Raw genomic sequence first — 61,574 nt, 5'->3', positions numbered from 1 at the left:
GCTTTGTCTGTTCTCTCAGGTGGACATAAAAGATCCCATGATGCTATTTCCAGGGGAGTTCTCACCAGTGTCCTGGCCAATATTTATCCCTCAAGCAATATTTTATTAGCTAAAAAGTGCTTTGGAATGACCCAATATCGTGAAAGACATTGTATAAATGCAAGCCTCTTTTTCCTGTTTCACAGCCCCTCCCCATCCCCCTCCCCCAGGAAAAGCATGGTTTTGATTACCGTGTCTCCATGATGTGGGCTATTGAACCTCATGGTGCCATATATTGATGCTCCAATGTGTTCTGCCAATGTGACCCCTTGTATTTCAATTCTAGTTGTCTTCCAGAATCATAGAATGAAACAACACAGAGGAGGCCATTCAGCCCATCGTGCCTGAACCAGCTCTTTGAAAGAACCATCCAATTAATCCCATTCCCCTGCCTTCTGCCCACAGCCCCGCAAATGTTTTCCAATTCAAGTATTTAACCAATTCCCTTTTGAAAGCTACTATTGAATCTGCTTCCACCACTTTTTCAGGCACTACGTTCCAGGTCATTATAATTGACTGCCTATAAAAAAAAAAATCGCTTATCCTCCCTCTGCCGATCACCTTAAATCTGTACCCTCTGGTTACCAACCCTCCTGCCACTGGAAACCGTTTCTCCTTATTTATTCTATCAAAACCCTTCATGATTTTGAACACCTCTATTAAATGTACCCTTAACCGTCTCTGCTCTAAGGAAAACAACCCCAGTTTCTCCAGTCTCTCCACGTAACTGAATTCCTACATCTCTGGTACCAGTTTTAAAAAAAACATACAGGAACATCTCAAATGATTTTGTGTTTTGTAAAATGATACTTGGAGCATCCCTAGTTCCCTGTCTATTTGAACTGGAGTGACTTTGTTCAAATTATGCCATGTTCCTGCCTGTTGATGCTCAGCAAGGGATCCTTATAAAGAAATTATTTTGCGCGACCATAAACTCAAACCGGGGGCAGAAGGTCTAGCTTGAAAGAGCAAAATGCACAGTTTAGATTAAATGATTTTGCACTAAGGGTGGTGAAAGTGTAGAACAGACCATCAGGGGAGACAGTGTCAATAAATTAAAGGCGAAACTGGAAGGCTTTTTGGCACAAATGTGATTGTACGTATGAGATATAGTCTGGTAAGTGTTGAGATCAGGTGGATAGCTCACAATGGTTTATTCTGGTCCCATTCCTATGCTCCAAAAAAAAAATAATTTTGGTGATAAGTCTGATTATTTTGTTGGTATTTCCTAACCCTTTTGGACATGGATGATGTAGCTGACATTTGGTATTCCTCAGAAAACCGTCCAACTTAATGCAATCAACACAGTGATTGTTGGCTGAGTATTTATAGGAACATCACGCCTGCAATGCACACTATCACCAGCACAGGTCAATGGAGGGTGAGCTGGACTCGGAACCTTAATTACCTTTTCCCTCTCCCAACTCAGGGATACTGAGGCTAACTGTTGAGGTTAGTTCAGTTGAGGTCAGCTAAGCAAGGATCTCCATGGGTCTACAATCTACTCTTAGTTCAAAGTTGCTTCATTCAATTTATTCTTTTATTCTTTTTCATTTAGCTGATCTATTTTGAACAATGAGGAGTTGATCGATTAAATGGACCAGTTCCATAGTTCGCTTACTCACTGTAATACAAAAAAACCTACAAAGAAACATTGATCCAGCTCGTTTTACTATCTTCTCAGAAACCCACTGCCACCTGTTTTGGGAGTAGAAAGACGGAATCTCTTTACTTTCCCAAAGATGATGTAAGTGGTCTGGCTGGTGAGCACCTCAAGGACGTAGACTGACATCTAATCTAGATAGACAGGATGAAAGTCTTGCCCCTCTCTGTGGTAGCCTACCTGAACAGCAAGTCACCTCACTCCAAAAACATCAAATCATATTTTAGGACATTTTGGTGATAGGGGGGTAGAATTTCCATGTGGGCTCTCCTGAGTCTCCCACCATAGATTTTAGACCATACTCCAAAATGTGCACCAATCTTCCATCGAAGTTATGACAGGAGATCTCCACCCCCCAGACATTTTACCCCAAGTTTTACCTTCTTTCAGCATTCTCAGTAAACTGGGTTTGAAGTTGGTCTCCGTCCAGTTCCCAGTGGGTATGGGTTCCAACATGTTTGGCACCAAACTGCCAATCTGAGTCCGCATGATGGTGCAGCAAGTGGAACTGTTGGAACAGTTGCAGCAGGGAATTCTATTTTGAGATTGAAGTTCGAGCACAATGTTGGAGAAAGTAAGAGGGAGCTCTGCTCTGGATCTATACTGTGCTATATCTGACCTGGGAGTCTGATGCTGATGTTCAACATCATTCCTTTCCCAGGGCTGCTACCCTTACCTTGGAATAGCATGAAAGAGGAAAGCCCAGCATATTTCTGAACAGCCCTTCAATCCTAAGAAACTGCCAAAATTGAATTATTTTGCGGACAGTATAAAGCTTATGAAGCTCTTGCAGTGCTGGGATTTAATGCAATATCCAGGTTATTCTGAAGCTGCTGTGTTTAGTGATGCTGCAATACTTGAAGCAGTTGCTGGTGTATATTTTGTATAAAAGGAATTGTAGAAAAACTGGGATGCTGCCTTTTTATTGTGACAGGGACTACAATGTGAAATGTGTGGGGGTTTCCTCGCATTATATGATTCAATAATTGCAGACTGAAGTAGGAAGATCTTGGAAACACATTTTTCCCAATTTTAATGGGAGCAGAGGGAGTGGGTATCAGAAGCAAGAGCCCCAAAGCAGGGGGCGAACTCCAGGGGGAGTCTGGGGATCTGGAGGACCAGGCGGAACAACAGCCAACTTTCTCCAACTCCTGCCTGAACTCGGCTCCATCCACTAACTGACCAGCGAGCGGGACCTGGAATCCAGCTGTCAGTAGAGGGTATAGGGGCTCTGGAGGCTATCAAGGAGATTTGTGGGCAGGGTGGGAGGGAGCCCAGGTCAAGGAAGGACCAAAGCTTCTTTGTTAGGTCCAGAGGTGTGTCAGCTGTGGCTCAGTTGGTAGTGCTCTCTCTTAGCCTCTAAGTCAAAAGATTGTGGGTTCAAGTCCCACTCCATGTCTTGAGTACAAAAATCTAGGCTAATGCTGGAGATGTATCTTTTGGAGTCGAAGAGACTTAGTAGTTGGCAGGAAAAAAGACAGAGGCGCAAGGGGAGAGCCAACTGTGCAACAGCCCCAACAAACAAATTTCTCTGCAGCACCTGTGGAAGAGCCTGTTACTCCAGAATTGGCCTTTATAGCCACTCCAGGCGCTGCTTCACAAACCACTGACCACCTCCAGGCGCGTATCCATTGTCTCTCGAGATAAGGAGGCCCAAAGAATCTTTTGGATGAGACAGCAGAACCATAGAAAAATTACGGCACAGAAGGAGGCCATTCAGCCCATCGTGTCTGCACTGGCTGGAAAAAATTAGCCGCCCAATCTAATCCCACCTTCCAGTACCTGGTCCATAGCCTTGCAGTTTACAGCACTTCAGGTGCATGTCCAGGTACTTTTTAAATGAGTTGAGGGTTTCTGCCTCCACCACCGATCCTGGCAGTGAATTCCAGACACCCACCACCCTCTGGGTGAAAAAGTTTTTCCTCATGTCCCCTCTAATCCCTCTACCAATCACCTTAAATCTGAGCCCTCTGGTAATTGACCGCTCCACTAGGGGAAACAAGCCCTTCCTGTCTACTCTATCTAGGCCCCTCATAATTTTGTACACCTCAATTAAGTCATCCCTCAGCCGCCTCTTTTCTAAGGAAAACAACCCTAGCCAATCCAATCTTTCCTCATAGCTGCAACTTTCAAGTCCTGGCAACATTCTTGTAAATCTCTTCTGTACTCGCTCAGAGCAATTATGTCTTTCCTGTAATGTGGTGACCAGAACTGCACGTAATACTCCAGCTGTGGCCAAAACCAACGTTTTATACAGTTCCAGCATTACATCCCTGCTTTTGTATTATATAACTCGGCCAATAAAGGAAAGCATTCCATATTAAAGCCTGGCTCGGGTATAAAAGTAAAACCCGACCCAGGTCTGACCCGACAACAGCCAACCCGAACCAGACCCGAGTCCTTTAATTTTTTAAATGCCCGACCCGACCGGAAAATAACAAACATAGTAGATTAAATGTAGATTAGAGCAACGAAAACAATATGAAACAATCAGTTAAACAAACAGTCCAGCCCGACCCGAGTCTGATTGCTGGACGCAGAATACAGACACATGTAGTCGGGTTTGGTCAGGGTCAGGTCGGGTAGCCAGGCTTTATTCCATATGCCTTCTGCACCACTCTATCTACGTGACCTGCCAGCTTCAGGGAGCTGAGGACATGCACTTTAAGGTCTCTCACTTCTTTCATCCCTCTCACTATCCTCCCAGTTATCGTTTTGTTTGCCCTCACTTTGTTTGCCCTCCCCAAATGCATTACCTCACACTTCTCTGGTTTAATTTCAATCTGCCACTTTTCTGCCCGCTCAACCAAACCATTGATATCTTTCTGGAGTCTACAGATATCCTCTTCACTATCAACTACACGGCCAATTTTTGTGTCATCAGCAAATTTCCCAATCATGCCTCCCACATTTAAGTCCAAATTATTAATCTATACCACAAACTGTAAGGGGACCCAAAACTGAGCCCTGTGGAACGCCACTGAAAACCACTTTCCATTCGCAAAAATATCCGTCGACTGTTACCCTTTGTTTCCTGTCACTGAGCCAATTTTGGATCCAACCTGGCACATTCCCCTGTATCCCATGGGCTTTCATTTTTCTGACCAGTCTGCCATGTGGGACCTTGTCAAATGCCTTACTAAAATCCATGTAGATCACATCCACTGCACTACCCTCATCAATCCTCCTTGTTACTTCCTCAAAAAACTCAATTAAGTTAGTAAGACATGACCTTCCCTTAATAAATCCTTGCTGACTATCCCTGATTAATCCATGCTTTTCTAAGTGACAGTTTATCCTGTCTCTCAGAATTGAACTGAATTGAATTAAATTGAGGCACTGTCTGCCTTCTCAAATGAATGTGAAAGATCCCATGACACTATTTTGAAGAAGAGCATGGGAGTTCTCCCTGGTGTCCAGGCCAATCTTCAACCTCAACCAACACTACAAATACAGGTTTTTAAAATTCTTTTATGATATGTGAGCATCGCTGGCAAGGCCAGCATTTGTTGCCGATTCCTAATTGCCCTTGAGAAGGTGGTGATGAGCTGCCTTCTTAAACCACTGAGGTCCATGTGGCATACACCCATGGTGTTGTTAGGGAAGGAGTTTCAGGTTTTTGACACAGCGACAGTGAAGGAACAGCGATATAGTTCCCAGTCAGGATGGTGTGTGGCTGTTGATGGTGGGGGATTCAGCAATAGTAATGCTGAATGTCAAGGGGAGATGGCTCGATTCTGGTGGTGCGAATGTTACTTGACACTTATCAGCCCAAGCCTGAATGTGGTCCAGGTCTTGCTGCATGTGGACACGGACTGCTTCAGTATCTGAAAGGTACTGAAGGGCGGCGCAGTGAGGGCCGCGCAGTGGTTAGCACTGCAGCCTCACAGCTCCAGCGTCCCGGGTTCAATTCTGGGTACTGCCTGTGTGGAGTTTGCAAGTTCTCCCTGTGTCTGCGTGGGTTTTCTCCGGGTGCTCCGGTTTCCTCCCACAAACCAAAAGACTTGCAGGTTGGTAGGTAAATTGGCCATTATAAATTGCCCCTAGTATAGGTAGGTGGTAGGGAAATATAGGGACAGGTGGGGATGTGGTAGGAATATGGGATTAGTACAGGATTAGTATAAATGGGTGGTTGATGGTCGGCACAGACTTGGTGGGCCGAAGGGCCTGTTTCAGTGCTGTATCTCTGAACTAAACTAAACTAAACTCGTTATCTGCTCATTATCACATTGCCGTTTTTGGGAGCTTGCTGTGCGCAAATTGGCTGGTGCATTTCCTCCATTACAACAGTGATCGCACTTCAAAAGTACTTCATTGGCTGTAAAGTGCTTCCAGCCCATAAACCAATTGCTGATTAGGTTTGGCCTAAGAGGGAAGCCTTCATTGCTTGCTTCTGAAAATTTAGATAGAAAAGCTTCGGGGTTTGAAACACCCTCCCAGCTGCCCAGCTTGTCCTGGTGAAAGCAAGGTGCATGCAAGGCACTGAGAACATACGTGAGACTCAGTAGGCTTTGTAAACTTCAGGGGACCTGAAACTTTGCTGTCCGTATCCCAACTCGCACCAAGTCCCATTCACCAAGCACCCCATACTCACTGACCTACATTGCTTTCAGTCCACCCACAACTCTATTTAAAAATTCTCACCTTGGTTCTCAAATCCCTACATGGCTTTCTCCCAATCTCAATAACCCCTCGAGCCCTCCAACATCTTTGAGCTCCTCCAATTCTGGTCTCTTGTGCATCATTGATATTCCTTCACTCCACCATTGGCAGCTATGCCTTCAGCTGCTTAACCTTTAAGCTCTGATTTCCCTCCCTGAACCTCTCAACCTCTCTCTCTCTCTCTCTCCTTTTAAGTCATTCCTTCAAATCTACCTCTGAGCAAGCTTTTGGAAACCTATCTTAATATCTTTTTTATGTGGGTCGGAGTCCAATAATATTCCTGTGAAGCGCCTTGGGACGTTTTACTACATTAAAGGTGCTATATAAATGCAAGTTGTTGTTGGCAGCATCAAATGACACAATAGAAGACATTCTTGAAACACAGGACGAAACACAGACGAGCCATCCAGTGCAGCTACCTGTCAATGAACAGAGTGCTCCAAACACTTTTCTACTTTCCTGTCCTGCCGTTGCAACCTTCAGCCAAAAGTGTCTTTTTAAAAGGCTGACGCTCTAACTTCCAAATCGCCCCCAACCACAGTACTCCTGCTTTACATCAACAGCTCCTCCATTACTTATGGGAATGAGCTGACCCTCGAAACTCTCTCTGGTGGATTAGGTTCTGCACAGCAAAAGAAGGAACAGCACGGGGCTCAACGGAGTAAACCAAGCACAGCAGTGTGTAGAATTGGCACAGAGGGGTATTACACCTGTCAAAACCTAAACCCCCACTCCATGAGGTGATTATCATCACAGTCCAATTTAAGTTCTGTTCTTGGTCACAACATTCAAGCTTAGACCAGTCTGGTTAAACATTTACTGTGCTTGTTCAACATTCGCGCCCAGAAGGTTATGTAAATAGGACAAGCACAGTAAAGGCTGATGTATTAAAGCAAACTGTACTTGGAGAGAATGCAACCTCAACTCTTAGCATTCCCATGGATAAACATGCCAAGTGCCTGATGCTAAGCTAGCCACACAGGGTTGCCAAGTCTCCAGGATTGGCCTGGAATCTCCAAGAATTAAAGATTCATCTCTGGGACGCTGCACCGAGTAAAATCTGGGAGAAAAATCATTGCAGTCATTAAAAAATATTGTATGCTGTTTTCATTCTCTTCAATCACTTACATTTATTAGTTGTAAAAATATTGGAGAGTGGCTTGTTGACTGACAAAGAAGGCAGCTCACCACCACCTTCTCAAGGGCAAGTAGGGATGGGCAATAAATGCTGGCCTAGCCAGCAACGCCCACATCCCATGAATGAATAAAACAAAGTCAAGAATCATCCAATGGAACAACAGAGTCTGTTCACTTTACGCTTGATGCAGGAAGGCGGAGCGTTGCAAGGATTGACATGTCGGGTGACTAATGGCAGGAGTGTAGGGACAGGTGTGGTTGTAGGTGAGAGATTATGTAATGAAACCTCCAGGAATACATCCAGTTGGCAACCCTACATTCACAGACCAGAATGCTCCCAGGTCTAGGCTAAATTATGTGACGGCAGCACTGGGACTCTACAGCGGGCCTCAGTCTCAATGTGCTAGAGTTGGAGGGAGTGGGGGGGGGGGGGGGGGGGGTAAATTACCCAGGGTTCTTGATCACTATACAGTGAGATTCACAAAATACACCTGTGACCCTTAGGAAAGCAGGAGGGTACAACAGAAAAAGGGAGAGGAGGGAAAGCTAGGGAAGAAAGTTGAAAGGAGAGGTTTACAGAGGGAATTCCCAAGCTTTGGACCCAGATAGTTGATGGCATGGATACCAACAAAGGAACGAAGAGGGTCAGGGTTGCACAAGAGGCCAAAATTGGAGAACAGAGATCTCGAAAAGGGTGTAGGGCTGGAGGAGGTTACAAAGATAGAGAGAGACGAGGCCATAGAGGATGAGAATTTACACAATTGGGGGCTTATGGTTACCATCATTGAGTCATTCTATCATTGTCTAAGCATTAGACGGTAAAGGCAAACCCTTGATCATAAGGGTGGGGTCCACTTATGACAGTGACACTGAACATAAGATATTTATCCAGGGCCGACACAAAATTTGTAGCAATTTTTAAAAATTCATTCACAGGATGTGGGTGTTGCTGACAACATCCCTATGCAACTGAGCTGTCTGCTAAGCCATTTCAGAGGGCAGTTAAGAATCTCACACATTGCTGTGGGTCCAGACCCTCATATTGGTCATACTGGGTAAGGACCATATATTTCCTTCCCTAAAGGACATTAGTGAACCAGATGGGCTTTTACAACAATCCAGTAGTTTCATGACCACTAGTTTTTTATTCCAGATTTATTAAATTAACTGAATTTAAAATTCTCAGCTGCCCTGGTGGCATTCACATCTTCGGATCATTAGTCCAGGCCTCTGCATTGCTTCAATTCTTTAGTGACACAGCGTGAAGTTAATGTGACTGGAAGGATGGCCTTGACCTAAATGGAAGAGGAAATGGCGTCCTTGGAGAAATTATAGATAGGGCAAGATTTAATCTAGTTCTAGTCAGGGGAGTCAAAGGGAGAAATTGACACATTAAGACAATAAGTGAGCAAAAAAGACTGGGGGATATATGGGCAGAGTGGGACAGTTCCCCAAATAAGAGCTCTGTACACAAATTTCCACACAAGAGATTAATAAATATAACCGCACATGGAACTGGAGGCAAACTTGCGACATGGGTTGGGAGGCACAAGACAGACAGTAGGGATAAAGGGAATGTTCTGATTGGCAGGATGTGACAAGTGATGCTCCCCAGGGATCTGTACTGAGTCTACAGCTTTTCACCATACATAACTTGAAGAATTCTAAATCCAGATTTGCAAATGAATGTAAGGTAGGACACACAGCAAGTTGGGCAGATGGGAGCAGCAAGATACAAAGGGACACAGATGGACTTAAATGAGTGGACAAAATTATGCCAGATATTCAATGTAGAGAAGTGCACAGTCATCCACTTTGGATCCAGGAGCAACAAATGGAATATTTTCTTAATGGCAGGAAACTAGGAACAGTGGAGTAGCAGAGAGATCTGGGTGCCCATGTGCACCATCACTAAAAGCTGATGCACAGGCACAAAACAAACCCAATAAAGCTAATGAAAATTTGGCCTTTACCTCCAAAGCAAGAGGTAATTGCATTTATGAAGCACCTTGCACTCCCTTGGACTCATCAATGCACTTCACAAACAATGAATTACTTCTAAAGTGGAGTGATTATTATTATGTAGGCAAACAGTAGCCAAGCTGCATATTGCAAGGTCCAAACAGGAAGGAGATAAATGCCCACCTAATCTAATTTGGTGGAATTGGTGGAGGAATAAATGTTGACTAGGACAACAGTTTGAGATACCAGTAGCTTTATTCAACTCAGTTACAAATAAACAGAACAGTAGCATAAAGGAATGCATGTTTCCTCAGCTAAGTGGATGACAGCCAGTTTGGTCAAACAGCTCACCGACAAAAGATTCCCATCAATAGAGAACTCATGCAAGCGCCCCGGACGATTTAGACAGCACCAACACTTGTGTCTTCAGGAAATCTCTCCAAGTGGAGTGTTGGTGTTCAGACAACTGCTCAACTTTGGAAAATCAGAGCCAGCTACTCTTACTGCCGACACTCATTTTAACTTTTGACTTGACCATCAGGATTTTAAAAATGCTGGAAATACACAACAGCTGATGGAAGAGAAAGCTCACACGATACTTACGGATGAGAAAAGCCATCCAATCAATTATAATTCATCCATGATACCAGTTTTCTCCTCCACCACTCTACAGGGAAGTCCATTCCAAGTGCTGATCATTCTTTTGAAGAACTCCTCAGGTCAATACTTTTAATAGTTTGAACCTGCCATATGCCACAGTATTATTCTAGATTAGCCTTTCCATACCATTACCTTAATATTCCTCCATAAGTTCCCCTCTCAAACATCTTCTTTCCAGATAACTCCCTGAATACTCATGATTTTGAGTTTAGTCATCCTTTATGTCTTTTCAAATTATAAGTACACAACGCCATGGGTTTAACCAGTCACCTCACTTCCTTCAAGATGGTTAGTGAACCAAGATCATCCCTGCCTAAAGCCCTGTTGACTGCTATTTACTGGGTTGTTTTCATACAGCTAATCCTTAGGTTTACTTCTAATAATTAGTTCCATTGCGATACCTTAGCAAAATTAATTGGTCCACAGTTCTTTGGGTCTGTTTTGTCACCCTCTTTGAAATTGGGCACTGCGCATTAGCCCATTTCTATATTTACTAGCACTTTCCAGAGTCAGATTCCACCTACTCCTTCTTAATAATGGTCAGTGCCTCATAAATATCCTCCCTTGTCTCTCTCAGCTGTCTAGGATAACTAGCATACATCCGATGGAATATATTTGTCTCAAGTCCGTCCAGTTTGTCTAAGACTTCCATCTGATTTATATTGGAGTCTTAAATTATACTTTGGTTCTATTTTTGGAGAGGGGAGGGCAGGAGGGCATGCTGTTCACTTGTGAGCACTTTGAGGAAGTCATCAGTCCTTGTGCTCATCAGTTTCAAGCTCATGTGCATCTCCCCACTTCTCTGACAGCCTCTTACTACTGCAGCCCAGAAAGGTTTTTAATGTTATGCTATGCCCCAGCAGCCATGTTTTTTTCCAGGTGCTACCACTTCCATTGTACAATTTCCAACTCATCTACAAACAAGTAAAAAATAGACACTGCTTCTTGTAGCTTTTATTGCATAGAAGTAGGCTGGTTTTTCCCCAAATTATATTGGAGTGAGTCTCCCATTAACAATAACATTCCTGTTCTCACGCACTGAACTGCAATCGATCCTACTCCTTGTGTTAAAACAGGTCAGCATTTCTCAGGGGGGTGGGGGGTGGGAGGGGGGGGGGGGGAGGGGAGACGCACTCTCTGTTTTGATGAAGCTTTCCACCCAAAGAGGGTGCCAACCCTCCAGGATTGTCTTGGAGTTTCCAGGAATTAAAGATTCACCTCCAGGACACTGCTGCGAGCAACACCAGGAGAAAAAAAAATTACCGGCATTGCTAATATTGTGCTTTTTTCCATTTTTCATTGGACACTTTTGTTCATTCGTTATAAAAATATTGCAGTTGGGAGGAGTAGGCTGTTTAGAATGGGTGAGGTGGGTGGTCATGTGATGGAATCTCCAGGAATACGTCCAAATAAAGTTGGCACTCTAACACCAAAAACTTTAACCGGACTTTCTACAGATGCTGACTAGCCTGCGTATTTCCGGCATTTTCTTTCTCCGTTATAAATGTACAGCATATCCAGTTTTTCCACTTTTACTTGTAGCATGTGTGACATGATGTCTTGCCAACAGAAGTATTCAAACCACTCAGCTCTGATGCATGTAAGGACTGAAAATGAGCTTTTTCGCACCCATTTTAAATCGTCCTAGTGGAGCGAACAAAGGCTCTGGGTGTGCGAGAATAGGATGCACGTTTTAAAACTCTCCGATGCGCGAGACACATACTGGCTTTAACAGCCTCGTTTCATTAAAAACAAAATCTGAATTTCCATTAAAAAAATTAAAGGACCAATGAGTTAAAATGTATTTCCAAACAATATTTATCCATATAACTGTTATATTATCAATGCTATCTCCACATTTAAATAGCTGGTAACTCAACCTAAACCCATAGAAACTCAGCCACCTCAAAACTATATATATTTTTTTTTTTAAAAAGAGTTCACTATAGATTAATCTTACCTTTTGTTGTAACTAAAGCTAAAATGTACCAAAAATTCTTGTTTAAAAAGTTAACATTTTCAAGTACACGCCCCAGTCCCAGCACCACAACTACTCAAAGCTTTGGCCCCGACCATCTGTAAACAAAAACACAAAACCCGGGGAGAAGACAATGGCATCTTGTTAATATTCACTTGCTCTAAGGTGTCTACATTGATAACATGCATTGCAGACCTCGAAATGGCGGCTGAGGCATCCAAAGATTTGCCTGATGAGGCGGAGAGGTCCAATAGTGTTACCGCCATAAATTATCCCCCTTAAAAAATAAATTAGCTGCCGTTATCCTGCCAGCATCAGAAACGCCTTTAGTTCAAAAGTGCCTCGATGCCCTTTTTGTAAGGAATCTCCAGCCTTCTGCAACCAACACAGAAAAGAAACGTATCCCCAAGGAAGGCTGCAGTGCCGAGTTTGCGGGATCTGAGCCCGCGCCTGTCCTCTTAAACACGAAGAGGAAAGAGAATCCACATTTAACAATCAAAAGGAGAGTTTAAAAGAAATAAAATTGCAGAAACTGTTGTATGTGTCCTGCTATGGCTTTTGGTGTTGTGATATGCTGCAGAGTTCCACATCGTCCGTAGAGTGGGCTACGCATCATTTATAAAAAGGGAAGAAAAGGCGGGTTGAATGCATCCTCTCACATTGTTGAGCCTTTTGCTTGTAAAAGCTGTGGGAGGGAAGTCAGAAAAAACGTTTTTAAATGCTGACACCAATAGAAAATTTTTTTTTAGATGTTTGGTTCACAGCCTTTGCTTATTAATCAGGTGATCAGTTAAGAAACAGAAAGTATCGTCTCAGTGGCTTTCCTCCAATATTTTTCCCTCCCCTTTTTTAGATTCAGACATTATTTCCAGTGCTAGGGAAAGGGAATAGCAGGCAGATAACCCCCCTTTTGCATGAACCTTTTCCATGGCCTCTGGCAGAGCTGCTCTATACCCACCCACACTAAGCAAAAAGCAGACAAAGTTAATTCATCTGTTGATTGTCTGGCTCAGTTACGGGGGAGCACCTTACCCTCGCTCCACAACAGGAGTGAGGAATTTTCAGGGGGAAATATCTCATCATCATCCCAGGCAAACCTAAACCCAAGAAATACAACTAAACACTTACATACTGAAAGCAGTGTCTTCAGTACTGGGACCCAATGCAGGGAAAAAGGAGGAACTGTCTGATGGTACTTTTTAAGGGGAAGAAAATTTTTTTTTAAATTTCATTCCACCAGCAAACCAAAACTTGTGGGGGGGGAAAAAAAAAAAAGATATATATAAATAATCCCAGCCTGGGCTTGTTGGGTTGAATCGCCCATTTCTGTGTCGTAATTATTTTGTAATTATAGATGGAGAAAACTTAAAAGCAGAGATCTGGGCATACATGTGAACTTTAAATCCAGCAGTGTCACATCAGAGGTTTTTCCAGTTTCCCTTGGTCCCAGGGAGATATGAAACCATCCACACATAACATTTTTGCGATTTATCCTGTAATGTCGCCCCACATCCAGTTAGGGTTTAAAAACAGGAAGTGCTAGAAATACTCAGCAGATCAGGCAGCATGTACTTTTTGGGAGGAATGTTACTCCCACTGCCTCATATCTACTCGTGTGGCAGTCGGATCCAGGGATGTAACTATGAAACATCCTCATGATCTTGGACTGGTTATCCATCTGACACATGTGTGCTCCTTCTCTCTACAGAGGCAGACTGAGTTAACACTAGGTGGGGCAAACTTTGGCTGCTTTATAATATATTAGGCAAAACATACAGGACAATGAGTGAGATGAGAGTCACTTGCTATAGTCGGTAACTACTTCTGCTACATTAAGCACGGTTACAATAACAAGGAACATGCAACGCTACTTCACTTTGGTGGATTGTCTTGTGTTCTGTAAAAGCAACAACTACCTCGCCCTAAAACTCTGATGCACTGCACTGAGCAGGCACCACTACATTTGCAGACTTCCTGCTGCTCAATGGACATCTGATGGCTGAGTTCTCATTTTTAAAAGTTTCTCAAAGATCAAAAATGGATTAAGGGCTATAGACTGAACATGAAAGTGGGATTAGGCTGGATAGCTCTTTTTCTGCCAGCACAGACGTGATGGGCTGAACAGCCTCCTTTACTGCCTTAAATTTTTCCATGTTTTTAACCAACTTCCCATTTGGACTGTAGATCCAGAACCCAACAGGGGCTGGGTTGAGAAGTCAATGCTTTCAGGCATGATGTCGCTGAAGAAAATATATCCCAACATAGCTTGCGTTCAAATGCTCTCCAAAAAGGCGGCCAAAGAATCCCAAACCATGATTTAGCCCATTCCCCTTTCACCTCCATCTTCCTGAAGAGCTGAACCTACTGGCCTGTTACAGGCACTTTCAAGTGACAAGCGTACAAGACTGTAACCAAATCATGTTTCTCATCCATTTATTAGGAGAAAACAAAATTCTATGAATAGTTAAACAATTGTTTAGGTAGGTAAATAGAAATTTTACACAAATAATTTTCTGTAAAAATATAAGGCATGCACTTAAAGTACCAGTCACTCACAGAGCACCCACCCTAGCTGCACTGTCTGACCAGTCCAAACATACACAAACTTATCAGCTGTTCATTCTCCATTGTAAGAGTACCAACAGGCAACTATAGAGAGATGGAAAGTAAGAGCCATACACAGATAGGAGGGAGGAAATAAAAAGAATGACAGAGAAAAAGAGAAATGGCGAAGGGACAGACGTACACACAAAAAACAAACACATACTAAAGGTCAAATGAACACACACACACACACACAAGGGGCAGGTGCAAACACAAGGGACATAAGCACACAGAGGACAGCACTCCTATTTAAAGCCAGACACACACATACACAAATGATTCTGCGAAAACAAGAGAGAGCCATCTGCACAAGTGCCCATGAGAGGGGCACACAAATGCCACGTGTGGTCAGTCCACCTATACGCAATCAAGAGCCACCAACACATACACTATGGATCACATGAACGCAAGACAGTTGCATGTCTACATGCGGCCATGAGGGTGGGGGAAGCAGGCATGTGACAGGGATGCATACAAGAGGTGCAGGTGGAGAGCAGTGAGGCAATGACACGATTTAAACACAAGGATGAGAATTTTAAATTGGAGACACTGTGGACAAGCAACAAGGACAAGAGTGATGCATGAGCAGGGCTTAGCAAAGGTTATGATACAAGCAGAAGAGTTTTGAATGAGTTGAAATTTACCAAAGATAAAGGATGAAGGCTGACCTGGACAGCATCAGAATAGCCAATTCTGTAGACGACAACATAGAGAAGAATTTCAGCGATAAATGGACTGAGGCAGGGATAAGAAGTTGGAAGCATGGCCTTTATGACAGAGCATACAGGTTGGAAGCTCAGCTCAGGAATAGGCAGATTGTGAACAGTCTAGTTAAGGTGAAACAATGACAGGAGGGGATAGATTTGGTGGCAGGAGCACGGGGTTTGTGGAAGGGGCTGAAGATGATGACTGCAGTCTTCCCAATGTTTAACTGAAGGACAATACAGATGTAGTGGAGGGGTTAAAAGAAGTGATGGTGAAGTACAGCTAGATAGCCTAGGCATCCATGTGGAATCGGATGATATCAAGGTGCAGCTTATAGAGGTGACCAAGGACATACCCTTGGTGACTCTGGAGGTAATGGTGTAGAAGGAGGAAGAGAAGCTGCTGCCCGATACCTATACGATTGCAGCCAACATATAAAAGTGAAACTAAGCATGGGCAATCCCTTTCAATAGGACAATGAAGGAAAGACATTGGAGGAGATTGACTGTGGAAAAGGTTGACACCTAAACAGAGGGGCGTGCTCACATAAATGAGAGAGGCGCATCTGCGTGCTTACATATATAAACAAAGCACACAAGGTGCATGTACACACCCACAAAAGACACAGTCACACATTCAAACATACGCAAAAGACACATGCAAGTGCACACAAGATGACACATGCATGAACACACAGACAGGTGGAGGAACTTACATACACACTAAGTGCCACACACGCAGCCAAAAGATCTACTCATTCACTCTGAGGCTAGACCAGGTCTTCTTTTAAACATGGCATATTTTTATAAAATTTACAACACAACATCAATGCTGAAATGATCCCACCACCAGCTCATTCTAAATCACTACCAGTTCTCACCACCATGTACGTGAGTTACATTTTATTCCCCGTCATTCACATCACAATCAGCTTCCTCTTCCTCGCCCTTTGTCCAGCATGCAGCATGCACAAGGGGTCAAATGTTAAACAGAAAAGAGTGGCTAAAGATATAGAAACAATAACACTTGTAAAATGTTTTGCAGTTTTAAATCAGAACAGGTACACTTTTTTTTTTAAACCAAGTAGCTCAGCGGTTCACAGTCACTCTGTTGAATTCTGTGAATGGAGAACTGGGAGGCCGAGACTCAATGCAGAGCTGCCACGACTTAACATGCAACTTTGGAAATGGTATGGGGAATAGCAGCCCGTTATTGGGGTCAGTCAATGACAGGTTAAAAAAAAAAAGCAACACAAAGGTTTACTTTTCACTCACCAACAGAAGGAGCATAAGAAACAGGAGCAGGAGTAGACCATTCGGCCCCTCGAGCCTGCTCCGCCATTCAATAAGATCATGGCTGAGCTTTTCTAAATCAACTCCCCTTTCCCGCCCTATCCACATATGCCTCGATTCCTGGAACATTTCAGGATAAAGCTTGTATTACCTTAAAATACTCAACTAGAATACTTAGTTACTGCTAAGGTTAGATTGCTCTCATACTCTGCAGTATGAGATACATAGCTCAACAGTGACACCTTGGGACAGAGCATCAAGGTCAGAGTGAACTCACAGTACCTCGCACCCAGGACATGGGATTGTAAGTCTGCATGACTCAGAGGGTCACTGACAGAAAGATAGAGAGAAATGCCTCGTGCCATCTTTCACTTTGAGACTCACGAAGCAGGTCTCCACCCAGTAGCACCATGCTGCCGAGAAAGCCGCTGAACAACTTGAGAATTAAATCACGACACATCACCATATATAAAAGATTACCCAGACCATCATTGTATCGGACTACAACTGCATCATGTTTACAACAAATTAATTGCACACAAGCCAGTTTAAATGGTTGCACATCACCCCACATCTCTGCCCAGCTGGAATCTCACACAACACATATACCTCACCTTAGCTTTCCGGCTCGGTTCACAGCTTATCCCATTGGTGGTGTTATGCAGCTCCTTGGAAACAACACATAGAAACTCGGCCTGGTCCTCATTCCCATAGTTGTAGGAAGATCCAATGCTGACCAACTGCAACAACAACAACGATGTACATTTATACAGCAGCTTTGATGTAGAAGAAATCCCACTGTGCTCCAGAGGGGCTCGGACAAAATGGGCTCTAAACCAAAGAGATGGACGTTAGAAGCAGTTATTGAAGGCTTGGTCAAAGAGCTTAGTTTTAAGAAGGATCTTAAAGAGGAGGGAGGTGGACAGACAAGAGTTAGGGAAGGAACTGAGGAAGGTGGATGAGCAGACAGGTTTAGGGAAAACTCCTGACAATGACACCCAGACAGCTGCCAATAGGTCAAAGGAAGGAATGATATACAGGAGGCCATAGTCAAAGGGATGGCGATGAAGAGGGTTACACAAAGATATATAGAAGTTGAAAAATGGCAACAGGCTATTGGATCCAACCAGGTTGTATCAATGCATACCCTGTACTCGAGAAAATAGACCTAATCCCAGTTGCCTGACATGGTACCAAATCCCTTTAATCCCTTTTCTTTCATCCACCACTCCAATCTGATCTTTGTGACTCAACCATTAACTCTAGAAGTGAATTCCACAGCCTCCCAGCTATCGTGCCCTGTGCTAAATGTCACAGGGATTCTCTTTATTTTGGGGAGGGTCGGGGAGCAGGGGGTGCCCAGGGAAAATATTGAGGTACAGCGCCTTTGTGTTATTATGCTCCGCTTTCAAGCATTCTTGACACAAAACTGCAGACAGATTCACCCAGCCTCACCTGTTCAAACTTCCAGCCATCAGACATGGTAGAAACCATCTGGGTCAACTCTTCCTCCTGACATTGAAGAACTCGGTAAACATGTTTTGTGGGAACCTGTAGAAATGCAAGAACAAGGACTGTAGTTAGCCTCTCCCAATCAAACCTCACACGTAGTAATTCACTTTATCTGGTCCACACTGATACAGTCTTTTTTTAAATTATAATTATGGTAAACCCTCATTATAACAATTGTTTTGGTTACCAGCCTAAACCTGCTTTCCAAGAGTGCAATGAATTTCTTGGTCAATTGCCTAAGCTCCTCTGTGTGCGTTCTAATGGAACAGATTCCCTCCTGTATAAATGGGAAATCATTCTTGTAAGACAGCACTTTCAAGGAGATTAGCTATAAACAGAGCAATTAGAGCGCTGTCTTAATTGAATACAGCACTTATTCCTGCAGAATGCAACACACCAGGGACTCACCAATAACTCAGTAATTTATTTTACCACATGCATTGAATTTCAAGACATTAAACCAGTTTCCCATGCTAACCGCCACAGAAATATACAATCTGCATACAAGTAACCAGATTTTATCACACAGTACACTCACTATAGTCAACCCACAGTCCCATTTTATACAGAGGCATTTCAAAGGAAAGGCAATCTCTGATTTTTTTTTCCTTTTAAAAAGTAACTAATTTCTCAGATGGGTGAAAGATCACATGGGACAAAGATTTATCAAAAAGCAAGGGGAGATTAAATCAGAAGTTAAACAAAATCCTGATCCACATGTTGGCAATGTCACTTTGTATTTCATTGGGTTTTAACTGCACTATTGTTACATATACTGCCCCGTCCCCATGAACAAGTTTGCACACCAATTAAGGAATTTAATTCTTCCTGCTATCACTGCATCCGGCTTTCGAGTAACACTGTTGGTTAGGAGCATAGGAACACTTAAGCTGACATGAAATTCCTTACTATTCTAAGAGGCATCGGCCTGCCTTATCTTTAATTAAAATTTTCCATTTATCTACTGTGTGCACTTGTGTCCACCATGCTCCAGATGTTACATCTCAATGCATCACGGTTCAGACGTCAGTTGTTACAAGTGAAAAAAACAATTCAAGAGTCAGTCGTTGTAAATTTAAGGCGTGGTCAAATAGCCCTCAAAAGTATAACATTTGTAAACGATCTTATTTACGGAGCACTTCAGCTGCAGGCTTGTACAGGCCACATTAGCAGTCAAACATTACAACATGCACTAGATGTCTGGCACAGTTTTGTTTAAATTTTAATTCAAACTGTCAACTTATCCTGTAAACTAGCAGAGGGAGGAATTTAATACCAGCAAATTAGGCATGCAAAACCTGCTGACTCACAGTGTAGCCTGTTTTTAAATCAAATGTTGGTGTCTCTACGTTAACCCCGGGTGGTGTTACCATCAACTGCCCGACCTGGCATCAATATCTGAGCTCCCCTGGTGGTTCAGTTGGTAACCGTGCCAACTGGTGGGGAAAAGATCCAGGAAAATGTAAGGTTTGACCTCGATGTGTGTCTATTTAGCTGAGCCATGTCACAGCTGTGATTGGCCTTCGCATCCCTGGACTAGGAAAGTAGGGAGAAAAATAAAATGATAGAGGGGTTCCTGTTGCTATTTCGTGACATCTGCTAGAAAAAGCAACTGTGAAGTCATAGGCTAAGGCTCAATCAGTAAGCTCACATCTGAAGAATGGTCTCAGGAGAAAGTACCACTTAACATCAACTTTGAGAGGAGACAAAAATAAAGCGGACGGTAAAAGTATGCAATACTTCTCTATTCCTTCCTACCCATCCCACCCGATAGTATACCCCTCCTTACCTGTGTGGGTTTACAGTCTCGCTCTTTGATCTTCTCTTTCACTAATTTAATGAGAGGTGCTATGTTGTAAAACTCAGCTTCTTCTAGAACCCCTGCAACAGAGAAACATTACAAATGCTGTGGTCCACATAAGCTAGTGCAAACATGTGCATTGGATAAAGGGGAACCAACCGTTGGATGTACTGTACTTAGATTTCCAGAGGCATTTGATAAGGTGCCACATCAAAGGTTATTGCAGAAAATAAAAGCTCATGGTGTAGGGGGTAATATATTGGCATGGACAGAAGATTGGTTAACTAATAGGAAACAGAGAATAGGCATAAATGGGTCATTTTCTGGTGGCAAGATGTAACGAGTGGTGTGCCACAGGGATCTGTGCTGGGGCTTCAACGTTTTACAATTTATATACATGAATTAGATGAAGGGACAGAAGGTATGGTTGCTAAATTTGCTGATGACACAAAGATAGGTAGGAAAGTAACTTGTGAAGAGGACATAAGGAAGCTACAAAGAGATATAGATAGGTTGAGTAAGCAAAGACCTGGCAAATGGAGAATAATGTGGGAAAGTGGGAAATTGTCCACTTTGGCAGGAAGAATAAAAAAGCATATGATCTAAATGGTGAGAAATTGCAGAGCTGAGATGCAGAGGGATCTGGGTGTCCTAGTGCATGAATTGCAAATACAGCACGGAATTAGGAAAGCTAATAGAATGTTATCATTTTTCGCAAGGGGAATTGAATACAAAAGTAGGGAGGTTATGCTTCAGCTATACAGGGCATTGGTGAGACCACATCTGGAGTACTGTGTACAGTACTGGTCTCCTTATTTAAGGAAGGATGTAAATGCATTGGAGGCAGTACAGAAAAGGTTCATTAGACTAATACCTGGAATGGGTTGGCTGTCTTACGAGGGAAGATCGGACAAGCTAGGCTTGTATCCACTGGAGTTTAGAAGAGTAAGAGGCGACTTGATTGAAACATGTAAGATCCTAAGGGGTTTTGACAGGGCGGATGTGGAAAGGATGTTTCACCTTGTGGGAGAATCTCAAACTGGGGGTCACTGTTTAAAAATAAGAGGTCGCCCATTTAAGACAGAAATGAAGAGAAATTTTTTCTCAGACGATGGTGAGTCTTTGGAATTCTCTTCCTCATAAGGCAGTGGAAGTAGTGTCTTTGAAAATTTTTAAGGCAGAGGTAGATAGATTCTTGATAAGCAAGGGGTTGGAAGGTTATCAGAGGTAAGTGGAAGTGTGGAGTAATCAGTTCAGCCATGAACTTACTGAATGGCAGAGCAGACATGAGGGGTCGAGTGGCCTGCTCCTAATTCGTATGTAGGTGTCAATGTGATTCACTGCAACCCTGGCAGTTATACAGGGGACGCAAGACCATCTGAAGCTATCCTTTCCAAATCCTTGGCATACTTAATTTTAGTACTGACAATTAAACTAATTTTCCTATAATTTCCAACCCTGACCTCATTCGTCCCTGCTTTAAAATAACACTAGCCAACTGTATCCGATACCAACATGTATTTATATAACACATTTAATGTAGTAACACATCCCAAGGTGCTTCATGGGAATCTTGTCAAACAAAATTTGACACTGAGCCACACAAGGAGATTAGAAATAAAAACAGAAAATGCTGGAAATATTCAGCAAGTCTGACAGCAGCTGTGGACAGAGAAACAATTAACGTTTCAGGTCGATGACCCTTCATCAGAACTGAGGCCAATGAAGAGTATGGGGAGCTTTCAGTGTCAGCATTACAATGGGCAGTGCAAAAGGAAGACTTGTGTGCTAGCCACACATTGAAGCACAGGCTAGCATTACAACTGATAAATTTCTTAATTGCACTGACGTGGCTGTGAAACACTAAGCATCGAGATCTCCTTAGGAAGATAAAGAGGAAGTCTCACTCAAGTGCCAGATGCTTTCTAATGAATAGTTGAGACGGAGCAGGGTTGGGGGGGGAGGGGGGGGGGGAAAAAGGGGGAGGGAGTGGGGGCCAGGGGCGGTGGTCAACAGTATACGTTGGCAATGTGCCTTCTCAAGCACAGCTGCCATGCACCACAGGGAGAAATATAGAGACTATGCCCCTGTAAAAAAAACAGCTGACCTGGGTTGGTTACTTATGAAACAAAGTAGATTTTGTTAATCTTTCAACTGGGACAAAATAATGTCCTTTAACAAAAGACAACTATTAGCGGATGTATGCACCATCCATTGTGGGCTTGAGTCATTCAGAATTTCTGGGCTGTACTGATCTAACTAATCTCAATGGGGCAGTGATTGAGAAACTGACCCAGGACAGGGAAGGGGTATTAACCAGGATTCCTGCTCCTCACTGTGATACAGTGAGCCCTGCTGGAAAGTGTAAGTTTCTACATCAAGTAAAGACGACTGAACTCAATAAGGATACTCTCCACAGTCAAACAGCCTGCAGGCTAGGCCTGGCATGACGGATGGCCAACTTGGCCGAGATACCAGATGCCAGTGAAAGGGAAAGAATAACAAAAATAAAACTGAAAACCTACAAGGTTACTCATTCAGTTCTGCAGCTGAGCAAAGTTTATAGAGGAATAATAGGGAAAAGAAAGATTAAATTACATAAAATTTACAGAATGCACAGAAACAGGCCATTCTGCCCAATTGGTCCATGCCATTATTTATGCTCCACACAAGCCTCCTGCCACCCTACTTTATCTAATCCTATCAGTATATCCGTCTAATCCTTTTCTCTCACACATGAATCTAGCTGCCCCTTAAATGTATCAATGCTATTCACCTCAACTATACCGTGTGGCAGTGAGTACCACATTCTAACGACTCTCTGGGTAAGGTTTCTCCTGAACTCCTTATTCAAAATATTCGGGCTTTCCTTTAATACAAATCAAACCTTGGTGCCCTATCTCAGAAGAAAATCAACTAACTCCCTTCAACTAATGCTCATCTCTAGTCCAAGCAAGCTGCCAGATGTCTCCACATTTACTGCCAGATGTCTCCACATTTACAAGCAGACAGAACCCTCTTAGCAGACATAAAATGGCTCCTCTCGACAAGCTGCACATTTCAAAATATATGGGGAGACAGAAACCTACGTCATCAGGTAACTCATTGGAGAGCTGAGCAGGCACACCATCATCAAAATATCAGTATTGATGAGATTCTGATCACATGATGAATTTATATAATGCAAATAAAGACTACACTTAGCCCTCCTACTAGTTACCCCTATGCAACTCTTGTGGATAAGACAAAAGGATTGCTGGAAGTGGGGTGGTGGAGCACAAACAGAAAGAATGGTGATAAAAAAACAAAGCACAGATTGCTTAACAGAGATCAGAAAATGAATCTTCGTACAACCAAGCTAGTTCTTTCACCAGAACAATTGAAGATGCACTGACAAACTTTTAGAAGAGCAGAATTTTGCCTTACATAATTGATCAACTACACCTCCTGAGCTTCTCGGCGTAACCCAACATCACGTCTCCTCTCTCCCTTCCTCCAGAAACACATCCAATTGACTCTTGAAACAATTATACCATCCATTTCAATGCTTTTTCCTGGTACTTGCTCCGGAACTCAATTACAAAATCGAAACACTGCAAATGATGAAAATCTGAAATAAAAGACAAAATTCTTAAAATATTCAGGTCAGGCAGCATCTATGGAGAGGGAAACAGAGTTAACGTTTCAGGTCAATGCCCTTTCCACCACCAACCTGAAACATTAACTCGGGTTCTGGCTCCACAGATGTTGTTTCACCTGAATATTTCCAGAATTTTCTCTCTTTTTGTTTATTCGTTCAGGGGATGTGAGCCAGCATTTGTTGCCCGTCCCTAATTTCCTTGAGGTGGTGGTGGTGGTGAACCTCATTCTTGAACTACTGCAATCCATGCAACCCACAGTGCTGTTCCGGAGACAGTTTCAGGTTTTTTGACCCACTGACAGTGAAGGAACGGTGATATATTTCCAAGACAGGATGGTGTGTGGCTTGGAGGAGAACTTACAGGGGGTGGTGTTCCCATGCGTATGCTGCCCTTGTCCTTCTGGGTGGTAGAGATCAGGGGTTGGAAGATGCCGAAGGAAGCTTAGCGAGTTGCTGCAGAGCCTCTTGTAGATGGTACCCACTGCTGCCACTGCACACTGGTGGTGGCAGCAGTGAATATTTAAGGTTCCATAGCTCTATTGCATGACTTCCCTGCTTTAGCAATGAATTTGTACTTTTGTATTTGAATTCTTCCCCATCGTGAACAATTTGCTTCAATCAGTTGTCTATAATTCTATTCATAATCTTGAAAACTTCAATTAGGTTGTCTAAATCTCCTCCTTCCAAAGGAAGGACATGACGTAAATTCACCAGCATGAATTAGCCAGTAATGGTAGAATAAATGATATATACTGGATTAATAGTGGAATTGGTTGGTTGTTCAACCTTGCCCGTCTAAGAGCGAAGTCCAAAGTACGGAAAGTCCTCATCAGAGAACTCCTCTTTGCTGACGATGCTGCTTTAACATCTCACACTGAAGAATGCCTGCAGAGTCTCATCGACAGGTTTGCGTCTGCCTGCAATGAATTTGGCCTAACCATCAGCCTCAAGAAAACGAACATCATGGGGCAGGATGTCAGAAATGCTCCATCCATCAATATTGGCGACCACGCTCTGGAAGTGGTTCAAGAGTTCACCTACCTAGGCTCAACTATCACCAGTAACCTGTCTCTAGATGCAGAAATCAACAAGCGCATGGGTAAGGCTTCCACTGCTATGTTCAGACTGGCCAAGAGAGTGTGGAAAAATGGCGCACTGACACGGAACACAAAAGTCCGAGTGTATCAGGCCTGTGTCCTCAGTACCTTGCTCTACGGCAGCGAGGCCTGGACAACGTATGCCAGCCAAGAGCGACGTCTCAATTCATTCCATCTTCGCTGCCTTCGGAGAATACTTGGCATCAGGTGGCAGGACTATATCTCCAACACAGAAGTCCTTGAAGCGGCCAACATCCCCAGCTTATACACACTACTGAGTCAGCGGCGCTTGAGATGGCTTGGCCATGTGAGCCGCATGGAAGATGGCAGGATCCCCAAAGACACATTGTACAGCGAGCTCGCCACTGGTATCAGAACCACCGGCCGTCCATGTCTCCGTTATAAAGACGTCTGCAAACGCGACATGAAATCGTGTGACATTGATCACAAGTCGTGGGAGTCAGTTGCCAGCATTCGCCAGAGCTGGCGGGCAGCCATAAAGACAGGGCTAAATTGTGGCGAGTCGAAGAGACTTAGTAGTTGGCAGGAAAAAAGACAGAGGCGCAAGGGGAGAGCCAACTGTGCAACAGCCCCAACAAACAAATTTCTCTGCAGCACCTGTGGAAGAGCCTGTCACTCCAGAATTGGCCTTTATAGCCACTCCAGGTGCTGCTTCACAAACCACTGACCACCTCCAGGCGCGTATCCATTGTCTCTCGAGATAAGGAGGCCCAAAAGAAAAGAAATAGTGGAATGGAGAAGGTTAAGAGGAGATTTAATTAAGCTTTTTAAAATTGTGAAGAGTTTTGATACAATGAATAAGGAAAGACCATTTCCTCTGGATGGAGAATGAGACAAAATGTCAATGCTTTAACACCGAGGAAAGCAGTGGGAGGTTTTTCTTTAGAGAGATTTGTCAGACATAAAATGGTTTGCCACAAGAAGTGTTTGAGGGTGAATTTTTAAGGGTGAATTTGATAGATATATGAGAGAAAGGAAGATACAAGGCCATAGGAAGAGATTGAAGCAGTGGGATTAGCTTTTGATTGCTTCAACAAGGGGCTACCAGAGACGTGGTGGGCCAATGACCTTCTTCTGAGCTCCAATAGTTTACAGCTCAACAAGCACAACCTCCTTAATCTTTCTTCGCAACTTAAACCCTCAATACCCCAAATCATCATTCTTTATTCTGACCCAAAAAACGCGACTGTTGGACCCTTGTTAAATGAGAACTCGAAGAAAGCCCCAAAAACCAAATAGCAGAACTTTATTCCCAAATCTCTATCAACAACTTGCACTTATGTAGCACCTTTACCACAGTAAAATGTCCCAAGGTGTTTCACAAGAGCATTATCGAACAAAATGCAACACCGAGTCACATAAGGAGGTAGTAAGACAGATGGCCAAAAGCTTAGTCAAGGAGATATGTTTCAAGGAGCGTCTTAAAGGAGGAGAGGGAGGTGGATAGGCAGAGAGGTTTAGGAAAGGAATTCCAGAGCTTAGGGCTGAGGCAGCTGAAGGCACACCTGTCAATACTGGAGCGATGAAAGCTAGGATGTGCAAGAGGCCAGAATTGGAGGAGTGCCGAGATCTTGGAGGGTTAGAGGAGATTACAGAGATACAGAGGAGCGAGGCATGGAGGGATTTGAAAATGAGGCTGAGAATTTTAAAATTGAAGCACTGCCGGTTCCGAAGCCAGTCAGTGAGCACAGAGTTTGTTACGGACACCACTGAACTTGGTTAAACAGGGGTCTTCTACTGTCCCTCAGTAATAAAGGGTATCACAATTACTTGATACCCTGACAATAAATGTTAATGTTCCCTTTCGCAGTTTTTATTGGTTTTCACGTTGCCAGAATTTTTCACTTCATGGAACTGCTGTTAAAGAAAGGTACAACTGAATGACAACCAGCCAAATATTTTACAAATAGACACAAGATATTTGGGCCCTGGAAAAGGCCTAGTCCAACAAGCTTTCAGATCAAACCCACCCACCGACCCATTTTCGTGTCATATCCTCTCTCTCTGCAGGTAATTGTCTCTTGAATTCTGTTGCAAAGACCTTCCCTGGGAATGTGCTCACCAAAATGTTATTCTTTGTGTGAAAATTCTATACTCAAGTGCTCTGCCTTTTTACACTTGAGCAGCTGCTGCAAACCATTTAACTGAAATCCTTTTGCTCTCGAGTGGTAGTCCTACACTAATGATCCATCTTTTACCGAAAGCCATGAAGAAAAGTCAGGATGAAGACCTGCCTGCTCATCAATAATTTCACATTTAAATGATAGTCAGTCTTTATTAAAAGATTTCATCATGGTTAAAAGAACTAAATCCGCTTTGCTCCAAACATAGCTGACCCACTTTAAGAGTGCTGTTAGTCTTTTGAGTTTGTGAGGAAGAAACAGGACGTGCGACCAAGCAACTCTTCAGGGATATCTGCTCTATGACCCACTGGGGCAAATAAAAACAATACTGTGGTAGATGGATTTCAATGCAGGTAAGTGAGAGGTCAGCCACTTTGGATCAAAAAGGATCGATCTGAAGATTTTTTTAAATGGTGAAAAGATAGGACAGCAAAGGTCCAAAGAGATTTAGGGGCTCATGTACACAGATCACTATAATAAAGTGGTCAGATACAAAAAAGGCTAATGGGATGTTAGCTTTTATATCTAGAGGGCTAGAATAGAGAGAAGTTTTGCTAGAGCTATACAAGCCCTGGTGAGACTACATTTGGGAGTTGTATAGAGTGTTCTGGGCACTGCACATTAGAAAGGATGTACTGGCCTTAGAAAGAGTGCAGCGCAGATCCATCAAAATGTTACCAGGGCTCCATAGGTTTCATTGAGGGAAGATTACATAACCTAGGCTTTTGTTCTCTGAACTAAAGGTGGTTAAGGGATGTAATAAAAGCAAAATACAGCAGATATCAGAAATCTGAAATAAAAACCAAAAAGTACTGGTAAATACTCAGCAGGTCTGGCAGCATCTGTGGAGAGAGAAGCAAAGTTAACATTTCATGTCAGTGACCTTTCATCAGAACTGGCAAAAGTTAGAAATGTGATGGGTTTTAAGGAAACCTTAAGGGGGTGGGGCAAAGAGAACACAAGGGAAGGTGCTGATAGGACACAGGGTCACAGAATAGCTGACAAGGAAGTCATTGGGCAAAGGCAAAGAGTGTGTTAATAGTGTGGTGAAAGGCAAAGCGTTAATGCCGAGGGGGTGTTAAATGACAGAATAATGAAAGCCCTAGCCTAAAGCACAAACATAAAAAACAGTGGACAGGCACATGGTAAAAAAAAATGGAATGATGAAACAAAATGAAATAAAAAGTAAAAATAAAAATGAAAAAGGGGGGCCAGTCATGCGCTAACGCTTTGTCTTTCACCACACTATTAACACACTCTTTGCCTCTGCCCTATGACCTCCTTGTTATTCTGAGACCCTATGTCCTATCAACACCTTCCATTTTGTTCTCTTTTGACCTACCCCCACTTTATTTGCTTAAAATCTATTACATGTCTAACTTTTGCCAGTTCTGATGAAAAATCACTGACCTGAAGCGTTAACCGTCTGTGGAGAGAGAAGTAAAGTTAAGGGATGATTTGATTGAGATTTTTAGGATTTTGGAAGGAATTGATAGAGTAGACAGGGCAACTTTTTCCACTGGTGGGATGTCTAGGACAAGGAGACATAATCTTAAAATCAGAGCCAGGCCATTGTTAAGAAAGTGCTTCTATATTTTTGGTTATGTTTCTGTTTTTGAGGACTTATATTTAAATTGTGAAGATGGATTCATTGGAAGGCTGAAGATTTCATAGAAGCTGGACTTTGTTTTGTTGTTGACAGTTCATTGAAAGGACACTGAGATGTTATTTAAAAACAGCCTTGCTGGAGGTCATGCAATAAACAACAGAAACCTTCGTGACCTGGGAAAGATGTTTACAGAGAAGTGACAGGTCAAGATTTATAAGGGTCAGGAGGCGTGACTCTTGATATATTGTTTTTGGTTTCACTTTGGAGAGTGTGTTGGGTGTGAACTGCTTTGAAGAGAGCTGGAGAAAACCAGCCAAGAGAATGGCCACCATTATCTCACCCTCTGAGAATTTACTGAGAATCTAATGTAAGAAATAGAGGAACTGATGCTGTATTTCTCCTGGAAAGCCTGCCAAACTGATCCTCAACTTCACCCGAAAAGAACTGCTCTAGAAAGAACCCAGTCACAGCCGTCTACGCGTATTTGGCACTCCAGACCAAAAAGGGACAACTGACATCTTTCCATATCTTCTCTTTTTTTCTTCAAGAATTAGCAAGTATTTGGCCGAAGTATTCCTTTTTGTCTATTTTTGTAACAGACCTCTGCAGAGAGAATTCCTGTATTTTTTCAGTGTGTGTGTGTGTGGAATTTAAAAAGAGGAAATTTCATATTTCAATCTGCGTGTTTATGCTTTGCTTCGTTACTGGTTAAGTCTTGTTTCATAATAAACTGATAATTTTGTTTATTAAAGATACCTGGTTGGTGTATTTTAATCTGGGATAAAGAGTAGAGTATATGATTGACTGCATCGGTAACTGGGTAAACATTTTAAAAAATATATGTTGTGACCTGTGGAGAAGCAGAACTAGAAAAGACAGTGCACTCCTCCCGTATCGGTCGTAACACCATTCAGGAGACACGTTAGGAAACACCTCTTCATGCGAAGGGTGGTAGAAGTATGGAACTCTCTCCCATGAAAAGCAGTCAAAGCTAGCTCAATTAATAATTTTAAATCCGAGATTGATAGACTTTTGCTAGCCACGGGTATAAAAGGATATGCAGCCAAAATGGGTAAACAGATTTAAGATACTGCCATGATCTCAATGAATAAAGGCTCAAGGGGCCCACTCCTGTTCCAGTGTTCCCAAGTGTACAAGTCAAACTAACCAACTTACCTTCCTCTGCCAGCTCCTTGTTGATCACAAGTTTGCCATGTCGGAGATAGTTCAATATGGGCCCGAAGTATGTGGGATCCCGGTCAATCAGGTACGCTCCCGTCTGGTCCTGTGGAACAAAGTCACTGGTTTACTATTTTTTGAAGACACAGCCCACCCAAAGGTAAGAGGGTGGCACATAAATCTGCCCTGGCATGCAGTAATGGACACAATCTTGTACAATTCCCTACCCACTGGAGACATCTTGGATGCACAAGCATGGAAGATGTGTAGCAGAGGTTCCCCAACAGGGAACACAGTGCTGTTACTAGACATATTGACTGTACTGACACCAATAACTATAGACAAACAAAAAAAAAGTTAAGCCAGCACACAACAATGTTATGTACTATGCCTCGCATGATACAGGTTTAGCAAAAGAAAGTAACACAGCAGAGACTTACCAATACTGCAGAAATTCCATTATACAGCTGATTTCTGGTAAACAGGCGCTCTGAATTTCAAGGCTCTAAACCCGTTCCCTATCCAAACAACCACAGTAACATACAATCTGGAAAGAGCAGGAGGGAGTGGGACAAATGAGTAGCTCTTGTAAACAGTCGGCACAGACACAATGGGCCAAATGGCCCCCTTCCGTGCTGTAAGATTCCATCTGAATAAAACTATACAACTAACCAGATTTTACCACTCAGTACATTATAGACAGAACATGGTCCAATTTTACACAGAGAAGTGGTACATTTAAAAGTGGAGGCAATCTGTGAAGACCCTTCAAGGAATTAACTTCAAGACGCTACTAGCGAATCATCACACAGGCAAAAATAATTAATCAGCTCATCTTTTTATTCCGAAGTGCAACAAAACTTCAATCCAGGATTTAGGCAAACTCATTCTATATTTTCTCAAGATTTAGTTTAGTTTCGAGATACAGCACTGAAACAGGCCCTTCGGCCCACCGAGTCTGTGCCGACCATCAACCACCCATTTATACTAATCCTACACTAATCCCATATTCCTACCACATCCCCACCTGTCCCTATATTTCCCTACCACCTACCTATACTAGGGGCAAATTATAATGGCCAATTTACCTACCAACCTGCAAGTCTTTTGGCTTGTGGGAGGAAACTGGAGCACCCGGAGAAAACTCACGCAGACACAGGGAGAACTTGCAAACTCCACACAGGCAGTACCCAGAATTGAACCCGGGTCACTGGAGCTGTGAGGCTGCGGTGCTAACCACTGCGCCACTGTGCCGCTACATTTCCTGCCCTGCCCCCATTCACAAACCTTCACACCAATTAATGAATTCAGTTCTTCCCACTATTGCAAGAGCTGGGCCTTCAAGTTAGAATCATGCAGCCCAGGAGGCCATTCAGCCCATCATGCCACTGCTGGCTCTATGGGAGTGTTATCCAACTGATTTCACTCCCCTGCTCTTTTCCCACTATCATTTTATGCAATGTGTCACCTTTGGTGCTCTTGATTCATCGCCACAAACTGCCCCCAAAACAATCACCAACTGCACATCAACCTTGTTTTACTCAGCTCAAAAATGCGCTCTGATCCCCAGGGTGGAATCTATAAATATGCTGCCGGGTGTTTCTCAGTTAAGATGAACGTAGCCAGAAATTTTACACCTGCCACTTAAGTTTTACTAAAATCCTAGCAATAACATAATCCAGCTGCTTGCCAGCATCTAACACCAGGCTTAGGAACAACATCAAGAGTCTGTTAGGAAAGAGAGCAGAGAAGGAGCTCAGTGTTAGCTTTAAAAATTTATCAGCTGAAGTCTCCCAAGTCACAGTAGTCTGCGTTCAAGCCTTCTCCAAGACTTGAGCTCATATTGAGGCCGTCACTCAAGTGACAGAGATCGTGGAAGATGAGCTGTTAAACCAAAACCCCATCTAACCATTCAGATGGATGTAAAAGAATCCCACAGGTGCTATTCAAAGTCATCGTAGTTTTCCTGATAGCCTGGCCAATCCTTGACTTTATAGCACCAAAAAACAGATTAACCAATCATTCACCTTATTTGCTATTGTGGAAGCTGGCTATGCATGAATTTGCAGTTGCATTTACCTATTCTAGACTTAATGATTACAATTCCCAAGGATGTGAAAGGGGCTACATGAATACAAGATTGTTTGTGCATAGAAATATTTTTCAAGAGCAATGAAGATCAAAAAGCTTCAGCCCCTTCAATGATGCAGGATTGGGGGTGGGGTTCAGGGTCAAGGGTCAGCAGTCCAGGCCAGAAAGTCCCAACTTCAATTTCTCATCAATGCTGAATTGATGGATCTCAGTTGGGGAACCACAATTAGTCTCGATGCCTATGAGCAAGGGAAGGGAAAGAAAACGGCCTTTGGTGGAAAGCACACATTTATGGACTTCACATGAAGGGCAGGAGCGAGCTAGAGCTCTGATGCCTTCTGCAGTCGAATGCCCATCAACACTGACTATCCAGGTGCACAAATGAAGAGTTGTGAAAGACTGGATGGCTGACGGCTCCACTGAAACTTACAGTACAGAAGGTGGTCATTCAACCCTTTGTGTTTGTGCTGGCTCTTTGAAAGAGCAGTCCTGCTCAGCCCCAAATCCACTCTTTTTGTCAGTAACCCTGTCAGCCTCTCCTGCAGGTACCTGTCCAATTCCCTTTAAAAATTATTTATGGAATCAGCTTCCACCACCTTTTCAGGCTGAGCATTCCAGATTCCGACAACTCCGAGTGCAGCGGAACTAAATCCCAGCAAAGGTCACTGAATTCATGAAAGGAGAGAAAACTGAAGGGAATTATTTGGGGGGAAATCAAGGAAAAGTACAATGAACCTTATAGACCCAGGATGCCAGAACTTGTCACAGAGTTGAGCTGTTTTGATACACAGCCAGGCTAAATTCACATCATTAAAAACTCCACACATGGAACGTCAACACCACAGATGTTTTGATTCTTGAGCTGTTTTTTGGCAGTACGCCCGAGAATTCCAACGAACAGCTTCAAATTTTCAGATGCTTGGTGAGTCCCAATGCACATACTGTATCACAGATTTCCCAACAACTTGTATTTATTCTTTTCTTTTCTTTCTTTTGGGCCTCCTTATCTCGAGAGACAATGGATACGCGCCTGGAGGTGGTCAGTGGTTTGTGAAGCAGCGCCTGGAGTGGCTATAAAGGCCAATTCTGGAGTGACAGGCTCTTCCACAGGTGCTGCAGAGAAATTTGTTTGTTGGGGCTGTTGCACAGTTGGCTCTCCCCTTGCGCCTCTGTCTTTTTTCCTGCCAACTACTAAGTCTCTTCGACTCGCCACAATTTAGCCCTGTATCCCTGTATGTGAGTCCCAATGCACATACTGTATCACAGATTTCCCAACAACTTGTATTTATATTGCACTGCTAAAGCAGTAAAATGTCCCAAGGCGCTTCACAGAAACATAATCAGACAAAATGTGATACCGAGCCTTTTAAGGAGATATTAGGGCAGGTGACCAAAAGCTTGGTCAAAGAGGTAGGTTTTAGGAAGAGTCTTAAGGGAGGAAAGAGAGGCTGAGAGGTCGAAGGAGGGAATTTCAGAGCTCAGAGGCTAGACAGCTGATGGCACAGCCACCAATGATGGTGCAAAGGCTGAAGAAAGCTACACAAACAGGGAGGGGCAAGGCCATGGAGGGATCTGAACAAAAGGATGAGAATTTTAAATTCGCGCTGGACAGGGAGCTACCCAGGATCATAGGAAATAGCAGAAGGAGTAGACCATTCAGCCCATCGAGCCTGTTCCACCATTCAAACTGATCATGGCTAATCATCTACCTCAACGCCATTTTTCCCCACTATCCCCATATCCTTTGTTGTCACTAGTATCCAGAAGTGGGCTGCACAGTGGTTAGCACCGCAGCCTCACAGCTCCAGCGGGTTCGATTCTGGGTACTGCCTGTGCAGAGTTTGCAAGTTCTCCCCGTGACCGCGTGGGTTTCCTCCCACAGCCAAAGACTTGCAGGTTGATAGGTAAATTGGCCATTATAAATTGCCCCTAGAATAGGTAGGTGGTAGGGGAATTGAGGGAAGGTGGGGATGTGGTAGGAATATGGGATTAATGTAGGATTAGTATAAATAGGTGGTTGATGGTTGGCACAGGCTCGGTGGGCCGAAAGGCCTGTTTCAGTGCTGTATCTCTAAATAAATAAAATAAAAATCGATTTCTGTCTTGAACATACTAAATGATTGAGCTTCCACAGCCCTCTGGGTTAGAGAATTCCAAAGATACACCACCCTCTCAGTAAAGAAATTCCTCCTCAATTCAATCTTAAATGGCCTGCCCCTTATGCTGAGACTGTGTCCCTGGTTCTAGTCTCACCAGCCAGAGGAAACATCCTATCTACATCTACCCTGTCACTCCTGGAAGTATTTTGTAAGTTTCAATGAGATCATCTCTCATTCTTCGAAACTCTAGAGAACACAGGCCCAGTTTCTGCAGTCTCTCCTCATAAATCCTGCCATCCCAGGGATTAGTCTGGTGAACCTCTACTGCACTCCCTCTATGGCAAGTATATCCTTCCTTAAATAAGGAGACAAAACTGTACACAATATTCCAGGTGCAGTCTCACCAAGGCTTTATACAATTGCAGCAATACATCTTTACTCCTGTACTCAAATCCCCTTGCAATGAAGGCCAACATACCATTTGCCTTCTTAATTGCTTGCTGCACCTACATATTAACTTTTAGTAACTCCTGAACAAGGACACGCAGGTCACTTTGGACATCAACACTTCCCAACCTCTCACCATTTAAGAAATACTCTGCCTTTCTGCTTTTTCGACCAAAGTGGATCACTTCACACTTATACTCCATTTACCATGTTCTTGCCCAAAGGCACGGATGAGAGATTCAGGGTGCACAGTTTCAAAATAAGGGGTCTTCCTTTTAAGATGAGGAGGAATTTCTTCTCTCAAGGAGTTGTTAATCTTTGAAATTCTCTACCCCAGAGAGCAGCAGAGACTGGGTTGGGTCATTGAATATATTCAAGGCTTAGACAGATTTTTGATCTAAAAGGGAGTCAAGAGTTATCAGAGGGGGAGGGGGGAAAGGGGGTCAAGCAGGAAAGTGGAGCTAAGGTCACAATCAGATCAGCCGTGATCTTATGGTGGAACAGGCTCAAATGGTCCACTCCTGCTCCTATTTCTTATGATTCACAGATGAGCTGAGACAGGGCTGGAGACGGGCGACGTTACAGAGGTGGAAGTAGTTGGACTTAGTGATGGAGAGGATATGGGGCACGAAGCTCAACTCTGGATCCAATAGGATGCCAAGGCTGTGACTATGAATTTTATTAAAGGCGGAACAGGCTCAAGGGGCCAAATGGCCTACTCCTGCTCCTATTTCTGATGTTATTAGAGGGTCTGAGGCAGCACAATGGCATCCCAGGCAAGTGGTCTTCCTTACAAATCCCAACGCATCTTGGGCTACTGATATTATTTCACATGTTGGTAAGAAGGCATATTTTAGCCACACACAGTCATACATTAAGAAGCAACGAAGAGAGGCAGTAGCGAAGAGCCAGACTTGTCAAAATTCCATTAAACCTTGACGCAGTTAAGAAACCAAATATGAAAAACAGGCAATGTGATCCAAGATTAATTTGATCCTTGAAGAGATAGGTCAAAATAATAGAAGGCAATACTAGGTTCTTAAAGTTACAGTTCTTTCGTAGGAAAGTAATAATTTTAATTGCCTGGCAGCTGTGGGGACTCCACATCCCCAAGCTAGGAAGGCGAAAGATGAAAAAAATAGCCTGAGGGTTCCTATACCTAGTTGCTCTCCAATAAATTTTGCCATAGAGTACATGTAGGTGTCAGGTAAACAGGAACAGCAGGCTGTTCAGCCCCTCAAGCCCGTTCCACCATTCAGTTAGATCATGGTTGATCTGTATCTTAGCTCCACTGATTTGGTTCCATATCTCTTGATACCCTCACCTGACAAAAATCTGTCAAATTCAGTTTGGAAATTTTCACTCTGGGCGACACGGTATTTCCTCAACAGCCTACTGACACTCGCCATCTAGAATAACCATTCAGAAGGCATCCATGGTACTGGGCTCCAGGCATGGAAGTCTTCGCCTGCTTGCCAGACTTTCCACGTTTCCCCCTCAACCCACCTCTGCTGTCATCATTCACACCTCCTCTGGACCCACTTTTTTGATTCTTTACTTGCACCACGACCACCCCTTTTTGCCTTGTGGCATCTTCCCTTTAATCATTTAATCTCTCCTGCCCTCCATCCCATCACAGACCTTTGTTCTCTTCCTGCCCCCTTTCTCTGCCGCTGTTCGTGCTTAAGAATGGCTAAATCTCTACCATCTTCCAGTTCTGACAAAAATCATCAAACCGGAAATGTTAGCATCTGTGCTGAGAGCAACAGAGTTGAGCATTTACAGCATTTGGTTTATTTTTCAGAATTCCATCATCCGCAGTATTTTATGCTTGCTCTTATTCCTAACATACTCTTCGCCTATAGTAATAAACAAACAATCACCTCTGAGTCAGAAGGTTGTGGGTTCCAGGACTTGGGCACAAAAATCAAGGCTGGCACTCAGCGCAGTACCGAGGGAGTGCTACTTTGTCAGAGGCGCTGTCTTTTGGATAAGACCTTAAACCAAGGTCCTGTCTACCCTCACAGGTGGACGTAAAAGATCCCATGGCACGGTTTCAAAGTAGAGTAGGGGAGTTCCCTACAGTGTCCTGGCTAACAGTCATCAACAGAATAGATCACATTGCTGTTTGTGTGAGCTTACTGTGCACAAATTGTGTTCCTACATTTCAACAGTGACTACACTTCAAAAAAAAAGTATTTAACTGACTGTGAAGCGCTTTGGGATGACAAGTGGTTGTGAAAGGTGTTATATAAATGCACTTTTTTTTACACTGACCTCCCTGTTTCAATGGTGAACCTATATCAGCATTTCTTCTTGAGTTTAAGCTGGGCTTTTTGGTCACTGATAGTTTCGTGACCCGAGCGTACGAGGGTTCTCCAACGCCCCCTACCCCCCACGTCCTGAGTCTCCCCACCCACCCCAAGCCCCCGGCCTGGCCAGGTTACCCCGGGCCTACACTCCCCGCCTCTGGGCACGCTCACTCACCCGGTCCGATAGCAGCTCCCCCTCCTCCTGGCACAAGCGGTACAGGAACGACTTCTCTTCGCGGCATAGGGTCTGTCGGGTAGTCAAGAAGTGAGTTCCTCCGACATTGAGCCGAACCCACTTACTATTCGGCTCCTTCCCCTCCGCCATCTTCAGCTGCCATCTGCTGCCCCGCCCCCTCCGCACTGCGCGTGCGGGCCACTTGCCCCGCCCCATTTCCGCTCACGTCGTAGCGTTGCCGCGCTGCTCCCTGGGAGTTGTAGTCATCCAGTCGCAAGGTAGGCTGGGAGTTGTAGTGACGTGGCGGCTGGCCTGGACCTCGGCCTTCATTGTAGGGAGTTCATGCTGGAGTGGGAGAAAGCTTAAATCTAAATATAAATAAGCTACATGGGCCTCCTCCCGCCCTGTCCATTTCTCACTCTCAGCAGATCCTTATATTCCTTTCTCCCTCCTGTGTTTATCTAGCTTCCCCTTCCATGACCACACTATTCGCCATGTTTAGCGAGTTCCACCTGCTCACTCTCCGACTAAAGAAGTTTCTCCTAAATTCCCTAGTGGATTTATTGATGGCCATCTTACATCTATGTAAAATAACATAAGAACTAGGAGAAGGAGTAGACCAATCTTACGAGCATTCTGGCCCTTGAGCCTGCTACACCATTCAATACAGGCTGATCATCTGCCTCAAGAAAACCATGGTCATGGGACAAGATGTTGCATCTCTGCCCCTGATCACACTAAATAACATCCCACTGGAAGTGGTTAGTAAATTCTGCTACCTTGGGTCCACAGTGACAGACAATCTGTCCCTTGCTGCAGAGCTCTATACACGCACAGAGAAAGCAGCTATCACCTTTGGCCGACTTGCGAAAGGCACATGGAATAACACCAAGCTGACCCTTGGGACCAAGCTGATAAGACCTGTGTTCTCAGCAATGTGCTATTTGGCTGTGAAACATGGGTGACCCCCCCCCACCCACCAACCAGGAAAAGAAGCTCAATAATTTCTATATTCATTGTCTGTTGCACACTATGGGTATATCCTAGCAGGACAAAATCACAAATGTGGCAGTCCTCTCAAAGGCAGAGCTCCCAAGTGTGTTGGCACGAATCAAACAGAGGCAGCTTCAGTGGATCAGACACATCCGCAGGATGGATGACGGTCGCACACTCAAGGACCTTCTGTATGGTGAGGTAGCTGAGGCCACACGACCAGTGGGGCGCCCAAAGCTCCGCTTCAAGGAGTCTTGCAAGCGTGACATGAAGACCCTAAAATGTCAACAATCGCACCTAGGAGTGACTAGCTGGGAAATGGTGACATCCTGTGGACTGGTGTGCACTACCACACCAGTGGCTACAGCAGCTTGGCAACAGACACCAACATCAAAAACAACTCACAGCGTCACTTGGCAGCTTCATGTGCAGCACTTGTGGCAAAACCTACCTCTCAAGGATTGGCCTTCACATCCATCAGCAAAAGTGCACCAGGAGAAGACCCCCCCCCACCCCCACCGCCCAAATGGATTATTTGCTGCGTGTCCATCATCTTTCATAGATGAAAGGATGCCAACCCAACCCTGCTACATCAATTCCACTTTCCTGCCTGCTCCCCTATCCTGATTCCAAGAGATATAGAAAATATAGAAGGAAAATGCTAACAAAAAGACAGATTAGGTTGAAATTATAATTTAGAACCACAGAACTGTCGAAAAGTTACGGCACAGAAAAAGGCCCATCGTAGCTGAAAAAACTAGTTGCCCATTTTAATTCCACCTTCCCGCACCTGGTCCGTAACCTTGCAGGTTACAGCACTTTAGGTGCAGATCCAGGTACCTTTCAAATGAGTTGAGGGTTTCTGCCTCCACCGCTGATCCGGGCAGTGAACTCCAGATACCCCTCACACTCTGAGTGAAAATTTTTTTCCTCATGTCCCCTCTAATCCTTCTACCAATCATCTTAAATCTGTGCCCCCTGGTAACTGACCTCTCCACTAGGGGAAACACGTCCTTCTTGTCTACGCTATCTAGACCCCTCATAATTTTGTACACCTCAATTAAGTCACCCCTCAGCCTCCTCTGTTCTAAGGAAAACAACCCTAGCCTATCCAACCTTTCCTATAGCTGCAATTTTCAAGGCCTGGCAACATTCTTGTAAATCCCCTTTATACTCATTTGTTTTGAAAGGAAAAGGATTGTGATACAGAATGGTGCATTGCCAGTCAAATAAAAATCAAACTTGTTTCATCTCCATGTAAAGAGTGTTTCAGGAATTTATGCTCGTACTTTAATGTTACTGTAATAACAGTTCCCCTGACATCAGAGCAACAATTTGTTTTTCTTTCATGGGATACAGGCACTGCTGGCAAGACCAGCATTTGTTGCCCATCAGTAATTGCCCTGACAACTGAGTGGCTTGCTAGGACATTTCAGAGGGCAGTTAAGCGTCAACCACATTGCTGTGTCTGGGGTCACGTATAGATCCGGTAATGACGGCAGATTTTCTCCCCTGAAGGCCATTAGTGAGCCAGATGGGTTTTTACAACATTCGATGATAGTTTCATGGAACCATTATTGAGACTAGCTTTCAATTCCAGATTTATGATTAATTGAATTTAAATTTCACCAGCTGCCATGGTGGGATTTGAACTAGTGTCCCCAGGGCATTAGCATGGGTCTCTAGATAACTAGTTCAGTGACATTACCATTGCACCACCGTCTCCCCAATTGTATTGTTACTACAATATTAAAGGTCGTTCCAGTTTCACAGTGCACGAGCTAAACCTTAGAAAGCTTGTGAGCCTAGGGAGACAGTTATTTCTCTGCAGCTGGCAGCTGTCTAAGAATAGTTACTGTGTAAATAATTAATAAAATACAAATCAGCTGAAAGTACATACTCATAGAATCATACAGCATGGGAGGTCATTCCATAAAAGAAATTGCCCGTCCATCGCTCTCCTGGATTTTTTTTTTTGCCAATTATCTTAGATTGGTGTCCTTTGGTTACTAGCTGTCCTGCCAATGGAAAGTTTCTTCCTATCTCCTCTATCAAAACCCCACAGATAGGGCTGAAACTGCAGTGAATGAAAGAGCAAGTAAAATGGCGGACAATTGACGCATGATTCAAAGGAGGGCGAACATTGACAAGTGGACTCCGTTCCTGTGTAAACTTCTCTCTGTCACTCTGTGAAAGATTTCATTCATTAAAAGCTTTCATTGGCAAGGTCCCAGCAGCCCTTTCTGTTGGACATAAAAGTCCCCATGGCACTATTTTGAAGAACAACAGGGAGTTCTCCCCGGTGTCCTGGCCAATATTTATCCCTCAACCAACATCACTAAAACAGATTATCTGATCATTACCACATTGCTGTTTGTGGGAGCTTGCTGTGCACAACTTGGCTGCCACTTTTCCTACACTACAACAGTGACTACACTTCAAAAGTATTTCATTGGCTGCAAAGCACTTTGTGACATCCTGTGGTGGTGGAAAGTGCTATATAAATGTAAGTCTGTCTTCATTGAGCAGATGAAGCCCAGCAGTCTCAGGTTTACAGTGGAGGCAGAGGTTGGTTATAAAATTCCCAGAATGCCTCATCCTTTTTGACATTCTTCCCAGCTGGTGTTTCAGGCTGTCCTTGGGATTCCGTCAGCATGGCAATCGGCAGCTTTGCGGTGGTCCTTTCTGGTCTAGGGGTGACTTTCTTTGGCTTTGGGGTGACCTTTTTCAGTGCTTTGGGTTGCCTTGGCTGCGGTAACATAGCACATTCACCCAGTTCAAGTGCTGAGATTACCCCAGGCCAGTTCCTCGGTAATTTCGGCCGCTCTTCAATGTACCGCTGGAAGTTTCTCGATAGCCTCTCACAGGCCAGCAGCTCTGCGGTCCAGACACCTTTAAACAGTAGAACGAGGAAAGTGACCCAAACAATCCTCCAGTTTCTCTCCCTGCGCCAGCCGATTGTCAACATAACTTCTCACCCAAGATCTTTCCCCCTGTGAAATTCATAGTCAGCTGTGGCTCAGTTGGTAGCACTCTCGCCTCTAAGTCAGAAGGTTGTGGGTTCACATCCCGGTCCAGAGACTCGAGCACAGAATCTAAGCTGATACACCCAGGACCATACTGAGGGAGTGCTGCACTAGCAGAGGTGCCGCCTTCTGGGGGAGACATTAAATCAAGATTCCATCTGTCCTCTCAGATGGATCTAAAAGTACCCTTGACACAACTTGATGGATAGTTGTTAACAAGGAAACCCTTATTCATCAACCAACACAGTAACTATACTACAAAAGAATAAGGATTCAGAGAATCAAAGTAAGTTAGAAGATGGTGGAATGGGCAGAACAGTAGGAGACGCAATTCAACGTTAATAACTGTGAAACGGCACATTATGGTGAAAGTAATGATTATATTTTGCGTGGGGTGTAGAGGGAATGAGGATTCTGGTTCATAAGACAGGAAAAGTGGATAAAGCCTTAAAAATAAGGTAACTGAAGTACTGCATTGTGGTAAGAGGTGCAGAATATAAAAAGTTAAAACGTAATAGAAAATCTACAAAAAAAAAACTTTAGTAAGATCACAGTTGAAAACTGTGCATGCTTTGGGCTCCACGTTTGAGATAAGGATGGATGTTGAGGAACATCACAGATCCCTAGGTTGCTACAACAAAAGCAAAATACTGCGGTTGCTGGAAATCTGAAATAAGAACAGAAAATGCTGGAAATACTCAGCCGGTTTGGCAGCATCTGTGGAGAGTGAAACAGAGTCAACATTTCAGGTCAGTGAGCTCTGGTAAAGATCGGGAAAAGACCTGTAACGTGGATTTTTTTCTCAAATACGTCGCCTAGTTTTTATGTAAGCAGACCTATTTAACTAAGCTCTCCAAGTCTATTCGGGAAAGGATTTTGGCTTCTGCTCCTCACCTGAACCCCTCGGATGCTGCCTCTTCGGAGGAAACACAAATGTGAAAAGGATATCAACATTTTCAATCAGACTTGATTGAAGTTTAAAGTTGTGCAAGGATGATACAGAGTAGAAAAAAAAAGACTGTTGACGGATCCAGATTGAGAAAATATGGAAGTAAAATTAATTGTAAAAGACTTAGGGAAGAGAGAAGATGAAATTCTTCATAGAGAGGGTTGTGAGACTGGAGTTGGTGATCGAAGCAGAGACTGTCAACTTTTAAGGACAGGTTCGATAGGAAAAAGGGGGAATTAAGGGATATGGGGATATGGGAACATGGCAAGTGTATCAGATCAGGCTAGTGCTCAAGTGGAGGGTAACCATATCCACATATCCCTGGATCCCTTTTGTGCCCAAAAAAGCTGTCACTCAGTCTTAAATATACTCATTCTCCAAGCATCCACAGCTCTCTGGGGTAGAGAATTCCAAAGATTCACAACCTTCTGAGTGAAGAAATTCCTCCTCATCTCAGTCCTAAATGGCTGACACCTCATCCCGAGACTGTCAACTCTCCGTCCAGGGGAAACAGCCTTTCAGCAACAACCCTGTCAAGCCCTCCAAGAATTTTATACATTTCAATGAGATCATCTCTCATTCTTCTGAGCTTCAGAGAATATAGGCCCATTCCACTCAATCTCCCTTCATAGGACAACCATCTTATCCCAGGAATCGATCTGGTGAACCGTTGTTGCACTGCAAGTATATCCTTCCTTAGATAAAGGAAAACAAAACTGTACACAGTATTCCAGATGTGGTCTCAGCAAAGCCGTATATTAATATGTAATTTATAAATGAATAATAGCAGTATTTAACATTGCTGCATCTGGATACATCGGAACCATTTATATTTATTTTATCTTGATCACTATCACACAAATTCAGATCAACCCATTGACTCCGATTCTCACATTAAAGCAGTTGTGACATTTTCATCGGGACTGTTTACATTGAAAAGCTGGCTTTCCACAGTTTACAGCAGAGGGTCAATTGTTTACAACACTTTCATTGCTCGGAGAGCAAATACTGTACATCACATCCCTCCCACCTCCACAATCTATTCCAGACCTAGACATAAACAAAAAGTTTAAGGAAATAGGCCTCCATGGTGCTTTTGAACACTTTGCTTTCACCTGTGCTCAGCATTCAAATCCAGACCCATTAACTCACGATCTGGTGGGAAGACAACTTTTAAGAGTTCTTCTATTTAGCCCAAGTTATTCATTCAGCTTTCGTAGAAGGCAGCAATCCCAATTAGGATCTTTCCGAGGCCCACTTCCAGCGACACTCTGGCACATCACACCTCAGGTCGAAGAGGCAGGGGTCTTTGTTGATTATTTCCTCCACCTCCCCCCCCGCCGGCCCCCACCACATAGTGAGATCCGAATTTCAATCATATTGCTTTGGATAGTTATCAAATAGAGACCAGGCACCTCCTCATCAATAGAGAGAGAAACAAAACGACAGGTGTGGTTTAGCACAGACCCTTCACATTTTCCATTCTGGTTGTGAGGTGGTCTTTGCTAGTTTATTCCCTCGTCTCCTCTCATCACAGAGCAAGAAAAGGAGAGGGTACAAAATTGCATTCCAGCTCTCGACAGCACAAAGCCAGTCAGGTCATTAAGTCCGAAAGGCTACAGGTGAGGGAAGCAATTTGCAAATGGGCCCCTAGTCTATGCTGCATATATCACTGCATTAGCCCAAAAACAAAATCAAAAAAGCTGTGTGAAATTCACTCCATTGATTCCTGAGATGAGGGGAATTGTTCTATGAGAAGATATTGAGGAGATTAGGCCTATATTCCCTTGAACTTAGAAGAATGAGAAGTGATCTCATTGAAACACATAAAATTCTTAAGGGGCTTGACAGGTAGATCCTGGGAGGATGTTTCCCCTGACTGTGGATTCTAGAACTAGAGGTCACAGTCTCAGAATAAGGGGTCGGCCATTTAGGACTGAGATGAGGAGAAATTTCTTCAGGACGATATAAACCGCCTGCAACAGGGTATAGATATGCTGGTAGAATGGGCAGACAGGTGGCAGATGGAATTTAATACAGACAAGTATGAGGTGATGCATTTTGACAGAAGGAATAGGGAGAGGCAATATATATTTAATGGCACAGTTGTAAAGAGCGTGTAGGACAAAAGGACCTGGGGCTTCATTTGCATCAATCTTTGAAGGTGGCAGGATATATTGAGAGAGTGGTTAGTAAAGCATATGGCATCTTGGGCTTCATAAATAGAGGCATTGAGTACAAAAGCAGGGAAGTTATGCTGAACCTTCAAAAAAGCTCTGGATATGCCGCAACTGGAGTATTGCATCTAGTTCTGGTCACCACGCTTCAGGAAGGATGAGAGGGAGGATCCTCGAGAGGGTGCAGAGGAGATTTACCAGAACGGATCCAAGGATGGGGAATTTTAGTTACAAGGTTAGGTTGGAAAATCTGGGTTTGCTCTCCTTGGAACAAAGGAGATTGAGGGGAGATGTAATAGAAAGTGTACAAAATTATGACAGGCTCAGATAAGGTGAACAAGAAAACCCTGTTCCCAGTAACTAATGGTATAAGGACTGGGCACACAGATTGAAGGTTTTGGGCAAGAGATGCAGGGGGAATATGAGAAAGAAGTTTTTTTTAACGCATCGGGCGGCAATGACCCGGAACTTGCTGCCCGCAAGGGTGGTGGAAACGGAGACAATCAGTGAATTCAAGAGGAAGTTGAATGGCCACGAGGGAAATAGACTTGCAGAGCTACAGGGATTGAGCGGGGGAGTGGGACTGACTGGATAGCTCCGTGGAGAACTGGCCATAGACTCAATCGGCCGAATGGCCTCCTTCTGTGCCGTAAATGACTATGACTCAAAGGGTTGCGGACCTTTGGAATTCTCTACCCCAGAGAGCTGCGGATGCTCAGTGATTGAGTATATTCAAGATAAAGATTGATAGATTTTTGGATATTAAGAGAATTAATAATATAGAGATAGAGCAGGAAGGCACAGGTGAGTAGCAAACCAGCCACGATCGCATTGACTGGTGAAGCAGGCTCGAAGGGCCAGTTGGCCTATTCCTGCTCCAATTTCATATTTTCTTAGGTAATTCATATCTCATGGAACTCACTACATAAGACAAACTAATTGGTAAAAGAGTTCTTTATTCACGATCAGATCCCCAGTGTCTAATTTTATACTGTTGGGTAACTCAATTTTGATGGCAAACAATCTTGGGCTTGATGCCAGGAAGGATTCAGTCAGACTTTCCAAGGGAAATGAAATGAGGGCCAGATCTGAAAATGTGGGACGACAACAGGGGACCTCAAGGACCAGGACACAGTCATAAATTCCCTGGCTGTTCAGTGGATACAGCAATGGAGAAATGGGGATCAGCGCCAGCCCAGCAGATGTCCTCTGCCCAATGAAGACTCACATCTGCGGGAACTCTTTCATTCTCATCGCTAGCTTAAAATTGCACCTATTCAAAATGGGACGTCATCACATTCTTTTTACATTACACAAAACAGACAAAAGAGAAGCGATTTTTGTTTCATTGTTTTATGTCCTTGGTAGCTCTAAGTATTTTGCAATCGTTTCTCCAACTCCCCTAATGCTTTCTTCATTTTCTCATGGAGAACATTCATCTCAACCCAGTGACCTAAAAAAAACAACAGATAGTCTTGCTAGCGTCAAGATGCCAACTCGTTGAAATTGAATCATTTTCCTCAAATCCATATTTTAAGATGCAAACAAAAAAAGGGATGGAAAATTCACCTATTTGAAGACCTCCTTGACTCACTGATGGCCTGCGTGGAAAACTCCAAATCATCTGCCTTGCCCTGCACCCCTCCCTCCCCATACCCATCCAAAAAACAGGAACCTTATTGCCAAGAAAATGGATTTGGCTATGTTCCAGTGTTCTGCTGGACAGTACTTTGAAGACCAAGGGTTGGCCATTATTCACAATCCCATCATTCCCAATCTAGCAACCAAGAGATGGGTTAACAGCAGCTTGGGGCCATTTCTGGGAGGAAAACTGCCATGGCTACACTCAACACATCCCTGGTCAAAGGCGGAGATCTCTGAACTGACTGGATGAGCTCAAAGACTTTTAAAAAGGGCCGGGTGACTCCGTATTGTGCAGTGTTTAGGGCAACATTGTGTAGCTAGTAAAGCAAAATACTGCAGATGCTGGAAAGCTGAGAATAGAAACAGAACATGCTGGAACTATTCAGCAGGTCAGGCAGCATCTGTGGTGAGAGAAATAAAGTTAAAGTTTCAGGTCGATAAATTTTTTTTAACAGAACGGGAAGAGGTTAAGAGATTTAACAGCTTTTAAGAAAGTACAGAGGCAGGGAAAAGCAATGAGGGTAGAGGAAAGAACAAAAGGGAAGGTCTGTGATAGAGTGGACAGTAGGAGTGATTAAATGACAAAAGTAATTACACACCAACAGGAGCAAATACACAAATTAATTTTTTGGTTAGTATTCAATTTAGGATGTTGTGTGAGTTAGTAGCAAGAATGAGAAAACAAAACAAAAAAATCACACACCCACAGATGCCGCCTGACTTGCTGAGCGTTTGCAGCATTTTGTTTTGGATTATCCAGCATCTGTGACATTTTACTTTGGGCTCTCTCAATGGTTTTGGCTGGAAAGACACCAGCTCGGAGCCAGAAACTTGCCATGTGCAATCAATCCCCACTGTCTCCCGATCTTCCCTGGTCCCGCCAATTTCAGCAGAGGCCGGGGTAGAAACCCTACGGCTAGATACAGCTGCCTCAGGTTAAGAGGCAGTAGCATGGGCCAGAATCCCTGATCCTAGCCAACGATGGAGGTACAGGTCCACAGACATCCACAAAGGATTCCCGTCAAGATACATATGAAAACCAGGCATTGAGTGAGGGTGGTGGAGATGCCTGCTGACTGTCTTAACAAGGCCAAAACAGTGCATTAATTGCCTTTGGGGGTGAGGGTAAGGGATACAACTAGTAAGAGGGACCATCGCCTTTTCACCCCAACTACTTTAGTCATTCAGATCCTTGTTACAAGGTATCATTGACAAGACACCTAGAACCATGAAAATCATGTTTGGAGTAGGAAAGACACACAAGTGCTAAAAAAATTATACTGTACCGAAATCATCAGACATTCTGCCGTGCCAATGGTTGGGGTCCTGTTTAAAGCGGTGATGCACCTCTTTTGTGTAGGTGGAGTGTGCTTCACTCTTCCATTCACCCGAGAAACCTGACGTCACAAAATAGAGCATCGAGAACAGTTTACCACACGTACCAGATGTACTTTACTCCATGCTGTTCACTCATGTTAAGCTCAATTTGCAAAATAACACAGCTATCAAGTAACTCATCAGAAAATCTGCTGAAAGTGACATCAGACGAGACACACAGTGAGGAAAAACCCTATCCACAGAAATGAGAGCTACAAAATTGTACAAGTCAATGATCGCAAGTTTGAGCTTGAGCTTAAAGTGGCTTGGAAAGCTAATGGCGTGGCATTTTAGCCCTCGACCCATCTATCCCCATCAATTTCCTTCTTATAGTGGATGCTGCCAATTAACCTCCCTCCCCCACTCTTCTACTATCATTAACTTACAATCTACAATACATGGCATGAAATCAGAGTGCAGCTATGGCAGAGAGTATGAAAGTAGCACAGCATAAATAAATATAAAAATAGGTTATGTTGGAATGGACAGATATTGGTTACTTGTGTACTTTCATAATAGGATACAACTATGGTTGAGGCTGTTCAATAATTTTCAGCCCCATTCAGAAAGATGATTTGGAGGTCAGGTTCTGAAGTGTTGCAAGTCTAGAGTTTATCCATCAGGATATTATCCAAACATGTGTATCTAAAGAACAGGACCAGGCAACAGAGAGGGACTTTACAGATCAATAAATGCAACGCACCAAGGCTCCTTAGACAGCACCTTCCAAACCTGCGACCGCTACCAACTAGAAGGACAAAGGCAGCAGATGCATGGGAACACCACCACCCGCAAATTCCCCTCCAAGCCACACACCATCCTGACTTGGAACTATATCGCCGTTCCATCACTGTTGCTGGGTCAAAATCCTGGAACCCCCTTCCTAACAGCACTGGGTATACCTACCTCACATGGACTGTAGCTCACCACCACCTTCTCAAGGGCAATTAGGGATGGGCAATAAATGCTGGCCTAGCCAGCGACACCCACATCCCATGAAAGAATAAAAAACAGAAGGAGGTCATTCTGCCCATCATTCATATGGATGAGGAGCATGAGCGGGGGCACGAGGAGGGGGGGGTGGGGGGGGGAGGTGCGGGCGAGAGTGGGGGGGGGGGGGCGAGCGCCAGAGAGAGAGCGCGCGAAAGAGAGCACGCAAGCGGGCGAAATTTCGAGTGAAAGAAAGAGCGAGCAAAAGAAAGAGTGAGCAAAAGAGCGAGCGAGCGAAAGAAAAAAGAAAGAGGAATTGCTCCTAAATTAACTTGCTTTCACACAAAACTGTCCTGCTGGGAGCAGCCAACTTCCTTGATGTTACCAAGCTACATGCATGCACACACGGTCACCTGACTCTAGAATGGAAATCAGGGGAAAAAGTGAATGTACATGGATTCGGAATCTGAATGATTGCAATGAACATTAAGGATATATATAATCATGAGTGAGTCATATCAGAGGGAAGTCTGCAAATATTTTTAACGGTTTCTCTTTAAACCAGGATTGACAGAACCATGTCTGCTGATAGATTAAAAAAAAGGACAGAAGGAGGACCATAAGGAGCATAACGCTGGCATTGACCAGTTGGGCTGGACGGCCTGTTTCTGTGCTGTAGATGCTATGTAATTCTATATAATATTACATTGCCAGAAAGCTGAAACTATATTTTTCACCCAATGTCTATGACCAGTAGGGGTCACTGGAATTCCCCCTAATGCAAGACAACCAAGAACACAATGACTGCAGTGTGTACCACCTACAAGATGCACGGCAGCACCTCGCCAAGGCTCCATCAACAGCACCTTCCAAACCTGTGACCTGTAGAATAAGGGCGGCAGTCACATGGGAACGCCAGCACCTGCAAGTTCCCCTCCAAACCACGCACCATCCTGACCTGGAACTATATCTCCGTTCCTTCATTGTCACTGGGTCAAAATGTGTCATGTCGTGTCTATGCTGACTCTCTGCAACAGCAACTGGTCCCACTCCCCTGCCTTTTCTCCGTAGCCCTGCAAATTTTCTCTCTTCAGATAATTATCCAACTCTATTTTAAAAGCCATGATTGAATCTGCCTCCACCACACTCTCAGGCAGTGCATTCCAGATCCTAATCATTTGCTGCGTAAAAAAGTTTTTCCACATGTTGCTGTTACTTTTTTTTTTGCCAATCACCTTAAATCAGTGTCCTCTGGTTCTGGATCCTTCAGCCAATGAGAACAGATTCTCCCTATCTACTCTGTCCAGACCACTCATGATTTTGCCCAGACCTCTTTCAAATCTCCTCTTAATCTCTCTTCTCCAAGGAGAACAGACCCAAATTCTCCAATCGATCCATGAGGGAAGTCCCTCAGCCCTGGAACCATTCTCGTAAATCTTTTCTGCACCCTCTCTAATGCCTCAACATCCTTCCTAAAGTGCGGTGCCCAAAACTGGACATTTCAATTCAGGTCAAATCAGTGTTTTTAACAGATTTATCATAACTTCCTTATTTTTGTACTTTACGCTCCTATTTATGAAGCCCAGGATCCCAGAGACTTTATTAACCGCTTTCTCAACCTGCCCGGCAACCTTTAGTGAGTGGTGTACATATACCCCAGGCCACTCTGCTCCTGCACCCCTTTAGAATTGTACCCCTTAATTTATATTGCCTATTGCTACCAAAATGAATGACTTCACACTTTCCTGCATTAAATTTCACCTGCCACTTGTCTGCCCATTCCACCAGCCTATGTCCTCTTGAAGTTTACCACTATCCTCCTCAGAGTTCACAATACTTCCAAGTTTCGTGTCATCTGCAAATTTTGAAATTGTGCCCTGCACGCCCAAGTCAATGGCATTAACATACATCAAGAAAAACAGGGGCCCCACCCATCAACCCTGACTTTTTCAACAAGAATATTTTGTGTCAGATTTTTAGCAGAAATCGGCAGTACCTGGGAAGATGTTACTTCGGAGAGGATAGCCTATTCTGTCATACCAGTTTGTATGATCAATGGTCGTCTTCTGTAGAGGTATTGGGGAATCCTCAGAATCCGAGCTCTTTGATGGCTGCTCCTTCTGACTAAGGAACTTGTTAACCTTCAGAGAAACAACAATAATAAGCTGGCTAGAATGGCGATTTGGTCAGATAAATCAAAGTAACATTTCTTTCCCAAGGCCGAGTATCGGAGGCTATTTCTCTGTGAGGATCATCACAATTGAGACAATCTGGACCTCATTTAATGTCTACATTCCCCCATAGGAGGAGGGTGTTTACAGGAGACCAGCAAGACTCAGTGCTGACCAGGGATGATGCAATTTACTGATGGTCTACTGAGTGGTCCTTTACTGAAATGGTGCTTTTGTAGCTTTTTAGTCAATGCAATTATCCAGTATTTAAAAAACAAAAAAGGCTGGAAAATGTACAGAAATATCACTATTGTAATGCAATTTAACAAAACACCATCTTATTTCATAGGTACCTACTGGAAAGACAAATTTTAAAAAAGTGAGGGGGAGGAGACGAGAAAGAGAGAGAAAAGTCACTGTTATAATATAGAAAATACAGCAACCAATTAGTGAACAGGGAGATTCCACAAACCGCAATGTGATGATGAGCAGATAACCTGTTGCTTGAGAGATAAATATTGGCCAGAAAACCAGGGAGAATTCCCCGCTCCTCTTTGAATAGAACCACACGGCGGCGCAGTGGTTAGCACCGCAGTCTCTCAGCTCCAGCGACCCGGGTTCAATTCTGGGTACTGCCTGTGCGGAGTTTGCAAGTTCTCCCTGTGACTGCGTGGGTTTTCTCCGGGTGCTCCGGTTTCCTCCCACAGCCAAAGACTTGCAGGTTGATAGGTAAATTGGCCATTGTAAATTGCACCTAGTGTAGGTAGGTGGTAGGTGAATATAGGGACAGGTGGGGATGTGGTAGGAAAATGGGATTAGTGTAGGATTAGTATAAAGGGGTGGTTGATGGTCGGCACAGACTCGGTGGGCCGAAGGGCCTGTTTCAGTGCTGTATCTCTAAAATAAATAAACATTATGATTTTCAGTTCGCTATGGGGGGGGGGGGGGGGGGTGGAAAAGAATGTTCTCTTCGACCTGACATGTCGTGATTTAATGCCGGCGGCTTTGTTTTTATTCCACAATTTGGCTTAATTACCTTGGGGATTTAGGAATACTAATGCAGAGATTTCCTTCATAAACAACTGCTTGGGGTGAAAGAAAGGAGTCATGTTTGGAAACGAGTGAAAATAAGAGGAAGAGGAGAAAGGAGGTTTGCAAGTTTGGACAATTGGGATTTACTGTTACCAGCAGAAACCAGCTCTACAAGCGTTCCTTCAAACTAACCTCATCATCCGTTAGGAGCTCATCCACAACATGGCTCCCAAACTTATGCTTAATATTTTTGGGAATTACACAGCCCTCTTCTCGACTGGGAAGCTGCTCTGGAGTCTCACACGACGGTGATGGTACGCCATCACTCGTCACTCTCGGCGTGCTAGGCACAGGGGATATCGGGCTGTCGATTTGCATCACAGTGATTCTTCCATCGCGGCTGGGAGTCGCTATCTTGCTAGACGTCTTCAGTTTACACTTGCAATCCCTGGCCGTGCCAGTTTTGGCGTCACGATTTGTCCCAATTGCCTTCTTGGTACTTTCTGGTTTGGGGCTCATCACTCTCAAGGAATCAAGACAGTCTCTCTGTCCCGGTTGAGGAATGTTTACTGGTTCATTCCTGCAATAGTTGCCCCTGCATTGTTCCAACTGAGGCACTGGTTGGTGACTAGGCTGGGCACCACCTGACGTATCCAAAACTTGTCCTTCTTCTGTTAACCCTATAATTAAGAGTAATCATTTAGGAAACAGGTGGCACCCTGGATTATACTATTTCCTTTTGACAGTGGAAAGTGGGTTTCAATTTACTCAATTATTGAGCGACCGATTCGCTTTCTTGGCCCTTGGCCAGTTGTGAGGTTCTTGCCTCATATGCAGAGCTTGACCAGTCTAAACTAATTTCCCCACCTAGTGGTAGTCTCCTGTACTTGGACAGAGTGTGGGAGGACAAGTGACTCTCAATCTTAAATTAGTCACCAGAGGGAGATTCTAAGTTGAGGCAAAGTGCTTGATTTACAGGAAGGAAAACAAAATAAAAACTGACAACACACCTGTTCTTCATGTGTGAACCTCAACAATGAAAGTTGGGCTATTTAACCGAGGGAAGAGCACCAGAATGCAAGGCTAATCCTGTCCTCACTTGACATTCACTGCATTTCCCAGTTGGAGTCTATGAATGGCCAATATCCCCCTGCTGGGGTCAGCATCCAATACCCCACCCTCCCCTGGTGGAGGTTGGATAGTTCAGCACAGACCGAGGACTTTCCTGAGCTGGTTAACTTAGCACTAACCAATGCTGCTTTTGGAGGAGACCACTTCTCAAGTTAACTTTCGACAATATTTAAATGACCGTATTGTTATAAACTGCTTTAAACTTATCAGAATGGTTACAGCAGACAAGGAGACCATTCAGCCCATCGTGTCCATGCTTGCTCTCGGCAAGAGCAACTCACCTCGTCCCCTGCTTTTCTCCAATAGCCCTGACATTTTTTTCTCTCCAAATAATTCTCTTTTGAAAGCCTCGATTGAATCTGCCTCTACCACACTCACCGGCAGTGCATTCCAGACCCCAACCACTCGCTGCGTAAAAAAGTTTTTCCTCATGAGCAAATTGGCATAGGGTAAATAAGATTAGACAGTTAAAATGTGTGGGTCAAAGATTGGTGTCAGGGAAATGGGTTTCGATTCATGAGGCATTGGCATCAGTATTGGGGAAAGTGGGAGCTGTACAGTTGGGACGATCTACACCTGCATCATGCTGGAATAAGTGTTCTGGCGAATCGTATAACTAGGGCAGTAGAGTGGGCTTGAAACTAAATAGTGAAGGCGAGGGATCAAGTGAGGGAAGAGGTGATAATTTAAAGAGAGAGGAGAAGGCAATCATGGTAGGCCGATCGTGGCACACGCTAGAGAGGCGCCATAATTGGCAGATGGAGGCCAAAGGCTTCCTTAAGGGGCCAAGGCCTGAAGAGCCTCCTGGCCCACAAGCAGTGCTGGAAAAGGCACTTGTGGAGCTGGGACCTCCCCACCTTCCTTTCACGGTCAGGTTTTCCCCAACAGCAGCAGTTTATTTATATCAGTCTTCAACAGCGTAAGCGGGAGCCTGAATTAAATGTTAATGAAATGTCCCGCCATCACGACACAGAACACACGACTGTAAAAATGGCAACGGATGTGTACACAGCAGGTTGGGGGAAGTGTTTGCTGTTTATTAATTGATAAACCCTCTGCCCGACCCTCTCCCACCCGTGGTAAGTGGGTTAATATTAAGGATACAGGTCAGAAGAGTAGCACGACAATATTAATTGCTCTAGTCTTGTCAGCAATTCACTACAGGATCAATGGTCTCAAGTGATGAGAGACTAGGTTCATGATTGCTCATCCTTTTAGTATTCTCAGGCCTGAATAGATCAGATGGGAGACAGAAAGGTTCATATCCTGAGTTAATTATGTTTAATCATACACAGGTGGAAGGTGTTAATTAGGGTCTTACTTGAGTATACTTGAGATACTTACTGAAACTGGGTGAAGGTTTGAGTGAGGAGTTGCATGTTTGTAATCCTTTTAACTTTGTAAAGTAAATACAAGACTGACTAAAGATTGGCTCCAGCATCATCCTCCAACAAGTTTTCTGGAATGTAACACAGTAGCAGAGGATGGTTGCCTAAAAGGTGAAGGTTGGAAACCAAGGAAATTGTTTTCACGTAGTAAATGAAAATCCCAGTGGCTATTGCGGAAAATAGCAGAAAGCAAGTGTAAACTGTTAGGGTATGATTACCCTCCAATGTTCTGAGTCGGAGCCATGTGACCAATGGAAGAATAAAGCGGCTATGACTCTGGGTACGTCCCCACCAAACAGGAAATAAGGTACGGCCTTGGCATGCTCACTTCCTACCAAAAGTAAAATCAGAAGTATTTTGTGAAGTGGATGCTCGTCAGTTGGATACTGATGAAGGTTTGGAGCAGGGTGTTCCAACGTGTCCTACAATTAATGAATCAGTCAAAATGCAGTCAGGCTGTTCATGCAGGCAAATGAGGCAGCCAATCTGTACACCCCAGCATTCCACAAACAGTTAATGAATGAAATATCATCTGTTTTGGTGGTTGAGGAAGGAGAGTTAACCAGGACATTAAAGAGCAGGAAGTTCTCTCACATGACAGAGAATCTTTCAGTCCATCTGAGCAGGTAGATGGAGCCTTAATTTAACGGCTCATCCAGAAGACAGCACCTTTGATAGTGAGGGAGTGTCGGTTCAGATTACGGATGTGTTACTGTCGGCAGTAAGAAGGTTATAGTTGGTGGGAAACCATTCAAATCTTTTCCTGCATTAAGTTCCCGGGTTTACAACTTTTAATTCAAGGAACAAGACCATGTCCAGGTTTCTCCATATTCCCTGGTCAAATTCCAAACGCACTCAAAAAGTCAGTAACTATTCAATGCTTCTCTAAGCAGGAGATGAGAGCACAGAAAAAGAGAAGAGATTTGCATTTATATTGCACCCTTCACAATCTCAGGATGCCCCAAAGCACTTTCCAGCCAATGAAGTACTTTAGAAGTGTTGTCACTGTCACAATTTAAAAAACATGGGAACCCATTTGTGCACAACAGGATCCCATAAACAGCCAACTGAGAGGACGGACAAGGTCTCTGAGAGATGGCACCACCAACAGTGCTGTATTCGCTCTGTAATGCACTGGAGTGTCATCCAGAACTCTGCAGTTGGACTTAAAACCGCAGCCTTCTGACTGAAGTGAGAGGGCTATCCACTGAGCCACCGCTAAAGATGAGGCATTAAACCAAGGTCCTATGGAGGGATGGCTGCTCTGCAATGAAATCAAACTCGGAAATTCAACAGCGTGCATGAGTGAGCACAAGAGTATTTTAAATTAGTTCACGGGATGTGGGCATCGCTGCCTAGGGCAGCATTTGTTGCCCATCCCCAATCGCCCTTGAGAAGGTGGTGGTGAGCTGTCTTCTTGAACCGCTGCAGTCCATGTGGTGTCGGTACACCCACAGTGCAGTTACGGAGGGAGTTCCAGGATTTTGACCCAGTGACAATGAAGGAACGGTGGTATATTTCTACATTAGGATAGTGTGCGACGTGGAGGGGAACTTGCAGATGGTGGTGGGCCCATGTGCCTGCTGCCCTTGTTCTTCTAGGTGGTACAGGTCACAGGTTTGGGAGTTGCCGCAGTGCATCTTGTAGATGGGACACACCGCTGCCGCAGTGCATCTTGTAGATGGGACACACCGCTGCCACAGTGCACAGTGGTAGAGGGAGTGAATGTGATTGGGTGCCAATCAAGCAGGCTACTTTCTCCTGAATGATGTCCAGCTTCTTTGAGTGTTGTTGGAGCTGCGTTCATCCAGGCAAGCAGACAGTATTCCATCACACTCTTGACTGGTGGCTTTTAGATGGTGGATAGGCTTTGTAAGGAGGTGAGCTACTTGCTGCAGAATTCCCAGCCTCAGATCTTTTCTTGTGGCCACAGTATCTATATGGGCACAACAAAAAGTGTGCGTGCGTTTGTGTGTGAGTGAGCATATGTGGTAGTGGAGGGAAAAAATCCAGGATGAAAAACATCGTAACACTCCATGGTCTAGCACTCTAGTAATCCACAATGCTGTGATGCTACTTGCCTTAATTTTACAAGAATGGTAGTTAATAGTGCAGCAGCCTTACAAATTCAACTATAAAACATTAGTTTATACAATTCTTTACCTTTGTAGAAACCTTTGCTATCCAATGTAGTGCCAAAGAGGGTTCGACCAGGGTACTTCCGGCTGCTTTCACTTGTTGGGTTTTTGGTTTTTGTCAGCTCATCTAGAAAACAACGTGTTTTTTTTAAAAATGGTACTCTAAAAGTTAATAGCTGTAGAGTCTTCTCGTACACTTCATATCTTTAATAACTGCTTCCCATGGCTCCTTCACACATTAAAGCCTGGCTTGGGTATAAAATTAAAACCCAACCAAGGCCCAACAGCCAACCCAAATCCAATCCGGACCCGAAATAAATTATTGAAACAGAAAAAAATTGTAGATTAAAAAGAAAACAATGCCACCAGCTAATGGGAATGGCAATTAGTAGTGCAATTGGGAAATCTACATGAGTAATACTGTGTCAGAGAGTTCCCAAACTCTGCTAGGGTGCCTAAGGTAGACAAGATAAATCAACAAGTGTGAGGATGAGCCACCCATATTACTCTTGCATTAACAGACAGTTCAGGAACCCAGACATGGTGCTGTCAGAGAGCATAACCAACTTTTGTCTGTTTTAAATCCTCTGCTACTTACTTCCTCGTCTACAATATTGAGGAAGGAGGTACTTGTAGCATTTATTGCATTCAGGTCCATGTACAATTTGGGTAGACATAGAGGGAAATTTCTAGCTTACAAACTTATGGAAATGACGCAGGAAGACTAGCTGGCCCATCAAGACTGCCCCACACCACGATAGCAGGACCAACATGGCTAAATACATCTTCCCTCTCCCTAACTTGCATCTAAATCTACTAGGAGTGACAAAAAACATAAAAACCCTGGGCCAATGTGGGGGGGGAAAAAAAACTCAGTAAATTTCCTCTCCAATGCCCTGATTCCCTGGCAGTCGAAAACCTGTCCAGGAGATTACATGGGCCATGTGTTACCTATAAAGAAACTTATCTTCTATATGACAATCTTTCTCAGTCAGGAGCTGATCAAGCTCCCTCTTGGAGCCGCTGAGAAAGTCACCACCCACCACACCAGCTGACAAGTGGCTCGACGTTCTCTGGGAAACGAACCACCTAACATCCTGTATATTCCTACGCGTATGTGGTTTGATATACTTTTTTTTTAGATCAGCTCATAGATGGTTTTCTCTTTGCAATGTTACTTGTCTGTTACTGTGAAACAATTGGCAACTAATGGAGCAAAGGCTTGCTTTTGAAAATCAATCAACATTACTTCTACAGCCATTATAGCTTGCATGAAATTATCTACATTTGATAGGAAAATATTGCATTAATAATGCTACACTGTTTAATGTCTTCAAAATGGTTTTGACATGAACAGAGTTTCTAGAGATAGCCAACTCTCTATTCACTCCCATGGAGGAATACTTCATTCAAGGAACACTAATTATAGACTGTAACAGCAGATTAATATGCCAGGGTGTTTTAATTCATTACTGTGGAAGATTTAGAATTTGTACTTGGATGGCCAGTGTTGATCAACCCCACCCGATATATACAAAAAAAACAGCGTGCATAATGCTAATTAACGTCTAGACTAGATACAATAAATATTGGTTCTATGCAGTTTCATTATTAATATTTGCATTTGAAACACTGGATTATCAAAACTAAGATAATTTGGGTATAAGTTAGTCTCTCACCCACTCAGTAATGAGAATTAAGTAAGTTGGATCCTGTGTTTTGGCTTATCTCATAATTCCTAGTGGATTTTGTCCACAAGATCCATTGATGTGGTCAATGGCACACGCGTTCAATCATAATGTAGCAGCTTCCCAGATGTACATCACACAACAGCTACAACATGACTTTCTACATAATAAAAGCCAAAAACTGCGGATGGTGGAAATCTGAAATAAAAACAAGAAATGCTGGAACCACTCAGCAGGTCTGGCAGCATCTGTGGAAAGAGAAGCTGAGTTAACGTTCCGGGTCAGTGACCCTTCTTCAGAACTAGCAAATATTAGAAATGTCAAAGGTTACAAGCAAGTGAGCCGGGGGTGGGGCAAGAGATAACAAAGGAGAAGGTGTAGATTGGACAAGGCCACATAGCTGACCAAGAGGTCATGGAGCAAAGGCAAACAATATGTTAATGGTGTGTTGAAAGACAAAGCATTAGTACAGTGTTAACGAACTGAAGATTGAATGGCAGCAAGTACAAACATGAAAAAAAACAGTGGGTAAGCAAACTGAACAAACTACAACTTCAACTATGCCCTGAACTGGAAAACTTTATCAACTTTGCTTCCAATTTCCACCCTTCTCTCACCTTTACATGGTCCATCTCTGACACTTCCCTTCCCTTCCTCGACTTCTCTGTCTCCATCTCTGGGGATAGGTTGTTTACTAATATCCATTATAAGCCCACTGACTCCCACAGCTACCTGGACTACACTTCTTCACACCCTACCTCCTGTAAGGACTCCATTCCATTCTCCCAGTTTCTCCGTCTCCGATGCATCTGCTCTGATGATGCTACCTTCCATGACGGTGCTTCTGATATGACCTCCTATTTCCTCAACCAAGGATTCCCCCCCACTGTTGTTGACAGGGCCCTCAACCGTGTCCGGCCCATTTCCCACACCTCTACCCTCACCCCTTTCCCTCCCTCCCAGAACTGTGACAGGGTTCCCCTTGTCCTCACTTTCCACCCCATCAGCCTCCATATCCAAAGGATCATCCTCCGCCATCTCCAGCGTGATGCCACTACCAAACGCATCTTCCCCTCCCTTCCCCTGTCAGCATTCCGAAGGGATCATTCCCTCCGTGACACCCTGGTCCACTCCTCCATTACCCCACCACCCCATCCCATGGCACCTTCCCCTGCAATCGCAGGAGGTGTAATACCTGCCCATTTACCTGCTCTCTCCTCACTATCCCAGGCCCCAAACACTCCTTTCAGGTGAAGCAGCGATTTACTTCTACTTCTTTCAATGTAGTATACTGTATTCGCTGCTCACAATGTGGTCTCCTCTACATTGGGGAGACCAAACGCAAACTAGGTGACCGCTTTGCGGAACACCTCCGCTCAGTCCGCAAGCAGGACCCTGAGCTTCCGGTTGCTTGCCATTTCAACACTCCCCCCTGCTCTCATGCTCACATCTCTATCCTGGGCTTGCTGTAGTGTTCCACTGAACATCATCGCAAGCGCGAGGAACAGCATCTCATTTTCCGATTAGGCACACTACAGCCTGCCGGACTGAACAATGAGTTCAATAATTTCAGAGCAAGACTGGGCCCCCATTTTACTTTTATTTTTAGTTATTTTTTCTTTCTTACATTTTTTTACAATTTTTTTTTCTTTTGTTCATTTAATTTCATTGTAGTTTGTTCAGTTTGCTTACCCACTGTTTTTTTTCATGTTTGTACTTGCTGCTGTTCAATCTTCAGTTCGTTAACACTGTACTAATGCTTTGTCTTTCAACACACCATTAACATATTGTTTGCCTTTGCTCCATGACCTCTTGGTCAGCTATGTGGCCTTGTCCAATCTACACCTTCTCCTTTGTTATTTCTTGCCCCACCCCTAGCTCACTAGTTTATATCCTTTGACACTTCTAATATTTGTCAGTTCCGAAGAAGGGTCACTGACCCGAAACGTTAACTCTGCTTCTCTTTCCACAGATGCTGCCAGACCTGCTGAGTGATTCCAGCATTTCTTGACTTTCTACATAAACAATCCCATCATGGAATTCCGTGGTAGACTTTTTTTTGGCCTCTTTCAATAACCGGCTAGTTCTAATTCTTGAAAATCTTTGTTTTATTTAAAAAAGACAAATCATCAACATGCTTACAAGCAGGGTGGTCTGGGCAGGACACTACAGCTATGTTTCCAAGTCTGTACTTGCAATGTTAAAACAAACAAGTTCATAAATTATATTTTAAGTATGTGTTATGTATAAAATGAGACACTAGTATTCCTTTAGAGGTTAATTTTAACTCACATGACTTACTCGAATTATCCAGTAAATTTCATACCATTTTGGCAGCCACTATAACTGAAATATGAATGGACCTTAAAATTTGCTCCTGGGTTTCCTTTGGGCAGAGAAGACAGCCTCTAATTTGTGTTATTGAATTTCATACTCTAAAATCATTTTAAATGTGAATTGCATTTCTAAGGCAATTGTAAACATTTCCAGACTTACAACCAGTCTGGAAAAATAAAACAGGTGTTCCCACTTTTAAAATTTTTTTTTAAATCATCAGTGAAAAGTTTGGTTTAAACATGTCGCACTTAAGTTTTAATACATAATATGTATTTATATTGGGGCTTTCACATAAGCGGACATGACAAGTGGCACCAAGACTGCCAAAGCTGAACAGTACAGTCCAGCCTGACCCGACCCCGAATGCTGGACACAGAATACAGACCCGACCCGAACCGAACCCGACACACGTAGTCGGGTTTGGGTCGGGTAGCCAGGCTTTACCACACATCTTGAGGAGACAGCGATTTCAATTCGCATTTAGGCAAACTCTCACAAAGTATGCCCTATCATCCATCAGATTCCAAATTTGACCCCTACATTGATGCCTTCTCCAGATCGTAATACAGTTTTCCATCTTTTGCAACCGCTGGATATAATTAAGAGGGAGAATAGGAATTGCAGGAACGTAAGAAATAGGAGCAGGAGTAGGCCACATGGCCCCTTGAGCCTGCTCTGCTATTCAATAATATCGTGGTTGATCTATTATTGTCGCTCCCCTCTACCTGGAGGGAGTAGCGGGGCAGGGGCTGCGGTAAGCGGGGCAAGAATATTGATCTTCAGGGTCTTTTCTGATTTCTCCTTCTTTGTTTAAGGAGATTTCACATATTGCTCTGATGAGCCAATGCCTGTTGGATTTGTTGCACAGGGAAGCATTCCTCAGTTGGTGAAACTTTTGCAGTGGCCGAGGCTTCTCCATATGGGGATTACTTTGCAGTCTCACTTTATATCTTCACCAACCATCCTGCCCGACTCCCGTTTTCCTGACTTGAGAACTGGGTTGTGATGAAACATTATAACAGCCTCTGTTCTTTCCAGCTGCGGAGTGGCCCCTATAAAATTCTACCAATTTCCTGTTTTCCTTAACTTCAAATGTCTTTTTTTTGTAACCCTTTATTGCACATCCTCTCTCTTCCATGACTTCAAACTGCAATGGTTCCCCTTCCCCCACCCCCATTTCCTCTTCCTTTTACCACTTTCAGAAGCTCGGAATCGAGCCGATTTTTCAACCTCGCATTCCCGGCGTTTCCTACCGTAAAATCTACAGGTTTCAGTTAAATTCCCATCAAAGAGCTCCATGCGACACCACACTTACCTGCAAATCTGGCCATTTCAGGAACTGAAAAAGAAAATGAAATAGGTTAAATATTTATTTGTTGCATCCTTAAGTTTTTTTTTTAACGTTCTGCGATTTTAGGCTTTCGGGTCTACCAACCTTGAAATTGAGCACACTCAGGATCCATTGTAACTCCCAGTGAAATTCACCTGTCTCTGCTGCTGGTCTCACTTGGCTGGAGATAAGGTTGGTCGCGTTGCCAATCAGGACTTTCATTACACGCGCTCCACCAACCAACGGCGAGTTAGATAGTCACGTGTTGTAGAAAGTATCGGCAGTTACCAAGGCAACAATGTTAAACATTCGATTAAAATGCAACACTGCCGGGATGGAAATAGCACCACGCGGCGTCAAAGAGGGGCTTCCTTCTTGGCGTCTCTTGGAACGGTAGTAGCTGTTAACGCTGTCCATTCACAAAAAAATGATAACAGGTTTGTGAAATGCAATTG

The 61,574-nt window shown here is 43.8% G+C and overlaps 2 protein-coding genes across 5 annotated transcripts; both read right to left on the bottom strand.

Annotated features, from left to right (window-relative positions):
• Positions 1-9,699: 9,699 nt before the first annotated feature.
• LOC137353355 (BTB/POZ domain-containing protein KCTD5-like) lies at positions 9,700-36,985 on the bottom strand. Of its 2 annotated transcripts, none has more exons than XM_068019523.1 (6): positions 36,809-36,985; positions 29,682-29,790; positions 20,004-20,095; positions 18,158-18,253; positions 17,317-17,442; positions 9,700-12,786 (listed from the first exon to the last, which is right to left on the bottom strand). In XM_068019523.1, the coding sequence occupies exons 1-6, from the start codon at positions 36,956-36,958 to the stop codon at positions 12,757-12,759; spliced, it is 603 nt and encodes a 200-aa protein (XP_067875624.1). In that variant the 5' UTR covers positions 36,959-36,985; the 3' UTR covers positions 9,700-12,756. The 2 variants fall into 2 exon arrangements, with proteins under 2 accessions (XP_067875624.1, XP_067875625.1); XM_068019524.1 differs by lacking the exon at positions 9,700-12,786 and adding an exon at positions 12,813-16,412.
• Positions 36,986-37,087: 102 nt separating this feature from the next.
• On the bottom strand, positions 37,088-61,363 carry LOC137353633 (uncharacterized). Of its 3 annotated transcripts, none has more exons than XM_068019986.1 (7): positions 61,225-61,357; positions 61,105-61,128; positions 55,790-55,891; positions 51,300-51,787; positions 49,901-50,045; positions 46,884-46,994; positions 37,088-37,153 (listed from the first exon to the last, which is right to left on the bottom strand). In XM_068019986.1, the coding sequence occupies exons 1-7, from the start codon at positions 61,250-61,252 to the stop codon at positions 37,149-37,151; spliced, it is 903 nt and encodes a 300-aa protein (XP_067876087.1). In that variant the 5' UTR covers positions 61,253-61,357; the 3' UTR covers positions 37,088-37,148. The 3 variants fall into 3 exon arrangements, with proteins under 3 accessions (XP_067876087.1, XP_067876085.1, XP_067876086.1); XM_068019984.1 differs by lacking the exon at positions 37,088-37,153 and adding an exon at positions 39,095-40,693 and having other exon boundaries at positions 61,225-61,363; XM_068019985.1 differs by lacking the exon at positions 37,088-37,153 and adding an exon at positions 42,534-45,406 and having other exon boundaries at positions 61,225-61,355.
• Positions 61,364-61,574: the final 211 nt, after the last annotated feature.

This window comes from Heterodontus francisci, chromosome 41, assembly GCF_036365525.1.
Source record: "Heterodontus francisci isolate sHetFra1 chromosome 41, sHetFra1.hap1, whole genome shotgun sequence".
In the NCBI taxonomy this organism is placed as follows: domain Eukaryota; kingdom Metazoa; phylum Chordata; class Chondrichthyes; order Heterodontiformes; family Heterodontidae; genus Heterodontus; species Heterodontus francisci.
Note: the sequence above shows the minus strand (reverse complement) of the source record. Positions and strands in the feature narration are given on the sequence as shown.

Excerpts from the sequence above, each read along its gene's own strand:
- LOC137353633 (XM_068019984.1), bottom strand. The coding sequence starts at position 61,252 with ATGGATCCTGAGTGTGCTCAATTTCAAG. Across the intron at positions 51,788-55,789 it reads TAGCAAAGGTTTCTACAAAG|GGTTAACAGAAGAAGGACAA; the intron begins GTAAAGAATTGT and ends TCTTAATTATAG. Across the intron at positions 46,995-49,900 it reads CCGAAGTAACATCTTCCCAG|GTTTCTCGGGTGAATGGAAG; the intron begins GTACTGCCGATT and ends TTGTGACGTCAG.
- LOC137353355 (XM_068019523.1), bottom strand. The coding sequence starts at position 36,958 with ATGGCGGAGGGGAAGGAGCCGAATAGTAAGTGGGTTCGGCTCAATGTC. Across the intron at positions 29,791-36,808 it reads GGGAGCTGCTATCGGACCGG|GACCAGACGGGAGCGTACCT; the intron begins GTGAGTGAGCGT and ends TTTGTTCCACAG. Across the intron at positions 18,254-20,003 it reads GAGACTGTAAACCCACACAG|GTTCCCACAAAACATGTTTA; the intron begins GTAAGGAGGGGT and ends GCATTTCTACAG.